The sequence below is a fragment of the Pristiophorus japonicus genome, chromosome 15 (assembly GCF_044704955.1).
Source record: "Pristiophorus japonicus isolate sPriJap1 chromosome 15, sPriJap1.hap1, whole genome shotgun sequence".
Lineage (NCBI taxonomy): Eukaryota > Metazoa > Chordata > Chondrichthyes > Pristiophoridae > Pristiophorus > Pristiophorus japonicus.
In genome coordinates this window covers 46,909,493-46,981,581 of record NC_091991.1, presented here as the reverse complement: position 1 = coordinate 46,981,581, position 72,089 = coordinate 46,909,493, and the positions used below count along the sequence as shown (strand labels likewise).

Sequence of the window (72,089 nt, the reverse complement as noted above, 5' to 3'; positions counted from 1 at the left end):
ACGCCATACCTCCGCTGTAAAGCTCCTGCTGAATATAGTGGTAGCCGATCTTCTCATTGCACCCGGTCGGTAAGTACTTAGCGTCCCGTTATCGCGCCCCCCCACCCCTGGACGCGATAATGGGAGGCACTAAGGGGGACAATTTCTGGCCCATCTCAATACTGGAGCCTGTGCCAATTTCCAAGGGAAACTTTAACAAGTAACTCCATTGGTTTGCAGGTTTTATATAATTTATAAATTAAATGAATAAAGGGTTTTACAGACTAATCCACAAATACTTGACATTCTCTGTGGGTGAAGCATGGAAAATGCTCCACTGAATAAAATTAAATCCATCATCTCGCCGGAAACAAAATTGAGAAACATTCAAAGAAAATGGGGAGTACGTGTGCCAATCAAACATTATTTGAAATGTCACATAGTAATTATGTTTGTCCAGAGCTGCTCAGGGTAAAGCTCTAAATAATTATTCCTCACGTTAACTCTTTGAGCATTTCTGCATGAAATAAAAAATGCTGAGAACAAAATAAGTGACGGCAGCATGCCACAAGGCTAGAACGTGGCGGGCAAAAGCTACCTTTTGTAATTTACCAATTAGGGGTACGATGGCATAGTGGTTATGTTACTAGTAATCTAGAGGCCTGGACTAATGATCCAGAGACGTGAGTTCAAATGGCAGCTGAGAAAAATTAAATTCAGTTAATTAAATAAATTTGGAATTAAAAAGCTAGTATCGGTAATGGTGATCATGAAACTACCAGATTGTCGGAAAACCCCAACTGGTTCACTAATGTCCTTTAGGGAAGGAAATCTGCCATCCTTACCCATATATGTCTGGCCTATATGTGACTGCAGACTGATAGCAATGTGGTTGAATCTTAATTCCCTCTGAAATGGCCTAGCAAGCCACTCAGTTGTATCAAACTGCAATGACAAAGTCAGCACTGTGGGAGTACTTTCACCACAAGGACTGCAGCAGTTCAAGAAGGTGGCTCACCACCACTTTCTCAAGGACAATTAGGGATAGGCTGTTGTGGTAAAAATGACCACTCTCGAGTCTGCTAAGTTCAGCAAGTAAAGAGTTTATTCGAACAAATGCAAGGGAGTGATCCTCAGTTGCCTGAGATACCACACTCAACAATACAGCATTTGCAGCATACCATTGTAATACGCAAGTTACTGTAATTTGGATTGTTCTTCGACAGTCATAAATCAGTACACACGGTGTCAACACTTTTCACATGAGCTTCACAACCCAGTTAATCAATGGAGTTTATTCAAGTCCAGCAGGTGTCTCCTGTTATCTTAACTCCTACTAGTCCTGGGCCTTTCATTCCCATGGCAACCCTGTCTGGCCTTCATTTTCCTTATCTTCTTGTTCTGAATATAACAAGGAGTAATTTTTTCCAAGCTTCTAAATAACACTGTATTTTCTCAAGCTTCTAAATCAGCTAGCTGTCTCTAAAGATACCTGTGGTCAAGTATCCTAGCATCCCTAGCTGAAGAACCATTACCATCTACAGTGTTTATTTCAAAGATTCACTTTACTAACAGTTCAAGCATTGCTATTATAATGTTAGCCTAGCTCCACTTGTCCCACTTCATGGGCAATAAATGCCGGCCTTGCAAGCGATGTCCACATCCAGTAAACAAATAAATAAAATAAAAACTGGCCCACTGTGCAGGGAGTTAAAACACAGACTATTTTTTGTCAAGAAAGTTTTCAAGACGACCTCTCATTCTAAACCTCAACATCAGTATTTGGTCCCAAAATGTCTTCAACTAGTCTAGTTCTGTAATCTTTGAAGTCTCTGAATTAAATTGCCATATTACATTCCTTAAGCAAATGTTCTACTGTAAACCATGGAAATTAATGCATTTCTCCTTTTAAACTAGCTATCTCCCCACAGCTTACACTTCTGGCTCCACAGTACTGTGATATTCAATATTTAGCTGCAGCAATGCTTTTTTCAAAGACAGACTTCCATTAGTGACTGATACCAACTGTAATACCTATACACGAAGTGTCAGTTAAAGGTGTGCTCCCCTCCAGATTGCTCAATGGTTTTCTACTTGAAGATCAAATTTTAGACTCAGACAATCTACTCAATTCTTAAATGCACAGATATTAATCTAACCGCATAGATTTGAATTACATTGCTAATTCATTTGAGCAATCTTAAGCAAAGGAGTAACATCTGAAGATTGAGCTCCATATAGCAGAACTCTTCAACACGGAAGAAGAGAGTCAAAATGGTTGTAAGTGCAATTTTAAGCTCTTTCGTTACAGAAACACATAGGCCCAGAATCTGTGGTCAGTGGTGAAACGTGCCCTGAAGAAAGCTGCCCACAAAGATCTCGCAATCTCTGTGGCGAGATGTTTGCCTTTTTTGACGTATAAGTGATTTCAGTGCAATATAATGGGGAATCCCTAAAGTAATGTGCTGTGATGTCAACAAGCTGTCTACTCAGCCAATCACATTGCAGAATTGGAGCAGTGAATAGCTGATCACAACTTCGGGATTTCTGTGTTAGGATGCGCATGCGCTACATCCTGAAGTTGCGGTCTGTTTCAAAAGGGTAATATTGTCAAACGCTGTTAGTTTGCCATTATTACCCACCGCAAATTCTCGGCCATAGTTATTGCCTTTAATTCCCATCTATAACCACATTCGTTCTTTGTTAATAAATTCTCCTCCAATGCATAATTAATATGCCTATAGGATTGCCTTTTTCTCTGGTTCCTAATGATCCAATTAGCTCCCTAGTCTCCAGAGATTACAGGCAATTTGGGATTCTCACCCTTTTCTTCTAGCAATCTCAATGGAGGCATGTTAAAGTAACCCTTCAAGTGCAAATCTACCCCTGCAGAGGTGCATTATTACAATTTAACACATGTAACAAAGGGTACATTTAATGGAACATGTCTAAATTAATACAATTTTTTTGATATTGGGTCTGTTGGTTTCAAATTATATTTTGCATTCAATCAGTGTTGGCACACAAAAGGTTCAAATATTAGAGACGTATAGATTAAAATGACAAAGCTATGAATAAGAAGGGAAGTCAAATAGAATGTTTTCCACACAAACACAATAGAAATAGTTCATTTACATAGGTTCAAGAGACAACTAAATACCTTTCTGGAGAGAGAAGGGATTTGGGGACAGGATGGGGAGGTCGGAATGAGATATATCGAACAGATCTTTTCCTGGCCTAAGCTTTCTTGTGTTCTTATGGCAATCATTTTGGGTAACTTTACTCTTAAAACTGTATCCCCATTATAGATTATTGGGAGGAGAATTTCTGCAGGCTTCTCCTGATCTGCTCCTGATCTCCTGCTCTTTATGCCGTTTCTCCAGGGTTTCTTCTGAAGTTGTGGCGGGAAACCTGGAGAACCCTCAACAGAAATTTCAGGCATTGAGTTCTAAGACAAATGGCACAAATCACATTGAAGATTTTGCATTGCACTAAAATTGAGTTTTACAGGCACCTGCCAAAATGCATTAAAAACCGGTAAGGCTGGAGGCAGCATGAACAGACACATAAGTACTTATGGAAACTAATTTTGAAAAGTAAAACAGTTTGGGGTGGAAATCACACAGTATGATATTAATAAATGAGTTAGTAACCATAGTTCTATTGTGTTCATAGCTATTATTTTAAGCAAACAAGTTAACATTTTTGTAACAGGCAAAAATTGGCATATAAAAATGCATTCATATGCTAACCTCCACACGATGTAAGGTCAACGTCTTTGTCTTTATTAAGATTAGTTAGTGCCATAGGTGGAGTGCTGTGAGCAAAGTTTGCAGCTTGTACTTATGGGGCTGAAATTATTCAAACACATGATCTGCCCATTTTTCGGCAGTCTCCGGGCGGTGCATCATTTTTTACCACCCAGTACTGCTGGAGCTGAATGGACCGGGAATTTCATCCCATTTTTCTCGGCGGTAAGCCAAGTGGAGTGCAGCGGTTGGGAGCGGAGTGCAGCGGTCGCTGTGCGGCGGAGGAGACTTTTCGACTCTGGAATTTTCAGCTCCCGAGTTATGCGCACACGCATGCTGCTCTGAAGCTCCGCCCCCCCCGACAGGCACCAACGTGAGGCCTGAGACTGCTGGCTTGAGAGTGCTGTGGGGGCGGAGGCGGAGAGATCGCTGGGGGGTGGAGATCGCTGTGGGGGGGGAAAGAGACTGGGGGGGGGGGTGGTGAGAGAGAGAGAGAGAGACTAAGGTGTGGGAGAAACTGGGGTATGAGAGACTAGGGTGTGGGAGAGACTGGGGGGTGAGAGAGACTAATAACATTTTTATTATACTTCATTAATAAAGGACTAAATAAGGTTTTATTAGACCATTTATATTATTGACCCGTTGGAAAATACTACAATCCATTTAAAAATACATCAAACTGTGGAGGACTATAAAGATCAAACAAACAGGTCAGCTCTGTGAACATACTTAAGATCCACTTAAAAGCACCTTCTCCAGGAAGGTATGCATTTCTTGTGGTATGTCGGTGGAATGTCATTGATGAATTTTTCGCCAGGCAGTATGTCGGTGTTTTTTCACCAAAATTGCATTTTTGGGCAGTAAGCAGGTGGAAAGCGGGCAGTAGTGGGTGGTATATCGACCAATTTCGGGCCCTATATGTTTTAGGCTTGTTAGGAGAATAAAGGTGGCATTGACTGAGTCCTTGCTCCCTGCTTTATATTACAGGATTTACACCTGATTTCACAATTGTAGATTTGATCATTTCTGGTCCGTGTAAGTAAATCAGAGATTCATCAACATCATCTACATGTAAATTATTGTGAGGGACATATTTCAACATTTAAAGGACATTGGGCCACAAGCTCTGATAATGTTTTCTTGGTGTAACAGTGATATAGCTTTGGCAAAGGAGACTGGAATTTGAGCCGTAAGTAGACACACCAGAGTTACACTTGTTCTAAAATACACACTAATTCTATTAGAATTGTCAGCTGACAGAAAATGCATCCATCCTCAAAGTGGTGCATGTTTCCAAATCATCATCATAGGCAGTGCCTTGGAATCGAGGAAGCCTTGCTTCCACTCTTAACATGAGTTCTTAAGTGGCTGAACAGTCCAATACGAGAACCACAGACTGTCCCAGGTGGGGCAGATATGTTTCCAAATAACAGGATAAGGATGGCCAAGACTGCTGTCCCAGGAAATCCGGCATTTACACCAGAATTACACCCGGATTCAATTAAACTTGTTGAACAGTGGTTGAGTTTCAAGGCTTTAAAATTCCACAAACCTTGTCTGAAACATCGGCCGGAATTTTCACCTCAGAGTCGGGGCAGGTGCGTGCAGGCCACATATCGGGTTGCCATCCCAAAGTTTGCAACAGCGCGTTCTGCACTGTGCATTTAACTGAATCGGATTAATTGAAACAGTCATGTGGCTTTCCCGGCCAATTAAATGGAGCTGGTCTGATGATGTCAACTCTGACTTGTGTTCAGCTCAGATATTTAAAGGAATCTTGCACACATCACAGTTGAAGGTTGTTGGAAGGGGTATACAAGTGTTGGGAGAGGTGGCTATTGTTATATATTGAAGAGATTTGTGTGGGTGCAAGCAAGGATGAAGTCACAGCAACAGAAGGCTGCACCAAGGTTCTCGGATGCCTCCCTGGGAGTCCTGGTCCAGGGAGTTAGAGCACGGAGTGAGGTCCTATTCCTTGGTAGCAGCAGGAAGAGACCACCCACGGAATCCAAGAGGGCATGGCTGGAGATCACCCAAGAAGTGAGCAGCAGGGGTGTTGTCAGCCGTTCCTGGATACAGTGCTGCAAGAGATTTAATGATCTCATGAGGTCAGGAAAGGTGAGTACAATGTCACACTCAACTACACCCCTGATGTGCAGGTCATCCCAACCCCATTACTCTGCCTTCCCAAGCCTACTCCTGTATGTCACTCCTCATTCCGATCTACCTTGCAGGTGTACCCATCCCTCACTGTCTGTGCACCTACTCCCATCCCCATCTGATTATCCACCACTGACACTCATCCTCAGCCTAATGCAATCATAGCAAGTAATGGCACAGAAGGAGGCCATTTGGCAATGTAATGGCACTCCCTCATAGTTATCATCATCATTCCCTCACTCTCACTCAAAGTTATCTTCTTTCCCTCCTTGCAGGAGAGAAGAGCATAGAACAGGAAAGAAAGAGAGAGAACCGGGGATGGCACTCCAATATATAATAATTTGACACCAGACGAGGAGGAGGCTCGAAATAAGTGGAGTGACAGAGTTGCTGCCGGTGGGAGATGGAGAGATGGGAACCTCCCAGTAACCTGGTGACAGAATTCAATATCCCACATGGCATACAACACTCACTCATGGTGACTGATGTCAGCAGCCAGTGAAATATCATCATTTACATAACGGTAACATTACACATTTTTATCATAAGAAATCGAATTCAAGTCTTTACTCTCCCACAGGTCCATCAAGTGTACCCCCCCCCCCACCCCCACCCCCACCTCCACCCCACCCGTCCAGCCGGAGGAGGAAGATGACTCCTTAGAGGAAACTGTAATGGGCTGGAGGTAAATTGTAATAGGGAATAAGGAAATAACAGAGAAATTAAACAAATACTTTGTGTCTGTGTTCATGGAAGAAGACATGTTAAACCTCCCGGAAATAATGGAGTACCAAGGAATGAGGAACTGAAAGAAATTAGTATTAGTAGAAAAATAGTACTGGAGAAATTAATGGGACTGAAAGCCAATAAATCCCCTGGACCTGATGGCCTACATCCTAGGGTTTTGAAAGAGGTGGCTATAGAGATAGTGGATGCATTGGCTGTCATCTTCCAAAATTCCAGAGATTCTAGAACAGTTCCTGCAGATTGGAAGGTAGCTAATGTAATCTTACTATTTGAGAAAGGAGGAAGAGAGAAAATGGGGATCTACAAACCAGTTAGCCTGACATCAGTAGCAGGGAAAATGCTAGAATCTATTACTAAGGACGTGGTAACAGGGCACTTAGGATTGGGCAGAGTCAACATGGATTTATGAAAGGGAAATCATGTTTAACCAATCTGTTAGAGTTTTTTGAGGTTGTAATTAGCAGACTAGATAAGGGGGGGTCCAGTGGATGTGGTGTATTTTGGATTTTCAGAAGGCATTCGATAAGGTGCTACACAGGAGGTAATTGAACAAAATTAGGGCCCATGGGATTGGAGGTAATGTACTAGCATGGATTGTGGATTGGTTAACGGATGGAAAACAGAGAGTAGGAATAAACGGGTAATTTTCGGGTTGGCAGCCTGGAACTCGTGGGCTGCCGCAAGGATTGGTGCTTGGGCCCCAGCTATTCACAATCTATATAATTGATTTGGATGATGGGACCAAATGTAATGTATTCAAGTTTGCTGACAATACAAAGCTAGGTGGGAATATAAGTTGTGAGGAGGATGCAAAGCGACTTCAAGGGGATATAGACAGGGTAAGTGAGTGGGTAAGGACATGGCAAATGGAAGATAATGTGGAGAAATGTGAAATTATCTACTTTGGTAGAAAACATAGTAAAGCAGAGTATTTTTTAAATGGTGAGAGATATGGAGGTAGAATGAGAGCCAGATCAATAATGAGTTAATGACCAGACAATCTGATTAGTGATATTGGTTGAGTGATAAATATTGGCCAGGGAACCGAGAGTAGGCCCATGCTCTTTTTTGAATAGTGCAATGGGACCTTTTCTATCTGTGATTTAATATCTCAACCAAAATGATTCCCTAGAACAGGTGTCCTGACCAATAATTATCTCTCAACCATCATCACTAAAAACAGATTGGGCTAGAAATTGGTTTAAGTCAGTTTTCGGACTCAGAATGGGTGCTATGCTCATAGCACTCGCTCAACTATGTGGGTGCAATTATGGTCACAAATTGGTCCCCCTGATTAACTTTAGTAAAATGGGCGAGCTGCCATTGCTACTCACATTGTCTGTTGGTACCACATCTAATGGGGCTGATCAATATCAGATGTTAGTGACGCTATTTAAAGCACACCGCTTAAAGGAGCTGCAGGCAATGATAACTGAAGATTGTGGACAATGGCAAGCACAGGAGAAGCTGGAAAAGCCACATTGTTTATCTGACACTACATTGGAGGTATTGGTGGGGAGGCTGGCAGGAGGAGGGACATCTTCTATCCACCAGCTCTCTGGAAGATATCAAGGCAAGCTGCCAGTCTTGAGTGGGCAATGGTGGCAGAGTGGGAGAGCACCAGAAGTATCACCCCCAGAATTGGCTGCAATGCTGAACAAAGTTTAATTACCTCATAAGGCCAGTTAAGACACATGATAACAGAGAGCAGGTAGCCACAAGAAGAGCTCCACGCTTCAACCATGTGCTGTCTCCACTTCATAAACACGTTATGGACATTGTGGGCAGGGATGCATCTGGCGAAGCTGGAGGACAAGTCCCGTAGGGTTTTACACCATCTGTCTCTCACTCCCTTTTCACTTAAATCCCACCCTTACACACCATGCATGACAAATTGCTGCTGCTTTTCAGAAGCCACTCATCTGTCTCTGCTTACCACGCCACTAAATGCTAACCCTTGTCCTTTTCTTCCATTTCAAGTCCAGAGGCCCTAAGGGAGCAGACGAAGAAGACGATGAGGGCAGCACTACAGAACAGGAAGTGTCAGTCAAACTTACACTTGCATATTGCAGCTCATAGACTGGCAAGCCATGCAGTTCAGAGAGCAGGCTAGAGGGGTTTGCACATGGAGACATACCAGTACTAGTGCACAGGAGCAAGGACCACGGATTAGGATGGCCCAGGAATCACACTCGCCAAAGGAAGAATTAGCATCCTAGGCCTGCTACAGAGGGGACAGATGAAGAGATGGAGGGCCCACCCGGCATAAGAAGACTGAAGGCAATTCACACAGAACTGTTAAGTGAAAGCTTGTGCACAATGTTGAAGAGCGTGGAGGAGTCCAGCTCCACCCTTTGTGCTGTCTTCACTCACAGCACTGGGATCGTACATTCCATGATCATGAGACCATGGAGCGAGTGGTCAGCTATATCAGCATTGTATGGGGCCCCTCGTGAAAGCTCCTACAGTTTCTAGAGGAGCTTAGACTACTGCTATCTTGGCACTGGGCTCCTTTGGCCTACAATGCCTGAAGGTGAGTGTTCTCATGCAGAGTGGTGGAGTCCTGAGGCTCTCCCTGTCAGTGACCTGGCTGAAGCCAAGTCCCAGCAGTCTGCAGCTGGGTCCTTAATAACCATAGCATATCAATGTCCCCCACCACGGTCATCTCAAGTGCCTTCAGCATCCTTCCACCTCCCAACCTATAGTGACTGGGGAATTATCATGTTGGAGCACTAGAATAGGTAAATGAGCATACAACACAGGCACTAGGGGGCTGCACAAAGAAGATTTATAGATAAGACATCGGAACAGGAGTAGGCCATTCAGCCCCTTGAGCCTGTCCTGCTATTCAATATCATGGTTAATCTGTATCCATTCACCCGCTTTGGCTCCATAATCCCTCGCAACGGAGTGGAATGGCCTCCAATTTTTTTGTGGAATGGCCGGCATTTTGAAAATTGCCCTTCTGTGGGATCGTGGCGGTGACCCGCTCCGCCCACCACCGCTCCGCTACTGCCAATCCATCCTAAATGTGTCATCAGAGCGCCCACCTCCAATGTGCCCCCTGAATGTGGAATTCCGTGCTGAAAATCTTGCTCCCGAAGCTTGGTGCCACCGACAGCTTTTTTTGCTGGCGCACTGTGCTTGCAGTGCTTGTAAAATGGCCGTGCAGCTGCCATTAAAGGGGAGGACCTATTGCCGCAGCTGCCATCATTTTTTTTTGTCGGCCGACTGCCAGAATTAAAAATCAATGATACTATTGTATTCCTAACAAAGATGAGGCTGCACACAGGGAGGTTAAAGTAATAGTGACCTCAGTCTTTAATAAGACACTCCAGAGTGAGGAACAGGCCTCAGGGGCCGGCTTATATACAGTGCTCCCAAAGGATGCTGGGATCCCTTGGGAATTCAGGGGATGAGCTACCTGTTGGCGGAACATGGGAGTGCATGCTTTACAGACACACAACATCACTCCCCCGCCCCCAAAGTCAAAGTGAAAACTATTTACAAGGTGAGGCGGTCGGGAGCCTTTCTTTCCCTGGTGGACCGCCTCGGTACAAATGTCTGTGCCCTCGCTGGGCTGGCGTGTTGTTGGCCCTGCAGGGCTGCTAGGTGAGCCTGGCCTTGCTGGGCTGTTGGGCGTGATAGTTTTGATTTCCTGGTTCGGCGTGGTGTCGTTGATCCTTTGGGTGTGTGTTGTGGGATCGAAAAAGGTGGTGTCTCCTGTGGGTTGTTCAGGGCAGTCTGTGAACCGCAGCCTCGTTTGGTCCAGGTGCTTTCTGCAAATTCGTCCATTGTCTAGTTTGACTACAAACACCCTGTTCCTTCTTTAGCTATCACTGTGCCCGCGATCCACTTGGAACCATGACCATAGTTTAGCACATACACGGGGTCATTCCCGTGACATAGTGGCACGACCATTGTTTACATTTTGTTGCTGCTCTCTACCTGATCATGCAGGTTGGAGTGAACCAGCGAGAGTCTGGTTTTAAGTGTCCTTTTCATGAGTAGCTCAGCCAGGGGCACCCCTGTGAGCGAGTAGGGTCTCGTGCAGTAGCTGAGCAGTACTCGAGACAGGCGGGTTTGGAGTGAGCCTTCTGTGACTTGTTTAAGGCTCTGTTTGATGGTTTGTACTGCCCGCTCTGCCTGCCCATTGCAGGCTGGTTTAAACGGGGCCGAGGTGACATGTTTGATCCCATTGCAGGTCATGAATTCTTTAAATTTGGCACTGGTGAAACATGGCCCGTTGTCACTGACCAGTGTGTCAGGCAGGCCGTGGATGGCAAACATGGCCCTCAGGCTTTCAATGGTTGCAATGGCGGTGCTTCCCGACATTATTTCACATTCAATCCATTTTGAAAAACCATCCACCACCACCAGGAACATTTTATCGAGAAACGGGCCCGCATAGTCGACATGGATCCTCGACCATGGTCTGGAGGGCCAGGACCACAAACTTAGTGGTGCCTTTCTGGGTGAGTTGCTCAACTGAGTACACACGCGGCATTTCCGTACACCGTTTTTTACTCGGGACAGCAGAGGATCTTGGCTGGTCCAAGTCCTAATCTGGCGGGCCGTGACAGGTGATTTATAATTTTCAAACGCTTCCATGACCATCAACAAGTCTGCGGGCTGCGCCACCATCAACAAGTTTGCAGGCTGCGCTATTTCCACCCCCATGGTGGGCAATGGTAGCCAACTGAGAGCATCCGCACAGTTCTCGGTGCCTGGCCTGTGGTGGATGGTGTAGTTATACACTGATAGCGCGAGTGCCCACCTTTGTATGCGGGTTGAGGCATTAGTATTTATCCCCTTGTTTGCAGCAAACAGGGATGTGAGGGGCTTGTGATCGGTTTCCAGCCCAACTTTGAGGCCAAACAGATACTGATGCATTTTCTTTACCCCAAACACATACACGCTAATGCCTTTCTCAATCATGCTGTAGGCCCTCTCGGCCTTAGACAAGTTGCTGGAAACATAGGCGACAGGTTGCAACTTCCCCGCAATGTTAGCTTGTTGCAATACACACCCGACTCCGTACGATGACGCATCACATGCTAGCACAAGTCATTTACACGGGTTATACAATACAAGCAGCTTGCTGGAGCATAAAATGTTTCTGGCTTTCTCAAAAGCAATTACTTGGTTTTTAACCCCATACCCAGTTCTCACCTTTGCGCAATAACGCATGTAGGGGCTCTAAGAGGGTGCTTAACCCCGGGAGGAAGTTACCAAAATAGTTGAGGAGTCCCAGGAACCACCGCAACTCACTGGCGTTCTGTGGCCTGGGCGCGTTCCTGATAGCCTCTGTCTTGGCGTCTGTGGCCGAATGCCGTCCGCCGCGATCTTTCTCCCCAAAAACTCCACTTCTGTTGCCATGAAGACGCATTTCGACCTCTTCAGCCGCAGCCCTATGCGATCCAATCGCTGGAGGACCTCCTCCAGGTTTTGTAGGTGCTCGGCAGTGACCCAACCCGTGACCAATATGTCGTCCTGAAAGACCACCATGTGTGGTACCGACTTGAATAGGTTCTCCATGTTTCTCTGGCAGGTCGCTGCAGCCGACCGAATTCCAAACGGGCATCTGTTGTAGATAAACAGTCCCTTGTGCGTGTTGATGCAGGTGAGGCCCTTCGAAGACTCCTCCAGCTCCTGCGGCATGTAGACCGAAGTCAGGTCGAGCTTGGTGAACGTCTTGCCTCCTGCCAGCGTCGCAAATAGGTCGTCAACCTTAGGTAGCAGGTAATGGTCCTGTAGCGAGAAACGATTAATAGTTATTTTATAATCGCTGCAAATCCTGACTGTGCCTCACTTTTGAGTACTGGGACAATCGGGCTGGCCCACTCACTGAATTCCACTGGGGAAATGATGCTCTCATGTTGCAGCCTGTCCAGCTCGATTTCCACTCTCTCCCTCATCATGTGAGGTACCGCTCGCGCCTTGTGGTGAAAGGGTCGTGCCTCTGGGACCAAGTAGATCTAATGCCTGGCTCAAAAAGGGAAGGAAATTTGTTAAGAATCTGGGTACATGAGGCCTCATCGACATGTGATAGCGCTCGGATGTCATCCCAGTTCCAGCGATTTTGCCCAGCCCGCTCCTTCCAAGCAGTGTGGGGCCATTGCCCAGGACAATCCAGAGTGGCAGTTCATGCACCGTGCCCTCGTAGGTGACCTTGACCATGGCGCTGCCCAGGACAGTGATAAGCTCTTTGGTGTACGTTCTCAGTTTCGTGTGGATGGGGCTCAGGACTGGTCTGAATGCCCTGTTGTACCACAGTCTCTCAAACATCTTTTTACTCAAGATGGATTGGCTAGCGCCAGTGTCCAGTTCCATGGCTACGGGTAAGCCATTCAATTTTACCTTTAGCATTATAGGTGGACATTTCGTCGATGTACTTCAGCATCTGCCTCCTCTCTCTGAGGCTCGAAATTGCTTTGATCCACTATGGACCAATCTTCCTCTGCCACATGGTGGTTAGCATGTTTTGCAGAGCTTGCAGCTCATTTACAAGCTCATTGGAGGTGCCCCATTGTTCCACAGCTCTTGCAAACATACCCTTTGAAGTGGCATGAATAGGCTGAATGAAAGCCTCCACAATGCCAACAAGGTGTGAATTGCCTTGCATTCATCCTTTGTTGGGGACTCTGAGTCATCTGGGTCACCTGAGGCCTGCTGGTAGTTGCAGACTCGTGGGTTCTGCCCTTTACATTTCTGTTCGCAAACACAGTTCCAGTTAATTTATGAACATTGCTAGCACTTGTGTGCTGAGAGATTTGTTTGGTGTTATCACTGGTGGACATAAACGCCTGTGCTATCGCAATAGGCCTTACTGAGGGTCGGTGTCTCTACAGTCAAAAGTTTTCGTAGGATGGTCTCGTGGCCAATGCCCAGTACAAAAAAGTCTCTGAGCATTTGCTCCAGATAGCCATCAAAATCACTTTGTCCTGCAAGTCCCTTTAGCTCGGCGACACAGCTCGCCACTTCCTGACCTTCAGATCGCTGGCACGTGTAGAACCGATACCTCGCCATCAGCACGCTCTCCCTCGGGTTAAGATGCTCCCGAACCAGTGTACAGAGCTCCTATGACTTATCTGTGGGTTTCACCGGAGCCAGAAGATTCTTCATGAGGCTGTAGGTCAGTGCTCCGAGACTTTGAGGAGGACCGCTCTCCTTTTTGCAGCGTTTCCTTCTCCGTCCAGCTCGTTGGCTATAAAGTACTGGTCTAGCCGTTCGACATAGGCTTCCCAGTCCTCACCCTCCGAGAACTTCTCCAGGATGCCCAGTTTGCTGCATCTTTGTGTTGGATTCGTATTCTCGTCGCCAGTTATTGTGTTCCTAACACAGATGAGACTGCACACGGAGGTTAAAGTAACAGTGACCTCAGTCTTTATTAAGACACTCCAGAGTGAGGAACAGGACTTAGGGGCCGGCTTATATACAGTGCTCCCAAAGGATGCTGGGATCCCTTGGGACTTCAGGGGATGAGCTCCCTGGTGGCGGAACATGGGAGTGCATGCTTTACAGATACACAACAGATACCACCTTCTTTATAATAGCAGCAGTTAGACTAGGTATGTAGCGTTTTGCTGTTCCACATAATTTATCATATTTTAACATAAATCAACACATCATAGAAATGCAGTTATAAAACCTTTTGCTAACCACTAGCCATTTCATTTTAAGAGACATCGATAGTCTAGTTCCATTGGTATAAAAAAGGCAGAAAAATGATATCCGCTTTTCACTATGATCACTAGAGACTGATACAATAGTCACACACTAGTTATCACAATTTAAAAATGACCATTTTAACCCCAAAAATATAAAAAGAAACAAACACAAGAAAAGAAAATATCTGCCAGATTGCAAATTGGAAGCCCTTCAATACAGAACCTATGTAGAAAGAAGCAATATTAAACTGCTGCAGGCATGCCAAATGCTGTGGGATGTTCTAGGATGTTTAAAGACATGAATAATGCTGTAAGATGCCTCATGTTCTCAGAGCAATTCAGATAACAGAACAACACAGGTTCGGGCTGCTGTCATACGGCTGAACGCTGTGCCAGTAGATAATCATACAACTTGCATTTATAAATGCTCTGTTCACTTCTAAATGTCTCTGAGTGCTTCACACAATGAATTACTTTGGAAGTGCAGTGACTGGTACCATGTCAGTTCCAGTTTTTTTGTAAAAGGACTGAGTCACAATCAAGTTTTTTTTGTGGTCAAAGAAGTTGTTTACACTGATGCCCTTTTGTTTCTGAGTGTGATTGCAGCAGTTTACAGTGTTCATTCTGGAATGAGATTATGTGTTACTTCCTATTTGTGTTGCCCTATATTTCTTATATTTGCTACCTGTTATTAATTTTCTTTAATGTAATGCTGAAGAGATCCTATTTTGAGTACAAAGCTATAAATTTGAAGGCCCCGGTTCAAGGTTGTGCAAGGTAATAGAATATTTTAGTCTTGGCCATCACAATTGAGCCGTACGAGTATTAGGATCTACTGGTGCAGCCCAACCGTGTAATTAGTTAACTAATGATTTTGCTAAATATCATGGTAAGTGTTGTACTTCTTTCAAAATAGTCACGTGTAAACATAAATATTAAACAGCATTAATTACGAAAGCAATTCAAGGCACCAAAAGTAATTTACTTTGTATAAGTATATGATTAACGCTTTTTTATGCAAACATTGTACTCCTTATCCTAAGAAAATATAATGCTGCATGAGTGCTATATATTGCACCCAGCAACTTGATCAAACTATCTGGTTCTATTACATTGCTACCCGACAGTCCGGCAAACTGAATAAACTCTCTTGCTTTTCTAAAAATGGTATCAGTGGTCTGATGAATACACCCTGAGTGATATTACACAGATCATCAGTGACTGATGAAATGAATATGCGGCAGAAAAGTTGAATGCCGTGGTTACTGTTACTCCCACGGGCAGAGCTGTCCAGGCAGAATTGTGGTCATTTTAACCCCTTCAAATCAGGTCGGTTTGGTTCGGGTGGAAGGTTAAAAAGCTAAAAATCTGAAACAGGAACCCAACCCGGCTCGATCACGAACACTTCCGGTTTTAATGGAGGCAGGATGAGGAGTGGGTGACCAATTCGCTCTTAGGAGGTGGATTGGTCATTTAAATATCTTATGGAGGCTGTGTGCTTTCATTTTAACAGTGATTCTATTTTTAATTACAGTCAGTGGGTTTCTCTGGCCTCAGGAATACCAGCAGGTAAAAGGAGGCTCAAAAGCCTGAATCAATCAGGTATGTGCCTTTATTGCACTGCTTGTGGGCCAGGAAAAGTAGGAGTGCTTCCTACAAACTTACCTCCATACCCATCACCCATGATCTGTCTGCTCCCCTGCAACCCGGTGATTGAACACCCCTCGACCACCACCTCCACTCCCCCCCACGATCGGCCCCTCCCGGCCACAATCTGCCCCCTCCCCGTGATTGGAACCCCAGACCACAATCTCCCCCACCCTGTGATCGGACCCCTCACCATAATCTCCCCCACCCTGTGATTGGAACCCCAGACCACAATCTCCCCCACCCTGTGATCGGACCCCTCACCATAATCTCCCCCACCCTGTGATTGGAACCCCAGACCACAATCTCCCCCACCCTGTGATTGGAACCCCAGACCACAATCTCCCCCACCCTGTGATCGGACCCCTCACCACAATCTCCCCCACCCTGTGATTGGAACCCCAGACCACAATCTCCCCCACCCTGTGATTGGAACCCCAGACCACAATCTCCCCCACCCTGTGATTGGAACCCCAGACTACACTCTCCCCCATCCTGTGATCGGACCCCTCACCACAATCTCCCCCACCCTGTGATCAGACCCCTCACAATCTCCCCCACCCTGTGATTGGAATCCCAGACCACAATCTCCCCCACCCTGTGATCAGACCCCTCACCACAATCTCCCCCACCCTGTGATTGGAACCCCAGACTACACTCTCCCCATCCTGTGATTGAAATCCCAGACCACAATCTCCCCCACCCTGTGATCAGACCCCTCACCACAATCTCCCCCACCCTGTGATTGGAACCCCAGACTACAATCTCCCCCACCCTGTGATCGGACCCCCTTACCACCATCTACACTTGCCCCAGCGATCATACCTCATGACCACCATTTTCCTTCGACCGCGATATGAACTCCCCGACAACCATTTCCCCCTCCCCCCGTGATCAGACAGACCACAATCTCCTTCCACAATCGGACCGCCCCGCCCACCATCTTCCCCTATGATCAGACCGCCTCCCCCGACCACTACCCTCCACCCGCAATCCCTCCCACCCCCCCACCCACTACACCTACCTGCTCTCAGCTAGGCTGCGGCCTTGTGTTGCAGTCTTTCCCGCCTGACTGGCAACCAGCCTGTCAATCAATAAATGCTGGCCTTGCCAACAACAGCCCCCATCCTGTGAATTAATAAATAAAGAATATTTAAAAATAAAAGGGATGGAAGTTTTGCTACAGCCATACAAAATACTGGCTAGACCACACCTGAAGTACTGTGTACAATTCTGGGCACGCGCCTTAGGAAGGATATATTGGCTCTGGAAGGAGTGCAGAGCATAATGTTACGAGGGATCCAAGGTTAGATTATGAGGAGGGAGATTAAATAAAATAGGTTTGCTTTCCCTGGAATATAGGAGATTAAGAAGGGGTGATTTGATTGGGGATTTTAGGATTTTGAAAGGAATTAATAGGATAGAGAGAAACCTTTTCTGCTGGTGGAAGAGTCCAGGACAAGGGGACATAACCTTAAAATCAGAGCCAGGCCACTCAGGAGAGGAGGTAGTAAACACTTCTTCACGCAGAGGGTGGAACTCTCTCCCATATAAAGCAGTAGGTGCTAGATTAATTAATAATTTTAAATTTGTGATCGATGGATTTTTGCAAGCTAAGGGTATTAAATTGACTCTATTCTGACAGTGTGTCTTAACCCCAATGTAAGAAGCATCCTTTACCTCACCGGTGTGGATTTTGCCTTTTCCCATAGCAGACATCCTGAGTGAGGCTTTGCTCCGAACTATGGGATGTAAAACTGACGGCCCACTGTGCTTCAGCATGAATACAGGTGCAATATATTTGCTATTATTTTCTAATCCATGGCAATCTACATGAAAATGGATGTCCATTTACCTAGTGTTGCATTCACATTAGTAAGTAAGCACTGTAAGATAAAACATCTTGCTGTTTTGTGTTTAAATTGTAGTAAACCCTAATAGAAAGTGTTATAAAAATTCAGTTTTTCAAATGTTTAATTTTAGCATGAATCTGAAAGTGTGGATTTAATAAAATTTAGAAAAGGCAAAAGACTTTTTAATATTCTTCAAGTTTTAACCCTGGCAACTAAGATTCTTCAAATAAACAGCACGCCATGCAGCTGCTTACAGATTGTCATCTAGCCGAAGGGAAAGATTGCTGCATCAAAACAGATGCCAGAGGGCATTCACTTTTCAAAGTCATTCAGGACAGTGGTGTCCCAAATAGAGGCCTGTCTTTCCTCGTTTGTTCTGCTCCTGAATAAATTAACATGTTAATCAATGTAGGATGGTAATTTGCTGATGACACTTTACTGATAAAACAAACACTATTTAATTTTTTAGTGCATTGGGACAACATGGAGTTCAGCAAAATAATTAAAACCAAATATCCCATAAACAAATTCATTGATTTGCATTCCTAGTTCCCATGAAGCACATCTGGCACTCAATTATAAACAATGTTATAAGGAAGGGAGGGAAGTTTCAATTATGTCAATATTTATTTTGTTATAATATTGGGCATGCGCCACATGCATTTCAATGAATATTGACAATCTCATTTCATTCTAAGTCCATAGATAAGAGATATTTATAAATGGACATGATCCAATGGGGAGAAATATTCTTCTGTTGATGAACCTGAGTAAACAGTGGAGAAATGTCAGAGGAAAGCACCAACAGCCAAATTGTCTATTTTTAATGTTGCCCTGAGTATTTCTAGCCCTCAAAAACAGCACTAAAAACACAAAAAACAGAGTAAAGGAAGGCCAATGAACTGAGGGATAGAATTTCCCTGGGACGTTCCCTGGGATGTTTCCTGACCTCCTACTATAACTTAGGCAGAAGTTTAGCAGAAACAGTGGAAATGGTCATCTTCTCAGAGATTTCCTCCAACCTTCTGCCAAAGTTATGACAGGAGATCGGGGAGAATCTCTGCAGAAGTTAATGTAAAAATCATGAAGGAGAAAATCATATAGCTGTGGAGGCAGATTAAAAGACCACTTCATTCAGGGAAACAAAATTGACAAGTTGTGATTAGTAGGAGAACAGCGAACACTAGAGGATTTTCCTGATCAAGTGCATGGGTGTAGCAGCCTTACGAAGTATTTCATGATTGCGGAGAGGAAGGGGAGAGAACAGGAATGCACAGGACGTTGAGACTCATGATTTTCACCACTGTAACTATTTGTACTGCACTTTCTTTGACAGACACCCCCGACCCTCAAGCACAAATCATTCCCTCCACATGGTGCCGAGAAGCAGGACCTAAGGCCCCGACTCTCTTTGCCCACTCAGGCCCTGGCCCTCCACGCTCCCCCCCCACCAACACTCTTCGCCCACTCAGGCCCCGGCCTTCTCCCCTCTGACACTCTTCGCCTGCTCGGGCCCCACTGACCCTGGCGGGTGGGCGGCTGAGTGGCAGCCGGGGGGCCAAGAGCAGCGGCCAGGGGGCCAGTCAATTTGTGGCTTTGTTTGTGAGTGCGCTGGAGGGGGGGTGGAAGAAAGAGAGGGAGACTGAGGGGGGGAAAGAGGGAGAGAGAGACTGGGGAGAGAGAAAGAGAGACTAGGGGAGAGAGAGAGAGAGACTGGGAGAGGAAGAGAGAAACTGGGGGAGGGAGAGGGAAAGACTGAGGGAGTGAGAGGAAGCGAGAGAGACACTGGGAGAGAGGTGGAGAGAGAGAGAGAGACTGGGGGAGAGGAAGAGAGAGGCTGGGGGAGAGAGCGAGACTGAGGGGGAGGGAGAGAGAAACTGGTGGAGAGAGAGAGGGAGAGAGAGAGGCTGAAGAGAAAGAGAGAGGCTGGGGGGAGAGTGAGAGAGAGATTGGGAGAGAAAGGCTGGGAGAGAGAGAGAGAGACTGGGAGAGAGAGACACAGGTGGGGGGGGGGTGGCGGGGTAGGGAGACACGGATGGGGGGGATTGGAGATTGGAGGGGAGATGTTTTAATAATTTCATTTTAACATGTTTTAGTGTGTTTTAAAACACTTGCGCCTGTAAAAGTAGAGCTATGCGCCTGCTTTTATCAAGAATTTTGACGACATTTGCTGGGCAAGATTGACAGATCAAAAAAGCTGCTTTTCAGTGTATGCGCATTGCGTGCTGAAAACCGGCTTTTCCAATGCCTTCCTGGGTCCGTAGAAACTTTGTACGGACCCGGGACGTCGGAATTTCTGGGCCATTGTAATTTGCTTAACACGATTTTCTGTTCTTTTACATGACTTGCGAAATTCCCCTTAACATTTTTCAATGCTAGAAATCCTTTTTTTTTTTAAATTACCTACTTGTTGCAACCAAGACTTGCCCTCATGCACACGAATGCCGCGTTCTTATTTTATGTAAATATTGATGCCCAGTCCTTGTGTTCTGTGAGTTATGCACATAGAAACATAGAAAATAGGAGCTGTAGTAGGCCATTCAGCCCTTCGAGTCTGCACCGCCATTCAATATTATCATGGCTGATCCTCCATCTCAAGACCATATTCCCGCTTTTCCCCCATTCCCCTTTTGTGTCTAGAAATCTATCTATCACCCTCTTAAATATGTTCAGTGACTTGGCCTCCACAGCCTTCTGTGGTAGAGAATTCCACAGGTTCACCACCCTCTGAGTGAAAAAATTTCTCCTCGTCTCAATCCTAAATTTCCTACCCCGTATCCTGAGACTGTAACCCTTTGTTCTAGACTTCCCAACCAGGGGAAACATCCTCCCCACATCCAGTCTGTCCAACCCCGTCAGAATTTTATACTTTTCAATGAGATCCCCTCTCATTCATAGAAACATAGAAAATAGGTGCAGGAGTAGGCCATTTGGCCCTTCAAGCCTGCACCACCATTCAATATGATCATGGCTGATCATGCAACTTCAGTACCCCATTCCTGCGTTCTCCCCACACCCCTTGATCCCTTTAGCCATAAGAGCCACATCTAACTCACTTTTGAATATATATAACGAATCACAGGTTCACAATTCACTGAGTGAAGAAGTTTCTCCTCATCTCGATCCTAAATGGCTTACCCCTTATCCTTAGACTGTGCCCCTAGTTCTGGACTACCCCAATATCGGATACATTCTTCCTGCATCTAACATGTCCAATCCCGTCAGAATTTTACATGTTTCTATGAGATCCCCTCTCATTCTTCAAAATTCCAATGAAAATAAGCCTAGTCGATCCAGTCTTTCTTCATATGTCAGTCTTGCCATCCCGGGAATCGGTCTGGTGAACCTTCGCTGTACTCCCTCAATAGCAAGAATGTCCTTCCTCAGATTAGGAGACCAGAACTGTAGACAATATTCAAGGTGTGGCCTCACCAAGGCCCTGTATAACTGCAGTAAGACCTCCTTGATCCTATACTCAAATCCTCTCGCTATGAAGGCCAACATGCCATTTACCTTCTTCAATGTCTGCTGTACCTGCATGCCAACTTTCAATGTCTGATGTACCATGACACCCAGGTCTCGTTGCACCTCCCTTTTTTCTAATCTGTCACCATTCAAATAATATTCTGCCTTCCTGTTTTTGCCACCAAAGTAGATAACCTCACATTTATCGACATTATACTGCATTTGCCCACTCACCTAACCTGTCCAAGTCACCCCGCAGCCTCTTAGCATCCCCCTCACAGCTCACACTGCCACCCAGCTTAGTGTCATCTGCAAACATGGAGATATTACACTCAATTCCTTCGTCCAAATCATTAATGTATATTGTAAATAGCTGGGGTCCCAGCACAGAACCTTGCGGTACCCCACTAGTCACTGCCTGCCATTCTGAAAAGGACCCGTTTATCCCTACTCTTTGCATCCTGACTGCTAACCAGTACTTTATTCATGTCAATACATTACCCCAAATACCATGTGCTTTAATTTTGCATACTAATCTCTTGTGTGGGACCTTGTCAAAAGCCTTTTGAAAGTCCAAATACACCACATCCACTGGTTCTCCCTTGTCCACTCTACTAGTTACATCCACAAAATATTCTAGAAGATTTGTCAAGCATGATTTCCCTTTCATAAATCCATGCTGACTTGGACCGATCCCGTCACTGATTTCCAAATGCGCTGCTATTACATTTTTAATAATTGATTCCAACATTTTACCCACTACCGATGTTAGGCTAACCAGTCTATAAATCCCTGTTTTCTCTCTCCCTCCTTTTTAAAAAAGTGGTGTTACATTAGCTACCCTCCAATCCATAGGAACTGATCCAGAGTCTACAGAATGTTGGAAAATGACCACCAATGCATCCACTATTTCTAAGGCCACTTCCTTAAGTACTCTGGGATGCAAACTATCAAGCCCTGGGGATTTATCGGCCTTCAATCCCATCAATTTCCCTAACACAATTTCCTGACTAATAAGGATTTTCTTCAGTTCCTCCTTCTCACTAGATCCTTGATCCCCTCGTATTTCCGGAAGGTTATTTGTGTCTTCCCTCGTGAAGACAGAACCAAAGTATTTGTTCAATTGGTCTGCCATTTCTTTGTTCCCCATTATAAATTCATCTGATTCTGACTGCAAGGGACCTACATTTGTCTTCACTAATCTTTTCTCTTCTCATATCTATAGAAGCTTTTGCAGTCAGTTTTTATGTTCCTGCATCTTACTCTCATTATTTCCCCCCTCCTAATTAAACCCTTTGTCCTCTACTGCTGAATTCTTTCTCCCAGTCCTCAGGTTTGCTGCTTTATCTGGCCAATTTATATGCCTCTTCCTTGGATTTAACATTATCCCTAATTTCCCTTGTTAGCCACGGTTGAGCCACCTTCCCCGTTTTATTTTTACGCCAGACAGTGATGTACAATTGTTGAAGTTCATCCATGTGATCTTTAAATGTCTGCCATTGCTTATCCACTGTCAACCTTTTAAGTATTATTTGCCAGTCTATCCTAGCCAATTCATGTCTCATACCATCGAAGTTACCTTTCTTTCAGTTCAGGACCCTAGTCTCTGAACTAACTGTGTCACTCTCCATCTTAATGGAAGAATTCTACCATATTATGGTCACTCTTCCCCAAGGGGCCTCGCACAACAAGATTGCTAATTAATCCTCTCTCATTACACAAGACCCAGTCTAGGATGGCCTGCTCTCAAGTTGGTTCCTCGACATATTGGTCTAGAAAACCATCCCTTATACACTCCAGGAAATCCTCCTCCACTGTATTGCTACCAGTTTGGTTAGTCCAATCTATATGTAGATTAAAATCATCCATGATAACTGCTGTACCTTTATTGCATGCATCCCTAATTTCCTGTTTGATGCCAACCCCAACCTCACTACCACTGTTTGTTGATCTGTACACAACTCCCACTAGCGTTTTCTGCCCTTTGATGTTCCGCAGCTCTACCCATACAGATTCCACATCATCCAAGCTAATGTCTGTCCTTACATCCTTACTTCTAACTCTAGTGAATACAGACCTAGTTGACCCAATCTCTCCTCATACGACAGTCCTGCCATCCCAGGAATCAGTCTGGTGAACCTTCGCTGCGCTCTCTCTATGGCAAGTATATCCTTTTTTAGGTAAGGAGACCAAAACTGCACACAATACTCCAGGTGCAGTCTCACCAAGGCCCTGTGCAACTGTAATAAGACATTCTTGCTCCTGTATTCAAATCCTCTTGCAATGAAGGTCAACATAGCAGTTGCCTTCCCAACTGCTTGCTGCACCTGCATGTTTGCTTTCAATGACTAGTGTTGTACACCGACATTTTCCAAGCTATCACCATTTAAATAATACTTTATCTTTATGTTTTTCCTACCAAAGTGGATAACTTCACATTTATCCACATTATACGACATCTGCCATGTTTTTGCCCACTCACTCAACCTATCTAAATCACCTTGCAGCATCTTTGCATCCTCCTCACAACTCACAATCCCACCTAGTTTTGTGTCATCAGCAAACTTGGAAATATTACACTTGGTTCCCTCATCCAAATCATTTATATATATTGTGAATAGCTGGGGCCCAAGCACTGATCCCTGTGGTACCCCACTAGTCACTGCCCGCCACCCCGAAAAAGACCCGTTTGTTCCTACTCTCTGTTTCCTGTCAGTTAACCAATTTTCAAGCCATGTCAGTACATTACCCCCAATCCTATATGCTTTAATTTTGCACACTAACCTCTTATGTGGGACTTTATCAAAGGCCTTCTGAAAATCCAAATACACTACATCCACTGGTTCTCCCTTATCTATTCTATCAGTTACAACCTCAAAAAACTCCATTAGGTTTGTCAAACATGATTTTCCTTTCATAAATCCATATTGACTTTGTTTAATCCCGTTGATATTATCTAAGTGTGCTGTTATCCCATCCTTTCTAATAGACTCGAGCATTTTCCCTACTATTGATATTAGGCTAACCAGTCTGTAGTTCCCTGTTTTCTCTCTCCCCTCCTTTCTTAAATAGTGGGGTTACATTTGCCACCCTCCAATCTGCAGGAACTGTTCCATAATCTATAGAATTTTGGAAGATGACAACCAATGCATCCACTATTTCCATGGCTATCTCATTTAGTACTCTGGGATGCAGATCATCAGGCCCTGGGGATTTATCGGCCTTCAGTCCCATTAGTTTCTCCAGCACTATTTTCTTACTAATAATCATTTTCTTTAATTCCTCTTGCTCACTAGACCCTTGGTTCCCTTGCATTTCTGGGACGTTATTTGTGTCCTCTTCCGTGAAGACAGAACCGAAGTATTTATTTAATTGTTCTGCTATTTAATTGTTCCCCATTACAAATTCTCCCATTTGTGTCTGTAAAGGACCTACATTTGACTTCACTAATCTTTTTCTTTTTACGTACTTGTAGAAATTTTTGCAGTCGGTTTTTATGTTCCTTGCACGTTTACACTCATATTCTATTTTCCCGTCTTAATCAATCTCTTGGTCCTTTTTTGCTGAATTCTAAATTGCTCCCAATCCTCAGGCTTACTACTTTTTCTGGCAACTTTGTGTGACTCCTCTTTGGATCAAATACTATCCTTAATTTCTTTTGTTAGCCATGGTTGGGCCACTTTTCTATTTGTGTTTTTACGCCAGAAAGGAATGTATAACTGTTGCAATTCATGCATTCGTTCCTTAAATATTAGCCATTGCCTATCCACCATCATGCCTTTTAATCAATCTTCCCAATCTATCATAGCCAATTCATTCCTCATACCTTCATAGTTTCCTTTGTTTAGATTTAGGGCCCTAGTTTCGGATTGGACTACTTCACTTTCCATCTGAATAAAGAATTCAATCATGTTATGGTCACTCTTCCCTAAAGGACCCCGCACAACAAGACTGTTAATTAACCCATTCTCATTACATAATACCTAATCTAGGATAGCCTGTTCCCTAGTAGACTCCTCAACATACTAGTCTAAATACCATCTCATACACACTCCCGGAATTCATCTGCCACAGTATTATTACTAATTTGGTTTGGCCAGTCTATATGTAGATTAAAGTCACCTACGATTACTGTAGTGTCCTTGTTACATGCATCTCTAATTTCCTTTTGATGCCATCCCCTACATTACCATTACTGTTTGAAGGCCTATAGGCAACTCCCACCAATGTTTCCTGCCCCTTGGTGCTCCTTAGCTGCACCCAGACTGATTCTGCATCTTGATTTTCTGAGCCAATATCCTTTCTCACTATTGCTCTGATTTCATCCTTTACTAACAATGCCAAACCACCCCTTTTCCTTTTTTGCCTGTCCTTCCTAAATATCGAATATCCTTGGATATTCAGTTCCCAATCCTGGTCACCCTGCAACCATGTCGCCATGATTGCAACTATATTGTATCCTTTTACATCTATTTGCGCTGTTAATTTATCTGCCTTATTACAGATGCTTCGTACATTCAGATACAATGTTTTTAGATTTGGCTTTTTAACATTATTAGACATCTTAACATTATTTTGTACTATAGCCCTATTTGTCTTATCGCTTTTTTATTTTCTGGACCCTATTTGCTAGTGCACTCTTTTGTTTGTTTGCTCTGTCCATTGACATAAGCTGGTTATCCTTACCACAATCACTTTCCTGCATTGCTTCCTTTTCTTTACTCTTTAGCATTCTAGATTTCTCTACACTGCGACCGTCCTCCCCAACACCCCCCTTCTCTCGCCGCCTTATTTAGTTTAAAGCCCTACCTACCTCCCTCGTTATGTCATTCGCTAGAACTCTGGTCCCAGCATAGTTCAGGCACATCCCTCCAGAACCCCTGCCAAAAGGCCTGACTCATGGAGACAGCTTTGACACAGCCTGTGATGGACTGCTGTGCTGCGAGCCTCCTTTACATGTTGAGGGGTCATTTTCATCCTTCATCCTCTGCATTTCCACTGGTGCTCCCCAGCACTAGCTCAGCCTCATTGTAGAAGCAGCCCTTTTTTGCTTCTGCCATTGAGATGTTTTCACACTCCACAGCTGGACGCTGAGACTATTTGAAATTTATAGAGGTCACTTAGCTCATTTGCAGCTTCAGAAGTGTGGAAAGATCATTATTGCAGCTGAGTTGTGATTGGCTGGTAATACTAATGGAAATGCATTTCTTACAATTATAATTTAGAAATGCCACCTGCTTCTGCAAGGGTGTTGGTTTTTCATTAAAATGGTTGAAAAGCATATTTTTCTCTCATTCTTTTCAAACAGAGGAAGATCAGCCCCAAGGGTGTTAAAATATGATACCATTCTCTTTCTTTTGTTTCTCCTTTACTAAGATGCCATTATAAATCTCAGGAAGTGATAATGGAGCAGAAACAAAATGTTATAATTGGGAGGGCGCCACTCTTGTTCGTGGAATTGCAGTTGTATCAATTAAATATAACTGGAGATGGTACAGATGGGACTCAGTAATGTCCGCGATTTGATTTTGCTAGAAAACTGCGATAATTGCTTGGCTCAGACACTTATGTATATTTATTATTACTTTGTATGCATGTTTGCTCATCAAAGTGACAGATGACCACACCAGCAAATTTGGAATACTTTCCTCTGTGCATTCTTTGACAACATCAAGCCCTCTGAGGTCAGACGCTGCATGCGCCAGATGTGCTGGGAAGCTCTCGCCACACGGTTATGGCTATAGACTATCAAAACAAAGCTTCTCTGTAGCAGTGGGAAGCAGCGAGCAAAGGTAATTAAAGCCTGAGTGGATGCTTTAGGAGAGCACGCACTAGTCTCACATAGCTGCCTCCCTCATTTAGTCCTAGTGGCCTCTCTAAGCAACATTGTCAAAGTTCTGTCAGTTAGTTGTGAATCTAGGTATTTTTTATTGGAAGGATCAACTGTTGCACCAGTGTAACAAAAGCAAATCAATACCTGTAAAACCAAGAAAATATTTGTACCAAAAAGTACACACTATAGCTGCAGTTCATCCTGCCAGCACTGAGCGAGCTGGTCAAAACTCAGTGATGGATATCGCAGAGATGAGCTAACAGTGGACAAAACCCAGATATACAACCCAGTCTACAATAAATAGCTTCACAATATGTAGCATTTGACAGAATTTCCAGTGTAATATAACAATGCCTCAAGGTGTTGTCATTTAAAATTGATTTGTTTTCCTGGTAGCCTAGATTCTGTCACCAAAAAAGCATCTGTATAAGTATAAATACTTACTATGAATTACTTTGATCAGTCCACAGTAGTATTTTTTAAAACATTTTAGAACAAACTTGACTTAGGCTATATACAACCTTCTGGTGTATTAGGTGCAAATTTTGCTCCAGTGAAAAACTGCATGCATAATCTAAATAGATATGCAAATTGCCAATAACAATTCAACTAAAAATGCCTGGATATTGACATTAAAAATATCAGGCACAGCTCTTGCTGTTTAAATACTTTTTCAGAAATACAGCACAAATCCATCCAACAGCACAGCTTTGAAACCTTCTGGACACTGCCAGGGCACCCTGCTGTGCATATTTATATCATTCAAAAGAAAAATCAGATTTAGTCATAGCAGATGCATGGACCAGTTTCCATAGCACACATTAAATGTGATGGTGTCATCATCCTTCTGCTATTTCAAATCCATTTTGGCCATTCTTTGAAGCCAAGCACCTTATTTCAGGCCCCATTAATCCACACATGTCCTGTACGATGCTGAAGGGTTTTAATCAATTCATTTACAGGGAACTGTGATTGAACCGATTTGCCACCGCTCCCGCTACTGCTGTATCTTTTACCTCCCATGGTGGGAAAGCTTTTCAGGTTCATCTGCATTCTGCTCATTCGTTGCATTTATGTTCCCCAGCAATGGGCACTGAGAGGGAAGTGAAGTGAGGCAGCTATTGCAATCGTAGGGAACACTACTTAGATTTTATCCTGCTTTGACGTCATTATGAAAAACAGCACCAACTTCCCCAGCAATTGTTTGGAAACAACAAATCTTACAGCATGCTTTTATTTGGCTGATACTGTAATAGATGTAAAGCTTCATGCATAGACAAATACATTTTCTCCAACAACTGGACGACAGGAGGTGCACCTCTTCAGGCCAGGCTTTACACTGCCAGCTCATCCTTCACCCCCCCCCGAGATGGAACTCTCAATGCCATCTGGAAAGAATTCGCAAAATGTATCCAGCAAATGTAGCCTAGTTTGAATGTTAGTGAAGGTTGGCAAGGATTTGAATTCAGGGCCTCCGGTTGAAAGCCCAGCATTCTGCCACTATAGCCATGTAGCTGAATAGATTGAATATAAATTGCTGTTTTAAAATTAAATTGTATTTGATATTTAGGCCATATGTGACAATATAATGGGAATGATATCACAGGAATGACATCTCATCACATTCAAACTACTGGAGCTATTTTCCTTAAGAACTCTTTTGTGGAAAATTGCACAATAAGGTAAACAATATACACACTGACTACAGTTACACTTTGCAATGAAGATTCATAGAATGTAATATACCACATGTGGGACTGGTCATAACTCACTTTTAACTGCCACTCATGATGCATCATATCATCCTATGTATATGATATAAGTTAAATCCCACAAATTCATAATTCATTCATAGCCAGGTTGGGCCAGCTATTTTCTTACAACTATGCCGATGGTGCCACGTCTTCATCAGAAGGATAACTGCTTACATTCCCGCGTACATCAATTAAAGGTCTGCTGCTCATCACGTCCACACTGATCGGCGTTTTTGAATCCCTGTTTTACCAGGTTGTCTGCTTATCTCAATCCTGTCATCCTTGTGTGATTCAGGGCACATCATTACATCGCAGATACACAGCTATATGTATATCTGATAATAAGTACCTGAATGAAAAGAGGGCAGCAAGGGTCTTGTGTGTGTCTAACAAACAAGTGTCTAGGGTTTGCATGAACTTTGTAATCAGTCCTCGATATATCATTTCATCCACTGAAATTATGTTTGCTGCAGAGATGACAAAGGACTTTAAGAAAAAGGCTGATGGGAGCAGGGGAATGGAGCCAGGATAGGATATCATGTGAACATGCAAGGAGCTGCTCTTAAAGACAGCGGCCTAGAAATTGGATAAGGCCCACAAACGGGCAGGGGCATCGTGCAGTGCTATATGCCTGTGCTCATTCAAAGTGATGCAGGCAGCATGCAAAATTCATACTGCCTGCTTATTATAATGATTGCAGCGTTGAACGCACTGCTGATTGGCTTAGTGCTCAGCCGGGGAGACAATATCGAGTGCAGTCTACTGGCCAATAAAGTTTGACCTAGGTTCTTGGCACTACTTAAAAGTGTAAGAGAAATTTGGCATTAGGGGTACCAGCGGGACAAGGGTTAAAGTGCTGGTTCCTGCATAAGGAGGTAAAGGCTTTTCTTCTCACGCCTTGTATCTCTTCTCACACCTTGTACATTCCAGCTCCAAGGCTCCAGAAGGTACTGTTATGGGTTGGGATACCAGATAGTATTCCAACATGAAATGTCAATAGGAGAGAACCTATACAGACCGCTGATAAGGCGGTGTGAAGAGACCAGAGAGACTTCATGCCACCAAAGGAAATGTATAACAAATCCCAACGTAATGCTACCATTCTGGGAACAATCTAAGATGGTCACGAGATCATGGCCTGTCAGTCAGAGCTCATGACCTGTCAATCCGGAGTAGTACTGATAAGGTAGTCCAATTAGGGAAGTAGCGCTGATAAGGTAGTCCAATTAGAGATCGAGGGAGGTCTTGTCCGGGAACAGAGGGGTTTTTGAAATGTATAAAAGTTGTATGATTGTGCTGTTCGGGGAGCATCCCCACTCACAGGCGGCTGTGATGCGGGTTGTTCCCGGACTTTCGTAATAAAGATCGTTATACTTTGCCATCCGTCTCTGTCTGCTAACTTCGAGAATTGCTACGTGGGCTGGGGCGAGCGTCGACCCTCTATATCAGTGGGCCCGCTCGTGGGGAAAGAAGCCTTCCCTCTCTCCCCCAACATTTGGCGCTGCGAGCAGGGTACGGACTTCCCGAATGGAACAATGACCCAGCTGTTGGGGTGAGTATGTTTTAATTTACCACCTTCAAGTTAGAGCTGTGGCATTGTAAACCGCAAGGGAAGGACATCTGTACAAAAGAACCATCTGTAGTGAGTCCCGGAGGGACGGAGACGGAGGACAAGGACGATCTAGGAGTGAAAGGGGGGTCAAAAGGTGCATCCTAAAACGCGTGGAGGTAGCACGGCAGTGTGAGGGTACGACGCAAGGGAAGATATAGAGGGAGAGAGAGGTCTATTGACCCGAAGTGGTACGAGTGCACGGTGCTGGGACGAGAGAACGGCAGTGCGATCAGGGTACGACACAAGGGAAGATATAGAGGGAGAGAGAGGTCTATTGACCCGAAGCGGTACGGGCGTACGGTGCTGGGACGAGAGAACGGCAGTGCGATCAGGGTACGACGCAAGGGAAGATATAGAGGGAGAGAGAGGTCTATTGACCCGAAGCAGTACGAGTGCACGGTGCTGGGACGAGAGAGAGAGGAATAGAAACAACATCCCTGAGCAGTGACGGGATATATTGACCCAAAGCGTGCAGTGGTACGAGTGTATGGCGCAAGGGAAGACATATAAATAGCGTCCTGCATACCTGACACGAATTTAAGGGAGTACCCACGACCCTCATAGCCCGAAGAAGATGGGTAACTCGGCAAGTAAAGGAACAAATGGAACTGGTGAGGGAATGGGGACCCAGGCCACTAAACAAGGGAAAAGGGGAGAGGGTAACCAGGGACCCGGAGGGTCTCTATTAGAATTACTAAGTAACAAATATGCAACCTTAATGGAAGGAATGAAGCAGAGAGGGTGGCAGCCCACGGATGCCCCCGATAGGCAGAAAAAATGGTGGGATAGTCAGACCAAAAACAAGGTTAGAATGGCCCAGGCAATTATCCTCACCTGCTACCGGGAACTAGTAAAGGAAATAGATACCCATGTTGAGCTGATTCAGAAATTAAACACGAAAATAGCAACCTTAGAAAGGGGAGTAAAGGAGAACGGTAAACCCGTACAGTGTGCACCAGCAATATCCAACCCAAAGGCAGCCCCGATAGCCGCTCCACTATACCTCTCCCTGGAGGAAATATCAGTAGGAAAGCCTCCAGATGGTGGAACACAGAGAGAGCCCCCGGCATATAATGAATACATACAGGCAGCTCCCGTACACACGACTACCCCCCTGCATACGGACAGCAACCCGCTCACGTCACTATACAAGAAGTTCCCCTTACCCCGCATGAGAGACAGACACTATTAAAGGATCTATCCACACCCAAACCCAATAGCAGAAATACAGACTTCTGGCAAAAGGTTGAGGAAATGTTCGATGCGCATAACTTAACCTTAGGTAACAGATACAGTTTGGTAAAGGCCAAAACCGGTAGTGTAAATTGGCAGAGGGCTACCCTAAACATGCAAAATGGTGGCTGGATGACGATAGGGAACCGGACCAAGCCACAGCGGTTACTAGACCTAAAACACGGGATGGATGGATGTTGGGAACCTATAAGAACTAACTGGAGCAGAATATTAAAGATAACCCAGAAGCCAAACGAAACTGCAGGCGAGTATGGGGAGCGGAAATGGCTCGAGTATAAGGACCACTCCGGTGTAAATGACCCCGAGAAGGATGACGAGGCATTTCTAGAAATGTTTAAGGATGGGATGGGGGAGGCGCATCAAAAGGTAATTAAACTAGGATTTAAGATAGGGGATGACTATGATGAGATCTTAGAGTGGGCACAGAATGTAGAGGAGCTAAAGGCTGAGCAGAAGGAGAAAGTGTCAAAGATGGTGGCAACAGCATTAGCAACAGAAGGAAAGGAAGGGGATGGGGACCTCCGCGCCGCCCCCTTGACATGTTACACGTGCCATCAGGGCGGACACACTAGCAAAGAATGCCCACGAAAGGATGCCAGAAAGGGGACGTTTAGGTGCTATAATTGCAATAAACCGGGACACATGGCAAGAAACTGCCGAACACAGAAAGGGGGCGAGGCGGGGAAGGGCCCCCAGCAAACCGGGAAACAAACTGGGACGCCCATTACCCGTGAGGAACTGGTGGAGATCCTCCAGCAAAAGGTATTGCCCCCGCCGGAGCCACCCTCTAATGAAGAGCTCCTTAACCTGCTCAAACTGGCTAGTAGTGGCCGCTCGGGGTTACCGGCCCCCGAGGGACGGTTGGAACGGCCAACGCTAGATTCCCGTACGTTCATTAGTGCGGTGTTAGGGGGCCGGCAGTGCAACATGCTAGTAGACACGGGAGCGTCGGTATCCATAACCAACCTAGACCACCCCCTTACCCAGACCACGGTCAATATTCAGGGAATAGCGGGGGGATTTAAAAAAGCAACATTGAGTGAAGTAGTACCTCTGGAGATACAGGGCATAATGATACCCACCCAATTCTGGTGCTGCCCTAACCCAGAAGGTACCATACTAGGGATATACACTTTGATGGAAGTAGGGGCACTTATAGACCCCCAGCGGAATCGGATTATATGGGGAGGGAAACATCAAACCGAACAGAAGTTCGATTGCCCGGGACATCCGCAACAGCGAGTGGCAAGGATAGTCCCAATACAGCCCGAATGGGAAACGAAGAGAGTGTGGGGCAGTGTCTGCCGACTATACCCGACACTGTGGGCGCGGCACAAACAGGATTGTGGGCTGGCCCGGATGAACCCGGTCAATGTTCCCGGGCCGGAGCATAAGGCCCATAAACAATACCCCTTAAAACCCGAGGCTGATGCAGCAGTCCAACAAATAGTCCAAGAGTTAGAAGCGCAAGGGGTGGTGAAGCCAGTAACAGCCATCACTAATTCACCGGTGTGGCCTGTGAAGAAACCAGATGGGACTTATAGGTTCACCGTTGATTATACTGCCCTGAACAAAGTCACCCCAAGGGAATACCCGATTGTGGCAAGCCCTTCGACTGTGTTCAACGGCCTGAACCCAGAACATAAAATCTTCACGGTACTTGACATAGCAAACTGGTTCTGGGCCATACCTCTGGAGGAGGAGTCACAGAAGAAGTTTGTCTTCACTATAAAGGGGAGACAATATACGTGGACAAGGGTGCCCCAGGGGTTTCACAATAGCCTGGGAATATTTCACCGGGCATTGTCAGGGATCTTGGAACCCTTGGATGTAGGGGAAGGAAGCACTGTACTACAGTACGTGGACGATATTCTTATCGCCTCAGGTACTGAGGCACAACACGTGATGGCCCTAACTACAGTACTAGGGGCCTTACAGCGCTCGGGGTTGAAGGCTAACCCTAGGAAAGCCCAGGTCAGAAGAAGGGAGGTTACATACTTGGGATACGTAGTATCCCAAGGGAACAGGCAGATGCCCGCTGATAGCCTCCTTCCTATTAGAACTATGCCTAGACCAGGGACAGTGAGAGGGGTTCGACAGATATTGGGGCTATTTAATTATTGCCGGAACTTTATTGCAGAATATGCAGAAATGGCCCAGCCAATACAAGATCTAGTGAAAGGAGGTAAACCCTCCCAGGAGCCTGTAGACTGGGGCCGCCCCCAGGAGGCGGCATTCACACAGCTTAAACACACCCTTATGAGCGCACCCGCCTTGGGGTTGCCGGATCAGAATAGGCCCTTCCACCTGTACATGTACAATAGTGAGACCCACTACAATGCAGTGGTAACCCAGAAACACGGGGATAGACAAAGACCCGTCGCATACTACTCCACGAAACAAGGAGCAGTGGCCGCGGGCCTATCTCGATGTGTCGTAGCCCTTGATTGTGCGGCATGGGCCGTGAGGGTTAGCGAGTCTATCATAATGACCGGGCAGATTATCCTGCATACACCACATACCCTTGTGGAACTGCTTAACACTGGGAGACCAAGGACGATATCAGATGCACGACGCGCCAATTGGGAAGCAATGCTTTTGCCCCCAAATGGCGCCTTGACTATCATAAAGGATAGCGGGAATAATCCCGCAGGCTGGATAATCACCGAAGGCAAGGAGCATCAGTGTGACCCCACGGGGAGCGAGGAAGAAGGGAGCCAGATTAGGGAAGCCCCGCTCGAAAGGGCAGATATGGATCTTTATGTAGATGGATCCCGTCGATACGTAAACGGAACTCCCCGGACAGGGTGGGCAGTCGTGGACAACAATGGGCAAGACAGGGGAAAGGGTGCCCTAGAGGGAAATCTATCGGCTCAGGTAGCAGAATTGGTAGCCCTTACCAAGGCATTGAAACTAGCAGCAGGAAAAAGGGTCAACATATACACTGATAGCCGGTACGCCTTCGGAGTGGTGCACGACTACATGACTGCTTGGAGGAGGCGGGGATACGTGACTTCGGGAGGGGGACCCATTAGGCATGAAGAGATAGTCAAGGGATTGGTAGAAGCTTCCCTCCTCCCTCAGGAATGTGCAGTAATAAAAATTAAAGCGCACTCAAAAATCACAGACAGGCACCAGCAGGGAAATGCCTGGGCAGCCGAAGCTGCCAGACAGGCAGCTGAAGCAGACAGGACCCCGATTGGCTCATGTGTCACCCAAACAGAAGAAATAAACATACTCAAGGTACAGGGAGAATCCACCCCGCAAGAAATAAAAGGATGGGAACAGAACGGAGCAAGAAAGGGGGCGGATGGAGTGTGGAGGAGAGATGACAACGTGGTGGCCCCGGAATGTCTCCGACAGAATCTATTGGGTCTCTACCATGGGTACACCCACACTGGTAGGACTGGCATGATAAACTCCATGTCACGATGTTGGTGGTGGGAAGGAATGGGGAGAGACGTAGAAAACTATTGTAGGAGGTGTATAACATGCGCAAAACACAACCCGGGAAAAAGGATAAAGGTCCGACTGGGACACCAACCTCGCCCAAAGGGACCCTGGGAAGCCCTACAAATAGATTTTACCGGGCCACTGCCCAGCCAGAGGGGAAAAATGTATTGCCTGGTAGTAATAGATCAATTTACAAAGTGGGTAGAAGCCTTTGCTACCAGGAATTGCACCGCCGATACAGTGGTTAAAATCTTGGCTGAGGAAATAATACCCAGGTGGGGGATGCCATTGCAGTTGGACTCAGATCAAGGTACACATTTTATGGGGAAAGTCATGAAACAAGCCTGTGCCCTGCTAGGGATTAAACAAAAATTCCACATCCCGTACCATCCAGAATCGTCCGGATTAGTAGAGCGGATGAATAGGATCCTAAAAACTGCATTGGCCAAGGCAATCGAGGAGACCGGGAAGGGGTGGGTGGAGTTACTTCCACAAATCCTAATGAAATTAAGAGCCACCCCGAACCGAACCACCGGACTGACCCCCTTTGAGCTAATGACAGGCAGAGCTATGAGATTGCCAGAAGTATTAGTATCTGGGAGTGAGGACATGGGACCCTACAAGGACAAGATACGGAGGTTCGTCATGGAGCTATGTAAACAGCTGCATGGATTACGAGCGCAAGCTAGGGACCAACAAGCCATTCGAGATTTAGAAAGGGATACGAAGGAACAAAGGGTTCAGGTACCCACCATAGGAAGCCAGGTCATGGTGAGGTTGAATCCCGAGAGACCTGGACTCTCACCAAAATGGACCGGTCTCCACCAAGTGATCATGATCAGCGACACATGCGCTTGCATAGATATGGGGGGTATTGGTAGATGGAAGCACTGGACCCAGTTGAAACGATTTGGATCTTAACCGACCGGTGAACACCGGAAACGTTGTGTTTTACAGGATCCTATTCCTCCTTGGAGCTGGGACATCATCCGACGAAGGAAGCTACAGACCCCAAGGCCTATACTATAGAACATCTGAAACTATTAACTGTGATTTGAGAGCCTTAGTGGTGGTAGCTGGTACAACAGTAGATTTAAATTGTAGCATTGGACTAACGGGCATAACTCAATTCAACCCGGATGACAATCGACATTGGGGTTGGACCAATAACCAGGGCATAACAGTAATAGTAAACGAGACCACAGTGTGCTTCGTGCTAGAGAAGAAACGGGGAAGTTGTACTCACAGGGAGGTGGCACAAATAAGGTGCCCGCCTGTCTTTGCCCAATTCTCAGAGAGACCTCAACCAGGGGATACCAGTTGGAGAATATGCCCGGCCTCCCCGTGAGTGGGTACAGATCAGTGGTGTTGGGACATTTGAGTCCGGAATAGATCCACCACCGTTGCTCCAACAACCACTCTGGGAACTACAACTCTTTATAGTACCACCACACATCCCCCTCCCACATGCCCGTCCATAAAGATGGGAGTCACAGGGGGATTAGTAATAAGGAAATCTAAGAAGAAGATACATTTTGGGATGCAGCAACGGCTACTTACAGTGGTCCTAAACCTCCTTCCTAGCTTCTGTGGGAATGAGACTATAAGTCTGTACCAGAATCTAACTCAGAGAATCCTTGAAGGCCCGGAATCCACAACCATGAGATTCAATACCAGAAAAGGGATAGAACGAGGTCGAACGAAGAGGGATATACTGGAAATGCTGGGCACGGGTTACGCTGCGGGACTTGCAACAGTGAATACCATAGACCTGTACGCAACAGACGATCGGGCCAATACCTTGACGCAAATCTTGAGGGATGTGCTGGGGAGGGACATGGATAACCAAGTCCTACAAGCGCGGTTGGGAGATGGCGCGGAAGGGGAACTGTTACAGGTGGCCCATACCTTGCAGAAACATGCCAAGACAATAAATTTGATCCATGCAATGGGAAACGCTATAAGTAAACGATTACAAGCTGAGATAGTTTTCTCCGGGTATGGGGCCTGGATATTAAGTGAGGTACAACATAACTTGGAGCAACTCCAAAATGGGGACATACCAGATTGGATCCCAAACAGTATACTTAACAATTGGACTCTAGATAAAAACGTGAATAACACATTATATGGAGGTGCTTTATTGAGTAGACTAGGCCTATATTCTTTTGCGTTTAGAAGAACGAGAGGCAAATTCATTGAAACATACACAATTCTTGCAGGGCTTGACAGGTTTGATGCAGGGAGGATGTTTCCCCTGGCTGGGGAGTCTAGAACCAGGGTTCACAGTCTCAGAATAAGGGGTCAGCCATCTTGGACTAAGATGAGGAGGGTTGTGACTGTGTCTGGGCCCTGTGTCTGGGTCCTGGGCCCTGAGGCTGGCTCCTGTGTCTGGGCCCTGGGTCCCTGTGTCTGGGCCCTGTGTCTGGGTCCTCGGCCCTGTGACTGGGTCCTGGGCCCAGTGTCAGGGTCCTGGATCTGGTCCCTGCGTCTGGGTCCTTCTGTCAAGGCCCTGTATCTGGGTACAGGGCCCCATGTCTGGGCTCTGTGTCTGGGCCCTGGGTCCCTGTGTCTGGGCCCTGTGTCTGGGTCCTCGACCCTGTATCTGGGTCCTGGGTCCCTGTGTCAGGGTCCTGGGTCTGGGTCCTTGTGTCGGAATTCTCTACTGTAGAGGGCTGTGGAGGCTCAGTCATTGAGTATATTCAAGACAGAGATGAATAGATTTTTCGATATTAAGGGACTGAAGGGATATTGGGATAGTGCAGGAAAGTGGAGTTGAGGTAGACGATCAGCCATGATCCTATTGAATGGCGGAACAGGTTCAAGGGGCTGAATGGCCTGCTCTAGCTCCTATTTCTTATGTTTTTAATGAACCTCATTGTTATTCTGAACATAGTCGTGGCCCAACAGCCAAGGGAAAGGGCAAGAAGCTTTTCCGATGTGACACTAGAGGCCTTGGCCCTGGGGGTACAAAGACTCCGTGAGGATCTCTACTTGCACTGGGGCAGGAGGCTGTCATGTATGTACTTTTGGGATCACTAGCCACTAGATGACGTCACTGTTGGAGGCCATTGGGCTGCATGCACGTGTGTGCAGCCCAAGAATAAAAGGCCAGCCATTTTGTATATTAGTCACTTTGGGCCTTAATAAAGCAGAGCCAAGGTCATACCTCTTGGAGTTAAACAGTACTCAGTCTAACAGTTATTGCATACACAACAGAGGCCTTTAAGGCTGAACAACAGAAGGCTGTGGGAGGAGAATGTAGAAGAAATCTGATTAATTAATTATTATAGGAGGCAACAAATCAAGCAAGATATAGGACACATTGTACATGCAGGAATTCCAATAGTTCGGTCCATTTGCCCACCAATATATTTGGCTTACAACTGGGTATGTACTGACCATACAATTGAAATACATTATTATATTGCTCTACCAACAAAGCATTATAATTATATGATACGTACTGGATAGAGAGTTTCCCAGCAGTCAACTCAGAGAAGCTCTAGCTAACTTGCAATAACAAGGTTACAATCATCAACGTGTTAATACCATCATGCAGCAAGTCCATGAAGCGTGCCACACTAATAGTCACTGTTAGCATATAAACTGATCAGGTAAAACCAGAAATAAAATTAGAACCGTTTATACTAAAAATAATAACAGGTAGTAGGTTATCTGTCTTATGGGTTCTCAGTTATAAACATCTTAAGTTCTCTCTTGAAGGTTATGGTAGCATTTAAACTTGATTAAATTATTGCCCAGGAGTCACTGATATATATATATATATATATGTATTCATTATTGTTTCCACAGCAATTTATACACAGGAAGTGGATGTTTGGTATTAGATTAAAAACAGGTTTCACTTTGGACTGAACCGGAAACCCTATCCATGTCTATGTATTTATCATGCAGTCCATTTCAATAATAATAGTTTGTGTTTCATTTTCATTCTCACTATATTTTATTTTATAGGACTGAAAGTTTGAAGGTACGTGTTAGTAACCGATCACTGGTCAATTGATAGATTTAATGGATTATTATATGGGGTAAATCAATTGTTTGCATTTTGGGGACTTTTAAGAAATGATGTTGAGGATACCGCTGTTCAGTGGGCCAGTGTAGAACTATTGTAACCTTGTGATAAAGGATAAAAATAAAATCCTAATAAGTGAAAAGCTTGGATTGGAACAAGCATAGCTTCAGTATCATTAGCAAGAAGATCGATTATACAAAGGAAGAGTGTCCTTCCCTTTGGCAAAGTGGGAATAGATTGAAGTTGTAGCTGACATTTAAATGTAGAATGTCTGACCTTTAAACAATGCAATAAACGTATTACATTTGTCATGTTCTAGAGCAAAATTAAAACCTAAGTTATGGAAATCTGACTTTCATATACACATCCTTGACATTGGCCTGGATTTTTTGATAAGAACAACGATGAAGCTATCAGCGCTCACCGTTGTTGAGGAGTAAATCAGACAGCAACTTCCGGCATCCACACATGCTCAGTTAAAGGTGGAAGTCAGGAAGTTGCGGGCCGAGTTGCCTTGCTCCTCCAGAGGTTGCGCTCTAACAGTCACCCAGAATTTGCGGTCGGAGGCTTCCCGCAGGCAGATGCTTCCGACCACAAACATTTCTACGAGAGTACCTGTTGTTCCCGGAGTTTCGGAGACTTCTGGTCCTGCACCTCTGCGTGAAGGCCTGTGCAGAGGCTCCCATATCCCAGCAGCGTGTCGCTTCGTACGCATCACTGGGATCACGTGGGCCGGCCCAACCTATCAGAGTAGGGCTATTCCCATTCATTGGTGATTCCAATCACCATAAATATGAATGGAAATACCTCCAAAAACACTTAAGATAATTTTTCTAAAAACATCACATATTTAAAATTAATTAAAATGGAATTGAATTAATTATTTAAAACAAAAATGTAATTTTTTGAAAAATAAATGTACATATTTTAAAGGGTCTAAAATAACATTACCTTATTTAATAGGATTTTAAATGTTTAAATTATTGAACAAACATATTATTCTGTGCTTTAAAAGACTTATGCTGACCAAAGCATGCCTTATGACTGCTTTTATCAGTCGTAAGCATTTCAAAGGCATTTGCTGGGCAGCAGTTGGGCAAATAGCCCAAATCTCTGCCGCGAAGACCCTTTACTTCCGGATATGGTGGATCTGTCAAGAGGATTGATCACAAGATCCTGGTTTAGGCGCATGCGCTTCGCATGCCTAATATTTTGCACACCTCGTATGGTCTCGTAGGGGTCGCAAATTCAGGGCCAGTATCTCACCCAGAGACTTGGAAAGGCATGAATTTGCAGTGCTTACACACTAGGGGCTCAAGTTTCGGCCTGAGTTGCTCCTATTTTTTTTGGAGCAACTAGTTTAGAATGGAACATCTTAGAAATTGCAATTCTCGGCATTAGATACCCACTAAACATGCCAGAAAAGGTTAGGGCCTGTCCATTCAAATGTAAGTGAATTTTTAACTGCGTGGTAAGTCTTAATCTCTCTGGCACTGACAATTAATTTTTACAAGTGTGAAGTCACATTCCTTCAGATTTTGGTTATTGGAGATTTAAAAAAATTAAAATATTTAAATAAATGTTTCTATCTCTTTTATCTCTCTCTTTTAATCCTATCTTTCTTTCCCTCTCTTTATTTGACTTTCTATAGATAACTTTACATTGAATTAAATATTCTAACTTACACTTCTGGTTTAGACTCTGCCGGGGATAATTTCAATAGCCCCTGAAAATGAGCACGGGAATTGTGATGCACGATTAGCCTGTGCCCGTTGAGTCGGATGCAGGCAGCACGCAAACCTTGTGCTGCCTGCTACCTTAAATGATTTTAACGTGCAGCCCAGCACTAAATGCACTGTTTAGTGGTTGCTTGCCTGAGGGTTGGGGGCCAATTTTGTGACAGGCTAGCACCAGTTAAAGCTACACTACTTAAAGTCAGCCTGCACCTCTTAAAGGGGAGGTGCATTCTTGATGGAGCAGGTGCTGGAATTATTTGGGGAAGACAGTCTACAAGTAGAGTGACTAATGGTGCAAAAGAGGAAGGAGGGAGTGTGCTCCAAGGTTCTCAGATACTGCATTGGAGGCCTTGGAAGGGGAGGTAGACAGGAGAAGAGAGATCCTCAATGCACTGGGGGCCAGGAGGCCCTCCAGAAAAACTTTGCAGGTGTCAAGCCCCAAGGACCTGGATGCAATGCTGCAAGAAGTTCAATGACTTCTCATGAGTGGTCAAGATCTGTGAATTCATTTTCAAATTCCATATCCTACCAACTGCACCACTAGCCTCATATGCTGCTCAATGCACCACACCCCCATCACTCACCTACCATCAATCTCTATTAAACAGTATTCATACCTCACATTCATAGCTTCACCTCAACCTCACACAGTTAGCACCGCTGCAACCCTCACACCCACAAATCACAGCTTGCACACAGTGCGGTTCACTGTGTTTGGGTGATGTGTCAATCAACCATGACTGACACATCACCCAAACACAGTGAACCGCACTCACTGAAACACTTGCCTCGAACAGGACAAGTTGGCACATAACCAGGGGCAGCATGAGCTAACCAGGGAGGAAGTGGGGGAGAAGCTCGCCTGCAAGATCTTACCCCAATGGAGGAGACAGTGGTCGTCATCATTGCAGTGGCCATCACTGAGCCTGTTGCCTGTGACGGGGCTGAAACCATCAAAGATGACGGTATCCTCATATCTAATCCTCCTTCTCACTTCCCACTTCCCCCTCACCCCACAATGTCTTTTAATTTAAAAGCTGAAGATCGTGTAAGCAGGCACCTCTTACTTTCCCTTAGCCCCAGACCGTGACTCTAAACTTGTGCCTTTCTCCTTTCAGATACCCAAGGACTGCAACCTGGTCAGGCAGTGGTACAACAGCAGTAGGTGGAATGATGAAGACACAGCACCATCACTCGATTTCACTCTCGCAGCTACCAGCTCAGATACTGACACTCTGCGTAGTTTAGCGGATAGCTTAGATGCTGGATCTGCACGAGTGGCCATCAGCCAGGGCAAGGGGCAAGGATAGCGCAGGTGCCAGCTCCCTGGAGGACGAGGTTGCACACGAGTTCTACTGCAGAGGATGAACACTTCGAAGGGGTGAGCTTCAGTAAGGCTGGTGGGTATGCACAATGAAATGCTTGGTGCAGTGGGAAACCTGCCAGAAAGCCTGCGGTCACTGTGAAGGAGTCCAGTACCAATTTGGCACAGAGCTTTGCACAGAACATGGATTGAATCTTTTCCAGCATGGCAGTGGTGGCCAACTCCATTTCCACACTTGTGGACCCAACCACGATGCAGCGTTTGATGGCCAATGCCTCAGCTTCCGTGGCAGGACAAGCAGAAGCCACTTAACGTCTGAGTGCTGCAATGCTAGCTCAGACTTCTGCCATCATGGCTGCGGATACCAGTGTTCAAAGGGGCTTCCAAGGCATCACAGCAGTCCAGCAATCTGTCATCCAACAGATTATTAGGATTGCTGAGGTGCCGCCCCGGGGGAGTGACAGTGGCTCTGTGGAGCACGAACCTGCTGTCCTCTCTCAGAAGGACAGCATTCATCCTCCCACCACTGCCCTTGCTGTTGTCTGTCAGCCAGCCAGCCCAGACTGCTGCCGCCCATGCTGATATCCTTCGAGGCCCAGAGCTGCTTGAAGTCATCCTCCAAGGCCACCTGGAGTTTCTCCCACTGGGGTAGCACTGCATAGCAACACGAGGACAGGCAAAGGCATACGGGAGACGGGCACTGTGAATGTGCAAGGGTGATTAGTTTACGTTTCTATGCAATATGGCATGATTTTATTAGTACATTTGGTGTGGAATGTTTATTTTGTGGTGGCTTTTATTTTTGCATCGTGGCCAAGTGGGCGATGTGATGGTCCGTGACAGAGGAAAGGTCAGGTGTGGGTCTGTTGGTGAACGTGGAATTGGGTTTGCGATTCCAGGTATCACAGCCGGGTGAGTCGGTCATGGACAGCCCAGCCAGAAAGAGGTTATCTGAGTTGCCTACTCCCTTCCTCTTCTTCATCCACCTCTTCCTCCAGCTCCTTCTGCTCCTCAGCTCCTCCCGCTCCTCAGCTGCTCACTGTATAGCTGGTGACAAGGGCTGTGCCCTGGTGATGGCGAGGTTGTGCAGCATGCAGCAGACCACCACGAGTTTATACACCCTCATTACTTCAGCACGCCAGTGATATTTCATGTGGCAGCATAGCTTCCGTTATATGCATGCTGCCCACGTGTGTGTGGGTTGCGCACCAGAATCATGAGCCATGTTGTTAACGGATAGCTCTTGTTGCCCAGAAGCCACCCTCTGGGTTGTCGTGGTTGCTCAGGTGCCAATGGCAGAGCAGACTGTTGCAGCATGAAGGCATCATGACTGCTGCCAGGATACTGGGCATTCACCTGCATAACCTACTGAAAATGGTCACACGCCAGCTGGACATTGAGGGAGTAGAATCCCTTTTGGTTGTGGTACATCTCAGAGTTTGCATGTGGCGCCCACAAAGTGATGTGTGTGCAGTTGATCGCACCCTGCACCATGGAGAAGCCCGCAATCCTTACAAAGCAGTGTGCTCACTCCGCCTGCTGCTCTCTGGCCAGCGCGAATGAAATGTATTCAACTCTTGGAATACAGAACTCCAGAGACCTTGCTGATGCAACAGTACATGGCAAACTGGGGGATGTTGCAAATCTCTTACTCCAGCCTGGAAGGAGCCCGATGCATCAACGTTCATGGCCACCATCACCTTCACAGCCACTAGCAATACGGTCCTCGCCCTGCTCTGAGGTTGCAGTTGTGGCAGATTTCATTGAGGACCTCCTTGGTGAAGCATAGACACATCGCTTCTCGGCCTTTTGGCTAAGATCATGCGTAACTGACCTGACAGGGGAGTAACCATGACCCCAACGTGGTTCTCCCTGGATCAGGAAGGTGATTCTCCTATGCTTTTTGGAAATAGGAGGTGGGTGGGGTGGCTTGACCCATCCACCTCCACGGAGGTGTGTGGGGGGCCTGACCCATCCACCTCCATGGCACGAACCTGGTATTGCAGTACTTCCAGGAACGGTGCAGTGGCTCTAGGCCTTTTGGCTAAGAGCATTGGCGCAGAGTGATCCTTGATGTGTGCAAGGTGACCTCTGGCGTTTGTGATTTGACAAAGAATTGGAAAGATTGGCAACGAATTAAAAAAAAAATAGACATCTAACATACTGTTCCTTACTGAGGTTGAGGTAGAAGTATTGCTTCCTGAACACCCTGGCCAGATATGACCTCCTTCTTAGAGCCCTTCTGTCCCTCCTGTCCCTCCCTCTTCCAGCAGTTTGTCCTGCTCTGTGCCATCTCTGCTCATTCTCCATTATGTTGTAGGTCAAGTGGAATGCCAACCACGCCTGGGAGCCAATGGTTTGTGCAGAATCCTTGAAGTCAGGACAAAGCCCTTCAGCACGTGCCACACTACTCCCTGTAGACTTTAACAACTTTAAAAATCTCTAGAAAACATAAACACTTCTGCCATCGCAGCAACAGCCAGTAGAAATCACTCAGCTACTAACCTGTAAGTAGTTGATGATCCCTTTAAATAACACTGGTGGGGAGTGCTTCCTGCTGCTGAACGTGTGTTCAGTTATGCGTGATTAAGAGAGGGCATCAGCTGGAGTATCAACCTTCAAAATGGCAGCGCTTGCATTAAATCAGCGTTGCACGCAGATTGAAGTCACGATCTGTCTTCTCTACATACCACCCACCCAAGATGGCGTCTGCCTTGGCCTGCACCAGAAGTGTGTATGTGTGCCGCGGACGCCATTTTGGAACATAGGCGGCACTCGTAGTTCCCAAGCAACTGGCACCACTGAGCCAAATTTTGCGTCCTCTTTGTCACAGTAAGGATTCTTCAATTTGATTGGTTGAGGAAGCACACCATTGCTTTCCCTGTTCTGGCTCTCTAATTACTACAAGTTGCAGTGCAAAAGCCCACACAAAGTCTGTGGGCAAGTGTAAGTGTAGTGGACAGCAAGTGTCGTTTGTTCGGCACTGACCTCAAAATCTGGACCATTATTTTATTTTGTTAAAGCACATGCATGTTATGCATATCTTTATATTAATGTGTGTGCTTTATTTTTATGTATTAATGTATGTTCAAATGTGCAAACAGTATAAATTACATATATTTTTCCCCTAGTTGCAAGTGATTCAACTGCTGGATCAATTTTCACAAAATGTAAGCAAACGTTTTTAAGATTACATGCAATAGGAAGCCCTCTCAGAGCCTGGAGCAGAAGTTAATCATTCCTGGCAGGTTGGCAGTCCTGGCCATGTAGAATTCTTTCTGGGACATTTTGATCCATTTCTGACAGCACTTCAATGAAATGTTTAGATTAGATTAGAGTTCGGTTTAGATTTAAAAGCTCCACTCTGGCATTCTTGAGTGCTGAGGTGTTCATTTCTGATGCCTACCTCTGACATCTGGGCCCCCCAAACTCCATGGGCTGCCACGCCAGCTGGAACTGCGGCCACCCTGCAGCGCTGATCCCGCCAAGGCCAGAGAGAGGGCATGCAATTTGCACGGGGTCGCCGGGTGCTCACGGGTTTGTGAGCACATCGCCAGTGCCTGAATACGCCCTGCAGTTAGAAAATACAATGCCAACCCATCATTGAAGGGGGGGGGGGTGGTGAGGTCCTCCCCACCCAGACCCCATTGCTTGTCCCCTCAGACAATTGGCAAGTGGATCCATTCTGTGTTTAAAAAAATTCATTCTTCAAGGGTCAAGGCTGCCTCCCGAGCTTGGGCACCCTGCTGGGGCCAGCTGCCACCATCGGCCTGCAGTCCTGCATGAGCCAGTGAAGTGGGAATTCCTGGCAGTGTCCCCACCCTCAGCTCTGTCCACAGGACCATCTCCCGGGTTAGGATCTGGTATCAGATTGGTTTCCCATTCTCTTGATTAAGGAATAGTGCACAGGAGATCTTAACAATCATTAAAACTGTAATATCTTTATTATAAATTCAGTTCAAAATGTTCCCCGAAGGCAGTAATTAGTTGCGCCATGTATATTTGATTCACAATCTACGTGGACTTGGGTGGTGGGAGGAATACTACAAATGCCTTTAGTGTCTTGGGTTAGGGAGGGAATGTTTGGTCAGGATTTCTGCTTCTTGATGCTCTTTGGCAACGCTGGCTGGAGGTGTATGTGTGGAAGTCAAATGAAGGCAGGATTGAACTCTGCTGTGCTTTCATCCACTCCCCCACGCCCAGTAACCAGCGACACACGCAGACCAGGCTCACATATGAAGAATGGTCATTTGGGTAAGGCACTGGAAGGTAACTGCCATTCCAGGAGCCATACTACCCCAGCAAGGAATCAAAGCCTTCAGGAGAAAGAAAGAAAGACTTGGATTTATACAGCGCCCTTCACAACCACTGGACATCTCAAAGTGCTTTACAGCCAATGAAGTACTTTTGGAGTGTAGTCACTGTTGCAATGTAGGAAATGTGGCAGCCAATTTGCGCATAATCAGGGGAAGTCATAACGGGGAACAAAGAAATGGCGGACCAATTGAACAAGTACTTTGGTTCGGTATTCACTGAGGAGGACACAAACAACCTTCCGGATATAAAAGGGGTCGGAGGGTCTAGTAAGGAGGAGGAACTGAGGGAAATCCTTATTAGTCGGGAAATTGTGTTGGGGAAATTGATGGGATTGAAGGCCGATAAATCCCCAGGGCCTGATGGACTGCATCCCAGAGTACTTAAGGAGCTGGCCTTGGAAATAGTGGATGCATTGACAGTCATTTTCCAACATTCCATTGACTCTGGATCAGTTCCTATGGAGTGGAGGGTAGCCAATGTAACCCCACTTTTTAAAAAAGGAGGGAGAGAGAAAACAGGGAATTACAGACCGGTCAGCCTGACATCGGTAGTGGGTAAAATGATGGAATCAATTATTAAGGATGTCATAGCAGTGCATTTGGAAAGAGGTAATATGATAGGTCCAAGTCAGCATGGATTTGTGAAAGGGAAATCATGCTTGACAAATCTTCTGGAATTTTTTGAGGATGTTTCCAGTAGAGTGGACAAGGGAGAACCAGTTGATGTGGTATATTTGGACTTTCAGAAGGCTTTCGACAAGGTCCCACACAAGAGATTAACGTGCAAAGTTAAAGCACATGGGATTGGGGGTAGTGTGCTGACATGGATTGAGAACTGGTTGTCAGACAGGAAGCAAAGAGTAGGAGTCAATGGGGACTTTTCAGAATGGCAGGCAGTGACTAGTGGGGTACCGCAGGGTTCTGTGCTGGGGCCCCAGCTGTTTACACTGTACATTAATGATTTAGACGAGGGGATTAAATGTAGTATCTCCAAATTTGCGGATGACACTAAGTTGGGTGGCAGTGTGAGCTGCGAGGAGGATGCTATGAGGCTGCAGAGCGACTTGGATAGGTTAGGTGAGTGGGCAAATGCATGGCAGATGAAGTATAATGTGGATAAATGTGAGGTTATCCACTTTGGTGGTAAAAACAGAGAGACAGACTATTATCTGAATGGTGACAGATTAGGAAAAGGGGAGGTGCAAAGAGACCTGGGTGTCATGGTACATCAGTCATTGAAGGTTGGCATGCAGGTACAGCAGGCGGTTAAGAAAGCAAATGGCATGTTGGCCTTCATAGCGAGGGGATTTGAGTACAAGGGCAGGGAGGTGTTGCTACAATTGTACAGGGCCTTGGTGAGGCCACACCTGGAGTATTGTGTACAGTTTTGGTCTCCTAACCTGAGGAAGGACATTCTTGCTATTGAGGGAGTGCAGCGAAGGTTCACCAGACTGATTCCCGGGATGGCGGGACTGACCTATCAAGAAAGACTGGATCAACTGGGCTTGTATTCACTGGAGTTCAGAAGAATGAGAGGGGACCTCATAGAAACGTTTAAAATTCTGACGGGTTTAGACAGGTTAGATGCAGGAAGAATGTTCCCAATGTTGGGGAAGTCCAGAACCAGGGGACACAGTCTAAGGATAAGGGGGAAGCCATTTAGGACCGAGATGAGGAGGAATTTCTTCACCCAGAGAGTGGTGAACCTGTGGAATTCTCTACCACAGAAAGTTGTTGAGGCCAATTCACTAAATATATTCAAAAAGGAGTTAGATGAAGTCCTTACTACTAGGGGAATCAAGGGGTATGGTGAGAAAGCAGGAATGGGGTACTGAAGTTGCATGTTCAGCCATGAACTCATTGAATGGCGGTGCAGGCTAGAAGGGCCGAATGGCCTACTCCTGCACCTATTTTCTATGTTTCTATGTTTCTATAAGCAAGCTCCCACAAACAGTAATGTGATAATGATAAACTGTTTTTGTTATGTTGATTGAGGGATAAATATTGGCCAGGACACCGGGGATAACTCCCCTGCTCGTCTTCGAAATAGTGCCGTGGGATCCTTCACATCCACCTGAGAGAGCAGATGGGGACTCGATTTAACATCTCATCCGAAAGATGGCACCTCGGACGCAGGCGAGGAGAAAGGGAAGGAAGAAAATTGGCATGGAAATAAATTAAATAATTTCTGTGGAAGAAAATTAATTAAAAAAAATAACAACCTTGTTTACAATTAATCTAATACTGAAGAGCAGAGAAATCTGTGGGATTAAGGAATGGGTTGTGAAGGGCGTGTCATCAATATTCAAGACCAGTTTGATTTCACAGAAGATGTTTGCATGTGAACATCATTAACGCACAACAGAAAAACAAAAGGATTTACTATGGATCCTTGGGGATTGGAGATAACAGGTGCTTTCTTGGATGAAATACCACTAACTAGCAGTCAAGAGTTAACGTGTGCAGAAAACCAATTTGAGCTTTACCACAGCAGGAGACTACAATTTACTATTTCCATTGGTAACTTCAAAGGCATTGGAAGAATTAAATGAGAGTGAGAGGTGCTTACATTTTCTAATGTAATCAATAATTGAATGAGCAAGGCCATGTCAAAGGCCTTAGATTAATGGAAAAAGACTAAGGCAGTAATGATTCTGCTGTTTAGAGTCAAGCCAGGGGTGATGTATTGACAACAGACCATCTTAGTGATGGTATGTAAGAAACTACTTTTAAGAGAAAATTGAATTCCTTTGAAAATGGAAGATAAAATAACTATTTTTGAAAATATAACCAGATCAATCACTCTCTACCCAAATAATATTGCAGTAGATCTCTGGTCACACAAGCTTTCCATGGAGTGGAAACAAGCAAAGAATCTTTTCAAGAACGGAGCCAAAGAAGATAAAAGCCAGAACACTGATGTGCAATGTGCCCTCTAATCTTCTTTTAGGGTGTGCGGCCCCTTTAAGGAGCTGCGCGGCTCATTCACAGTTTCACGCATGCGCGAAATTTGATATGGGAAAAGCTGGTCCCGGGCTGCGCAGGACCAGCAGAGAGGCAACGTTGCTGTTGTGGTCAAATTAGAATTTTGGGCCATAATTTGCAGTAGCAGGGCACCTAACGGTGTCTGCTGTTAGTTAGACTTGCCCTTGCATGTTCAGGTTTTTGATCATTTTTTGTTGCTGAATGTGCGAGCTGATAATGTCGCAGCGAGGGGAACTGGGCATTTGGGACCTGAGTGAACAGGGCCATCACTTGTGTATCTCAACCAATCGGATTGAAGAATTCTGAAATTAACAATGCAAAGGCTGAGAAGTATAAATTAGAGTGGGTGAATTCAATGTAAAATCAGGTTCAGAAAGAGAAATAAAGAGAGGAGAAAGAAAGCTTGGATTAAGAGAGTGAAAAAAGAAACAAAGGAAAAGTAAAAAAAAAATTATTTTAAATTTCACATTTTTAAAATCTCCAATTAATATCTGAAGGAATAAGAGGCCGCGCTTGTAATGGTTAATTTTCAGTGCCAGAGAGGTTGATTAGCAGTAATTAACAGTTATCAAATCGTGTGTATCTATCGCGCAAGGATAGCAACTTCACGGCGTTCAATGCATTTCAATAGTGAGCCAGCCAGTGGAACGGCGCATCCCCAACAGCAGTTTTCTGGCTTTACCGCATTTGACCGCACTTCTGCCTTCGCCTGAAGTTGCTGTAGCATTTGCGCATAAATTAGAGTGGGCGAATTCAATGTAAAATCAGGTACAGAAAGAGAAATAAATAGAAGGAAAGAAAGCTTGGATCACAAAAGTGATTACACTCCAAACGTACTTCATTGGCTGTAAAGCACTTCGAGATGTCCGGTTGTCATGAAAGGTGCTATATAAATGCAAGTCTTTCTTTTAAATAATGGCGAGAGCCATTAGCGTCACTTTTATTTTGACAGCAAATCATGGCCCCTTATCATCTGTCAACCAGCAAGCAAATTATGCAAACAAAATATCATATTTTGCAGTCAGAAGTATGATAAAATCCTTAAAATGTCTGATCAAATCAACTGTATATCCAATAGTGCTTGGGACAACTCATAATTTGCACTGCAAAAGCTAACAAGAAAATTGTTGATTAGTTCTTAATTATGGCCAAACAGTTCAGGAAAAACCTATAAATGCTGACCTTGGTAAATTCATCTAATCACCAAGATCAGTAGGAATCAGAAAGATTAATCAATTAAGATTTATGAAATCTGAAGGCTCCTTAGATTTTTTTATAGACATGTGTTTGATATCAGAATGGAAAGTAACACTGGATTACAGAGATTGGGGCAAGATTATTATTAAAAGGGAAAGCGAAGGCCAATAAATTACTCTTAAGAAGCTGAGTCAAGTGAATATTATAGGATGTGATAGATTTGCTGCCATGTTCCATGGCTTTAGGAAAATGGTATTCGATTCTGGAAAAGAGACAATCAACACTATCAAGGTATATACAGTATTTCATTTTGGCCTTCATTTTAATTAAATAAAAGTGCATACTTCGGCTTTTTGGAACACTAACTAATGGGTTGCATCTCAGCCATGCTGCTCACATATCTATACAACTCTTGACATTGTGCAGTAGAACATTTCACGTGGATAGAGGAAAGAAGCATAATTTACCAATTCAATTTTTAAAGTGCAGATTCAGGATTTTTAGCTTTCTGGCATTTGTTATGAAAGAGTCGCATCTGTTGTCAGGTCATAGTTTTATTCTCGGTTTTATGAGAGCCACACGCCATTAAGTTCATCTGTTTCACTTATATAATGATTACTAACGTATGAAAACCCATTGCCCTTTATTGCCCATTTGGATCTTTGTGTGTGCTGGCTGGATCTTTCTACAATTTTGAGCATTAAAACCTGCAAAACATGGCTGAGAGGGAATTGGAAGAGGAATTCGAGGGAGGAGAAGGAAGGGCCGTTCGATTCCTCCCACACGATGTGGTATCCCTGGTAGATATCATTGAGAGGAAATGGGATCTGCTGGCAACTCAGGGGGAAAAGTGATAAAATGTAAAACCTGCTATAATGGCTCAGCATTGGGCTGATGTTGCTGTACAGTACAATGCAGTAGCCATCATCCAGAGAATCGGCGGGCAGCTGCAAAAGAAGTGGCAGGACCTAGGGCAATTAGTTAAAGTAAGTATGCACTGCAATTAAATTTGTATATGTGTGTATGGCCACCTCACAAGAGGACCCTCTCTTAAAAAGCTCTATTTTCATCTTTGCAGTTGAAGAATGCAAAGATCAGGAACCACAGGAATCGTACTGGTGGAGGACCACCAAGTAAGCTGCAATTGAACCAGCTAGATCTCTGATCTGATTAAAGCTCACCGGAGAAGATCCACCACCAATGTGGACGCTGGGCCCACGTCAAGGAGGCGGGGTAAGCCCTGCAATTTTCATTGTGGGTTGGCTAAATACTGTGTGGGCTAGCTAGGCTTTAATGGATGTTTTCGATATGTTTTACAGCAGCTGTGCGTGAGGAAGAGGCAGAAGGTCAAGCAGAAGTATCAGCAGAAGTAGCATCCGAAAGACATCCAGAAGAGAGTCCAGATTGTTTCCTGGGCAGGACAATCAGGATGAAGGCCAGCATGAAGATCCCCCCACTGATCACTGGTCATATTGGATCTGCAGCCGGTGGAGCCCATGTCCCAGTGGGGTCCAGCAACGCACACCTGTGAGAGGGATGCCCAATAGGGTCGAGGAGCAAGGCACAGGTGGGAGACGGCGAAGAAGGGTGGAAAGGATAGCTGAACCACAAACGCAGGTAGATCTGGTACAGCTCATGGGGATGAATGGGGAGAGTATGCAGCTAACCAGGAAGCTCCTGGACACCGTGGGTGAGGTGAGGGTAGAAATTGCGGGACTGTCAGGAGAAGTAGCAACACTGTCTGGAGGAATAGGACCACCACTGGCGGGGCAGATTAGAGAGGGAATGGTGGATGCACTTGATGCACTTTCGGGACAGCTGATGGGGAAATTGTCTAATACATGTGACGGAAATTTGCAGGTCGCTGCTGCAATAAGGGAATACACCCAGGTGTTCATTCAACAATACCAATTGGCGGCATCAATTGCTGCCACTCAAATCATCCCCAGACCAACCTCAGGGATTGTGCCAAAGGGTGATCCACAGCTTGAAAAAGAAGATGAAGATGAACCTGGCCTTCCACAAAGGTGTCTACTAGGTCTGCCCCTGTACAACCCCACCGATGAAAAATGAAAAAATATAACCTTGGGCTCACCGGGGGGTCGAGGAAGTCTGCTGCGCTGACAGGGCTAAGGGGAGAGGCACCAGGGCGGGCAAGAGGGGCACTACACACTGGTGGTCATTGAATAAGGGGGAGGAGAACATTTGTATCTTGTTGTTACTTGTTTTGTTAATAGAAAAGTTTTATACAATAAAGTTTTGTTAATTGAAAATATTACAGTTTGCGAGAAGTTTAAAGTTTGATACATGTTAATTGAAAAGTTTGATATTTCTTCATTGAAAAGTTAAAAGTTTGTTACAAAATGTTTTATTAAAGCTATGTACAAATGTTTAATAAACCTATTCTTTTAATTTAACCAGAATCTGTGCATTATTTTGTGAACTTAACCAATAGTATATATTAGATCAACATAAACCAACACATTATTAAAAGTGCAAACAGGTGTAAACAGTCCAAGTGGTGCGACATTATAATCAACCGTGCTGCCGTTTAGCCTTCAGGCAGAAAAATGCTCATGGATTAGCCACTGACACAAGTCTCCAGCAATGGCTAGAGGTTCCCTTGGTCGTCCCACCCTCCTCGCCGTCATCCTGCGGCTTGAGGTGGTTCCTCCTCCTGCTGCTGGTCTTCCTCCTCCTCCTCGTCATCAGCCTCCTCCGAATCCAAATCACTCCTTCTCCCCTCAGGAGGATCTTCAATGTCCAGTACCTGTCCCCTCATGATGGCCAAATTGTACAGCATGCAGCACATGACAGTGAACTGAGAGACGTGGTGAGGGGTGTATTGCAGGTAGCCTCTAGAGTGGTCCAGGCATCGGAAACGCTGCTTTAAAACACCAATTGTCCTGTCTATGATGCTCCGTGTCGTTATGTGGGATATATTGTACTGACACTGCCTCGGTGCGGGGTTTGCGTAGGGAGGTCATAAGCCAGGTGGCGAGCCCGTAACCTTTGTTCCCGAGCAACCAGCTCTGCCCTTCTCGCAGTTCCTGAAACATTGCAGATATAACGCCCTCACGTAGGATGAAAGCATCATGGATGCTCGCGGGATATTTGGCATCCACTGCCATGATCCGCTGCAGATCGTCGCACACCAGCTGCACATTTAGGGAGTGGAACCCTTTCTTGTTGTGGTAAACTTCGGAATCTTGCAATGCGGGAGATGTGAGTAGTCAATGGCACCCTGCATCTTGGGGAAGACTGCAATTCTGGAGAACCCCACAGCCCTGTCTCTCATTGCCTGCGTGGTCATAGGAAAAGAGATGAACTGGTCCCTTTTGGCATACAGTGTAGCAGTCACCTGGTGAATGCAGCAATGGGTGGCGTGCTGCGAGATCGAGCATACGTCCCTAGTTGAAGCTTGAAATGATCCCGTAACATAGAATGCAAATGCCTTTGTTACCTTGACTTCTACAGGTAGGGCAGACCTCATTCCACTTCTTGGCCGTATGTCTTCCCTGATTAGTTGGCAGATCTCAGTGATAACCTCATTTCTGAATCACAGTCTGCCTCACTCAGTTGCAGGTATGAGCGCCTCTTCCTATAGACTCTCTGAGGGTAAGGCCTCCTCCCCATCAATCTGTCTCCCCGATATCGACATCGAATTATTCATTGTCTCTGCATGCCATGTATGGCCACGCCCTTACCACATCAGGCATGCTGAAAATTGCACCCATTATTATTGTTATTATGCAGATAAATACTTAAATCACTGAAACCTTTCCCCGCCATTTTGTTCCACAAGGCTGGGTGACGCCCTAGATTGGACCACACCCTGGTCTGCGCATGGGTTTGTTTGTTTGTTTGTACAGTGATTCTCTTGGGTCACCTGTGGCAAATGGTGATTTCTAGCTTGCTGCTGTGCCTGTGCACAAAACGTCCTGTTTCAGATGCTGACCGAGCTCGAGCACGGGTCGAAGGAGTGCCGGTCAGGCAGGATCGCACAAGCACAACTCGACGCTCGGCTTCAAAAGCAGCCCTGGCTCTGGTGCTTGTGTCTGGTGCTCGAGCCCTTGACCCTGCCCAGCTGGCACTCCCCCGACCCGTGCCTGGAGCACAGCCAGCACCAATTGTGTTGGGGTGGACAGTCACGATTTGGGTGAAAAAGAACCCGACAAAATTATTTCATTTCCCTCCGAAAACCTTATCGCTACGATTTTCCGAGTTACTTTCTGAGTTATTTTCAGAGTACCCTGGCAAAAAAAATCCATGTATTTGTACTTTATTTTGCCTTCTTTTGCCTGGCCCCAATGTCCTTTTGTGCACCACGCCGATTTCTTTAAGTTCACAGAAGGTTTTTGTCTTGGGGCTTTTTGGCAATGTGCGCCGCGCTGAAAAAAATTGTGGACAGCCAAAATCGCCTAACTGCACAAAAACGGCACCTGAGCCTGTATTCACTGGTGTCTGCACCAAAAAATTTTAAACTGCTGCACATGGTCCACACCGGCAAACGTTGGTGAAAGTTGGAAACTGAGGATTTGATGCCAAAAAACGTTTGGATGCCAACAAACGGCGCACAATCATGGTGAAAATAAGGGCCTATACCCACAATTTTGTGTCATCGGCAAACTTGGATATATGACTCTCGATTGGGTTATCTAAGTCATTCATAAATATAGCTTTAATTTTAGCCCATCATCATCATCATCATAGGCAGTCCCTTGAAATCGAGGAAGACTTGTTTCCACTCTAAAAGTGAGTTCTCAGGTGACTGTACAGTCCAATACGGGAATTACAGTCTCTGTCACAGGTGGGGCAGACAGTTGTTGAAGGAAAGGGTAGGTGGGGAGTCTGGTTTGCCGCACGCTCCTTCCTCCGCCTGCTCCATGACGACATGCAAGTCGTGATCCTGACCAACGAATCCAACACAGACCCAATCCACGTCCGGACCGGGGTCAAGCAGGGCTGCTAATTTTAGCTAATAGTCTCTTATGTGGAATCTTATCGAATGCTTTCTGGAAGTCCATTTAAATTACATTAGTTACTTCCTCAAAAGATTCAATTAGGTTTATTAAACATGATCCACCCTTTACAAATCCATGTCGGCTCTCTCTAATCAGCTCAAATTTCTCTAAGTGCTCAGTCACTCAGTCCTTAATCATAGATTCCAATAACTTCCCTACAACAGATGTTGGACTAACAGATCTAGAATGTCTTAGTTTCTGTCTCACAGCTTTCTTAAATAAAGGAGTTACATTTGCAATTTTCCAATCTAAATGGACAATTCCTGAATCGAGAGAGCTTTGGACTTGGGGCTGGAACATTGCCGATTTTGAGGCGTTAATCCCGACTGGTCAGTAACTGTAGCGCCTTGTGAAATTTAACGGCGTCTACAGCGAAATTAGGTTTCTGCGCCCCAAGAGGGGAATGGATCGGTAAATCAGTCATTGCACAATTCTCTTAGGGCATTGAAGGGGAAAATCGGAGCTATAACTTCCCAGAGTGGATGAGGTGAGACCTGTTAGACATTCTAGAGCCAGCTGCTTCTTAAAGGGGATGTAAGATGACTCTGCGCAAGCGCAGTTTCTCCATCTCAATCTGCTCAGAGCAGCAACTTGGCTGAGACAGCAGGTCGCCAGTGTGCCCACTGGTTTTCGAACACTGCCCTGGAGGCTTTGATGGAGGCTGTTGAGAGGCGGTCAGATGTCCTGCAGTGTGAGAGAGGCAGCAGGCAACCGGCAAGAGGTTTTCGATGTTTGTGGAGGGAGGAGGCACAGCACGTGTCTGCAAGGAGCACAGAGCCCAGAACTGCGACACAATGTCGCAAGAAGTTCAACAACCTCACTCGGGTCATCAGGGTGAGTATTCTTTCTATTAATCTTACGATGCCATAAGTTGAACCTCATTGTCTCACACAATATTCAGTCTGTGCAGTACCTGCTCCTTCACTATGTGTGCCAGCCCATGCTCTTCGTCGGGGAAGCTGAGCTCCCTGGGGACATCTGCACTTTTCCATACAGCAACAACTATTCAACTTAGCAAGGCACGTGTGGCAGATGATTAGCTGCACACTTACTCACACCTTCTGTTTGTTATTGCAGGCGAAACTCGTTCACAACAGGCAAGAACAAATGTGGACTGGAGGAGGGGAACCTGACCGCCACACCCTCATGGAGGTGGAAGAGCGAGTATCTGCCCTCATGAGCCCACAAGTGGGTGCGATAGCGGTCGGGGAAGCTGAGCTCCCTGGGGACAGTGACGGTATGTTCATCCCCTTTCCCTCTTAAATGAGACCATTTACCCCCGAAATCACATGGCTTGGCCACTTTACATATAAATGTCCCACGTCACCTCCTTCTGCCCTTCCTGCCCCCTCCCCTGCTGTGAACCACACTTCTGTGTCTTTGTGCTTACAGATAATGAGCCAGAAGCACAACAGCCTGTCCATGAGGTGTCCACCTCCAACAATGGGGAGACGAGGAGGAAGGGGATGACAGTTCTGCGTCAGTCCGGCAGGATTGATCTGCTGCAGATAATGGGGACCCCACCTCGGGGTACGAGCCGATCTTCCTTTGGATTGGCGAACCTGAGGCTCCTGGACCTAGTGGGCTGCAGCAACTCACAGCGCGAGGGGAAGCTTGGGGGCCAGCTCCCCGGAAGGTGAGTTGGCCTCTGAGTCCTGCTGAGCCTAACTCAGATGTGGACCTGGATTTGGAGGGTATGGCGGGAGAATCTCAAGGGATGCACAGCGACCTTAGGTGCATTGGCAAGGGTCCCGCAGAGCAAGGAAGCACTTGCTGTGAGGTTGGGAGATGCTGCCTCAAGCATTGCCCTTGCCTCTGAGCAGCACATCGAGCCCATCCTTGGCAAGTACCAAAGGATGTTGGAGACCCAGAGATGATGGCGTGTGCCATGGCTGATGTGACTGACACAAGGCCTTCGTGATGTGATGCAGTCACTGGTTGGCGGCATCAACTCTCAGTCTGCTCTCATGCAGACTCAGTCTGCTCTGATGTTGTTGTGTATGCAATAACTGCTAGACTGAGTACTGTTTAACTCCAAGAGGTATGACCTTGGCGCTGCTTTATTAAGGCCCAAAGTGCCTAATATACAAAATGGCTGGCCTTTTATACTTGGGCTGCACACACATGCATGCAGCCCAATGGCCTCCAACAGTGACGCCATCTAGTGGCTAGTGTTCCCAAAAGTACATACATGACAATACCCACCTCTGAGATATTAACACAGTCTTTTACAAATTGAGAAATGGAAACATAAGCATAGAAAAATAGAAAATGGTGCAGCAGTAGGCCATTCGGCCCTTCGAGCCTGCACCTCCATTCAATGAGTTCATGGCTGAACATGCAACTTCAGTACCCCATTCCTGCTTTCTCACCATACCCCTTTATTCCCCTAGTAGCAAGGACTACATCTAACTCCTTTTTGAATATATTTAGTGAATTGGCCTCAACAACTTTCTGTGGTAGAGTGTTTTACACTCCTGGGTTGACCGTCTCAGTTCAACTCCAGCCTTGGGGAGTGTTCAGAGTCTGTTGTGACTGGTGGCTGAGTGGCTGACTTGGTGGGAGTGGCAATGGCCATATCAGGGATTGAAAGTCCATTTTCATTGAACATGTCAGTGATTGAAAGTCCCGATTCGCTAATGATTACTGAGTCCTCTGGGGGTAGGTTGGTTGATTGTCGATTGTCTCTTCCTCCGACTTTTCTGGTTTGTCTGTGTGCCGCAGTTTATCTGATCCATATGTTTCCTCCATGTTTGCCCATTTTTGAGCTTGACAATAAATACTCTGTTACCCTCCTTGGCCATGACAGTACCAGTGATCCACTTGGGACCCTGACCATAATTCAGAACATATACCGGATCATTCATAGAAATATCGCGTGACACAGCTGTGCGATCGTGATATCCTTGCTGACTTTGTCTTCTATATTCAACATGATTATTCAAGTCAGGGTGTAAAAGAGATAGCTAGGTCTTAAGACCTCTCTTCATCATTAGTTCAGCAGGCGAGACCCCGGTAAGTGGGTGTGGTCTTGTCCTGTAACTAAGCAGTATGCATGACAGGCGGGTCTGCAGTGACCCTTGGGTTACTCGCTTCATACTCTGCTTTATGATTTGGAAAGCACGTTCTGCTTGCCCATTGGATGAAGGTTTGAATGGTGCTGACCTTACATGTTTGATACCATTGAGTTTCATGAACTCTTGAAACTTCTGATTGGTAAAGCATGATCCGTTGTCGCTAACAACGATGTCAGGTAGACCATGTGTCGCGAACATGACACTGAGATTCTCAATGGTAGCTGTGGATGTGCTGGATGACATGATTATACACTCTATCCACTTCAAATATGCATCCACCACAACTAAAAACATCTTCCCCAGGAAGGGACCTGCAAAGTCTATGTGGATCCTGGACCATGGTTTGGACGGTCATGACCACAGACTCAGCGACGATTCCGCTGGTGCTTTGCTGAGCTGCATGCAAGTGTTGCACTGATGCACACATGATTCCAGCTCAGAGTCAATTCCCGGCCACCATACATGAGACCTGGCGATGGCTTTCATCATTACAATGCCAGGATGTGTGCTATGTAGCTCATATACAAATTTCTCTCTCCCTTTCTTGGGCATAACAACACAATTGACCCACAGTATACAATCCGACTGAATAGACAATTCGTCTTGGCGACGAATGTAAGGTTTGGTCTCATAAGAACATAAGAATTAGGAACAGGAGTAGGTCATCTAGCCCCTCGAGCTGCTCCGCGATTCAACAAGATCACGGCTGATCTGGCCGTGGACTCAGCTCCACTTATCCGCCCGCTCCCCGTAACCCTTAATTCCTTTATTGGTTAAAAATCTATCTATCTGTGATTTGAATACATTCAATGAGCTAGCCTCAACTGCTTCCTTGGGCAGAGAATTCCACAGATTCACAACCCTCTGGGAGAAGAAATTCCTTCTCAACTCGGTTTTAAATTGGCTCCCCCGTATTTTGAGGCTGTGCCCCCTAGTTCTAGTCTCCCCGACCAGTGGAAACAACCTCTCTGCCTCTATCTTGTCTATCCCTTTCATTATTTTAAATGTTTCTTTCAGATCACCCCTCATCCTTCTGAACTCCAACGAGTAAAGACCCAGTCTACTCAATCTATCATCATAAGGTAACCCCCTCATCTCCGGAATCAGCCTCGTGAATCGTCTCTGTACCCCCTCCAAAGCTAGTATATCCTTCCTTAAGTAAGGTGACCAAAACTGCACGCAGTACTCCAGGTGCGGCCTCACCAATACCCTGTACAGTTGCAGCAGGACCTCCCTGCTTTTGTACTCCATCCCTCTCGCAATGAAGGCCAACATTCCATTCGCCTTCCTGATTACCTGCTGCACCTGCAAACTAACTTTTTGGGATTCATGCACAAGGATCAGTGCCGTGCAACAAATTTTTAAGCCGGTTCACGGACTCCCAGGCCGCCTGCAATTTCTGCGGTCTGGAAGAGTCCGTGTTCCATGTTTTTATGGAATGCACGAGGTTGCAGCCCCTGTTTTATTATTTGAAGGGGCTGCTCCTGAAATTCTGGCTGCACTTCAGTCCCACTCTCCTGATCTTTGGGCACCCTGTGCGGAGGGGAGCGGGTAGGTCTGAAGGCATCCTCGTAGGACTGCTCCTGGGCACGGCCAAGGGTGCCATCAGCCGATCCAGGCAGCGGACGGTCGAGGGGGTCGTTCAACCTGACTGCCTGCCTCTCTTCCGCTCTTACATCCGGTCCAGGGTGTCCTTGGAGATGGAGCACGCGGTGTCCACCGGTACGCTCGCGGCCTTCCGCGAGAGGTGGGCACCGGAGGGACTGGAGTGCATCATCACGCCCGGCAACCAAATTTTAATTTGATTTTACGTTTTAAAGTTTAATTTGTTTTAATTGCCGGTGCTTTTAGTGTCCCCCTCCCCTTTTATAGGGGGCACTTGGAAAAATGTGATTTTAGCGCCCAAAAAAAAACCCCCCAAAAAAAGAAAAAAAAAAACACAAAAAAGGAAAAAAAAAGGGGCATTGAAAATGTCTGCTGTGTCATCCAGGGCGGGTGGCACGGTTTAATGTTTATGTTTTTTTCAGGTAAACTCAAAAAGAGTTTCATGCACAAGGACCCCCAGGTCCCTCTGCACCGCAGCATGTTGTAATTTCTCCCCATTCAAATAATATTCCCGTTTACTGTTTTTTTTTCCTCACACTTTCCCACATTGTATTCCATCTGCCAAACCTTAGCCCATTCACTTAACCTATCTAAATCTCTTTGCAGCCTCTTTGTGTCCTCTACACAACCCGCTTTCCCACTAATCTTTGTGTCATCTGCAAATTTTGTTACACTACACTCTGTCCCCTCTTCCAGGTAATCTATGTATATTGTAAACAGTTGTGGTCCCAGCACCGATCCCTGTGGCACACCACTAACCACCGATTTCCAACCCGAAAAGGACCCATTTATCCTGACTCGCTGCTTTCTGTTCGCCAGCCAATTCTCTATCCATGCTAATACATTTCCTCTAACTCCGCGTACCTTTATCTTCTGCAGTAACCTTTTGTGTGGCACCTTATCGAATGCCTTTTGGAAATCTAAATACACCACACCCATTGGTACAGCTCTATCCACCATGCTCGTTATATCCTCAAAGAATTCCAGTAAATTAGTTAAACATGATTTCCCCTTCATGAATCCATGCTGCGTCTGCTTGATTGCACTATTCCTATCTAGATGTCCCGCTATTTTTCCCTTAATGATAGCTTCAAGCATTTTCCTCACTACCGATGTTAAACTAACCAGCCTATAGTTACCTGCCTTTTGTCTTCCCCCTTTTTTAAACAGAGGCGATGGTACCTCCCCAGAGTCCAGAAAATTTTGATAGATTATAACGAATGCATCTGCTATAACTTCCGCCATCTCTTGTAATATCCTGGGATGCATTTCATCAGGACATGGGGACTTGTCTACTTTGAGTCCCATTAGCCTGTCCAGCACTGCCCCACTAGTGATAGTGATTGTCTCAAGGTCCTCCCTTCCCACATTCCCATGACCAGCAATTTTTGGCACGGTTTTTGTGTCTTCCACTGTGAAGACCGAAGCAAAATAATTGTTTAAGGTCTCAGCCATTTCCACGTTTCCCATTATTAAATCCCCCTTCTCATCTTCTAAGGAACCAACATTTACTTTAGTCACTCTTTTCCATTTTATATATCTGTAAAAGCTTTTACTATCTGTTTTTATGTTTTACGCAAGTTTACTTTCGTAATCTATCTTTCCTTTCTTTCCTCACGCATCTCTCCTCACGCATTTGCTTGGGTATGGCAGACCAATCACCTTTGAGGATGCAACTCTTCACCACCGATAAAATCGGGTCCTGGCTGGTCCAGGTCTTAACTTGTTGAGCTGTGACAAGGGTTCCTTCACTCTTAAAAGCATCCATAACTAACAATAGGTCCGCCTGTTGTAGTATTTCCACCTCCGGTGTGGGCAACAGCAGATGGCTCAAAGCATTGGCACAATTCTCAGTGCCAGGTCTATCGCGAATGATATAATCATAAGCGGATAATGTCAGCGTCCACCTCTGGATGCAGGATGAAGCATTGGTCTGATACCTTTCTTTTCAGAGAACAGTGAAATGAGTGGCTTGTGATCTCTCTCCAGTTCAAACCGAAGACCAAACAGGTACTGATGCATCTTTTTAACCCCATGCACACAGGCTAGTGCTTCTCTTTCTACCATGCTGCAGGTTCTTTCCATTTTAGACAAACTTTTTGAAGCATACGCGACTGGTTGAAGTTTACCTGACTCATTAGCTTGTTGGAGTACGCAACCAATTCCATAAGACGAAGCATCGCAGGCCAATACTAAACGTTTACATGGGTCATAATGTACCAGTTGCTTGTAAGAGCAAAGCAGATTAGTGGCTTTCTCTTTATTGAGACACACCCCACACCCAATTGTTGCCTTTTCTTAGCAGCATGTGCAGTGGTTCTAATAAGGTGCTCAATTTAGGTAGGAAATTACCGAAGTAGTTGAGTAGACCCAGGAACGAATGCAGCTCTGTCTCATTCTGCAGCTTGGGTGCATTCTTAATGGCCTTGGTTTTTGTGTCTGTGGGCCTGATGCCGTCAGAAGCAATTTTCCTCCCCAGGAATTCGACCTCTGGTGCCATGAAGACGCACTTCGAGCGTTTCAGTCTGAGTCCCACTTTGTCCAGATGATATAGAACCTATTCCAGGAGAGAGGCGGGAGTCGATAGAGGCAGCGGCCTATAAAAGGCTCAGCAGTCCGGGGAGCGTCGAGAGAGGCGGGAGTCGAGAGAGGCAGCGGCCTATAAAAGGCTCAGCAGTCCGGGGAGCGTCGAGAGAGGCGGGAGTCGAGAGAGGCAGCGGCCTATAAAAGGCTCAGCAGTCCGGGGAGCGTCGAAAGAGGTGGGAGTCGAGAGAGGCAGCGGCCTATAAAAGGCTCAGCAGTCCGGGGAGCGTCGAGAGAGGCAGCGGCCTATAAAAGGCTCAGCAGTCCGGGGAGCGTCGAGAGAGGCGGGAGTCGAGAGAGGCAGCGGCCTATAAAAGGCTCAGCAATCCGGGGAGCGTCGAGAGAGGCGGGAGTCGAGAGAGGCAGCGGCCTATAAAAGACTCAGCAGTCCGGGGAGCGTCGAGAGAGGCGGGAGTCGAGAGAGGCAGCGGCCTATAAAAGACTCAGCAGTCCGAGGAGCGTCGAGAGAGGCGGGAGTCGAGAGAGGCAGCGGCCTATAAAAGGCTCAGCAGTCCGGGGAGCGTCGAGAGAGGCGGGAGTCGAGAGAGGCAGCGGCCTATAAAAGGCTCAGCAGTCCGGGGAGCGTCGAGAGAGGCGGGAGTCGAGAGAGGCAGCGGCCTATAAAAGGCTCAGCAGTCCGGGGAGCGTCGAGAGAGGCAGCGGCCTATAAAAGGCTCAGCCGTCCGGGGAGCGTCGAGAGAGGCGGGAGTCGAGAGAGGCAGCGGCCTATAAAAGGCTCAGCAGTCCGGGGAGCGTAGAGAGAGGCGGGAGTCGAAAGAGGCAGCGGCCTATAAAAGGCTTAGCAGTCCGGGGAGCGTCGAGAGAGGCGGGAGTCGAGAGAGGCAGCGGCCTATAAAAGGCTCAGCAGTCCGGGGAGCGTCGAGAGAGGCGGGAGTCGAAAGAGGCAGCGGCCTATAAAAGGCTCAGCAGTCCGGGGAGCGTCGAGAGAGGCGGGAGTCGAGAGAGGCAGCGGCCTATAAAAGGCTCAGCAGTCCGGGGAGCGTCGAGAGAGGCGGGAGTCGAGAGAGGCAGCGGCCTATAAAAGGCTCAGCAGTCCGGGGAGCGTCGAGAGAGGCGGGAGTCGAGAGAGGCAGCGACCTATAAAAGGCTCAGCAGTCCGGGGAGCGTCGAGAAAGGCGGGAGTCGAGAGAGGCTTACTTGTGCAGCTCCAGCTGAGAGAAGTCAAAAAAGAAGTAGAAAGAAATCAAAAGGTGACGTCACAGCCAATGTGGTAAGTGATTGGCTGTTGATTGGTGAGTAGTTTTTCTTTTTCTTTATTAGTCAGTAACTTTTAACATTGTTGTCGGCAATTTAAGTGTATCTAAGGGTTAAGTCATGGCAGGACAGCTCGGTCATGTGATATGCTCCTCCTGTACCATGTGGGAACACGGGGACAATACCAGTGTCCCTGACGACTACATGTGCGGGAAGTGTGTCCACCTCCGGCTCCTGACGGTCCGCGTTGCGGAGTTGGAGCTGAAGGTGGATTCACTCTGGAGCATCCACGATGCTGAGAATGACGTGAGTATCACGTGTAGCGAGTTGGTCTTACCGCAGGAGAAGGGTCCACAGCCAGCGAGGGAATGGAAGACCAGCAGGAAGAGTAGTGCAAGGAAGGTAGTGCAGGGGTCCCCTGTGGTCATCCCACTGCAAAACAGATACACTGCTTTGAGTGCTGTTGAGGGGGATGACTCATCAGGAGCGGGCAGCAGCAGCCAAGTTCATGGCACCGTGGCTGGCTCTGTTGCACAGGAGGGCAGGAAAAAGAGTGGGCGAGCGATAGTGATAGGGGATTCAATTGTAAGGGGAATAGATAGGCGTTTCTGCGGCCGCAACCGAGACTCCAGGATGGTATGTTGCCTCCCTGGTGCAAGGGTCAAGGATGTCTCGGAGCGGGTGCAGGACATTCTAAAAAGGGAGGGAGAACAGCCAGTTGTCGTGGTGCACGTTCGTACCAATGACATAGGTAAAAAAAGGGATGAGTTCCTACGAAATGAATTTAAGGAGCTAGGAGCTAAATTAAAAAGTAGGACCTCAAAAGTAGTAATCTCGGGATTGCTACCAGTGCCACGTGCTAGTCAGAGTAGGAATCGCAGGATAGCTCAGATGAATACGTGGCTTGAGCAATGGTGCAGCAGGGAGGGATTCAAATTCCTGGGGCATTGGAACCGGTTCTGGGGGAGGTGGGACCAGTACAATCCGGACGGTCTGCACCTGGGCAGAATCGGAACCAATGTCCTCGGGGGAGTGTTTGCTAGTGCTGTTGGGGAGGAGTTAAACTAATATGGCAGGGGGATGGGAACCAATGCAGGGAGATAGAGGGAAACAAAAAGGAGGCAAAAACAAAAGACAGAAAGGAGATGAGGAAAAGTGGAGGACAGAGAAACCCAAGGCAAAGAACAAAAAGGGCCATTGTACAGCAAAATTCTAAAAGGACAGAGGGTGTTAAAAAAACAAGCCTAAAGGCTTTGTGTCTTAATGCAAGGAGTATCCGCAATAAGGTGGATGAATTAACTGTGCAAATAGATGTTAACAAATATGATGTGATTGGGATTACGGAGACGTGGCTCCAGGATGATCAGGGCTGGGAACTCAACATCCAGGGGTATTCAACATTCAGGAAGGATAGAATAAAAGGAAAAGGAGGTGGGGTAGCATTGCTGGTTAAGGAGGAGATTAAGGCAATAGTTAGGAAGGACATTAGCTTGGATGATGTGGAATCTATATGGGTAGAGCTGCAGAACACCAAAGGGCAAAAAACGTTAGTGGGAGTTGTGTACAGACCTCCAAACAGTAGTAGTGATGTTGGGGAGGGCATCAAACAGGAAATTAGGGGTGCGTGCAATAAAGGTGCAGCAGTTATAATGGGTGACTTTAATATGCACATAGATTGGGCTAACCAAACTGGAAGCAATACGGTGGAGGAGGATTTTCTGGAGTGCATAAGGGATGGTTTTTTAGACCAATATGTCGAGGAACCAACTAGGGGGGAGGCCATCTTAGACTGGGTGTTATGTAATGAGAGAGGATTAATTAACAATCTCGTTGTGCGAGGCCCCTTGGGGAAGAGTGACCATAATATGGTGGAATTCTGCATTGGGATGGAGAATGAAACAGTTAATTCAGAGACCATGGTCCAGAACTTAAAGAAGGCTAACTTTGAAGGTATGAGGCGTGAATTGGCTGGGATGGATTGGCAAATGATACTTAAGGGGTTGACTGTGGATGGGCAATGGCAGACATTTAGAGACCGCATGGATGAACTACAACAATTGTACATTCCTGTCTGGCATAAAAATAAAAAAGGGAAGGTGGCTCAACCGTGGCTATCAAGGGAAATCAGGGATAGTATTAAAGCCAAGGAAGTGGCATACAAATTGGCCAGAAATAGCAGTGAACCTGGGGACTGGGAGAAATTTAGAACTCAGCAGAGGAGGACAAAGGGTTTGATTAGGGCAGGGAAAATGGAGTATGAGAAGAAGCTTGCAGGGAACATTAAGACGGATTGCAAAAGTTTCTGTAGATATGTAAAGAGAAAAAGGTTAGTAAAGACAAACGTAGGTCCCCTGCAGTCAGAATCAGGGGAAGTCATAACGGGGAACAAAGAAATGGCGGACCAATTGAACAAGTACTTTGGTTCGGTATTCACGAAGGAGGACACGAACAACCTTCCGGTTATAAAAGGGGTCGGGGGGTCTAGTAAGGAGGAGGAACTGAGGGAAATCCTTATTAGCCGGGAAATTGTGTTGGGGAAATTGATGGGATTGAAGGCCGATAAATCCCCAGGGCCTGATGGACTGCATCCCAGAGTACTTAAGGAGGTGGCCTTGGAAATAGTGGATGCGTTGACAGTCATTTTCCAACATTCCATTGACTCTGGATCAGTTCCTATGGAGTGGAGGGTAGCCAATGTAACCCCACTTTTTAAAAAAGGAGGGAGAGAGAAAACAGGGAATTATAGACCGGTCAGCCTGACATCGGTAGTGGGTAAAATGATGGAATCAATTATTAAGGATGTCATAGCAGTGCATTTGGAAAGAGGTGACATGATAGGTCCAAGTCAGCATGGATTTGTGAAAGGGAAATCATGCTTGACAAATCTTCTGGAATTTTTTGAGGATGTTTCCAGTAGAGTGGATAAGGGAGAACCAGTTGATGTGGTATATTTGGACTTTCAGAAGGCGTTCGACAAGGTCCCACACAAGAGATTGATGTGCAAAGTTAGAGCACATGGGATTGGGGGTAGTGTACTGACATGGATTGAGAACTGGTTGTCAGACAGGAAGCAAAGAGTAGGAGTAAATGGGTACTTTTCAGAATGGCAGGCAGTGACTAGTGGGGTACCGCAAGGTTCTGTGCTGGGGCCCCAGCTGTTTACACTGTACATTAATGATTTAGATGAGGGGATTAAATGTAGTATCTCCAAATTTGCGGATGACACTAAGTTGGGTGGCAGTGTGAGCTGCGAGGAGGATGCTGTGAGGCTGCAGAGCGACTTGGATAGGTTAGGTGAGTGGGCAAATGCATGGCAGATGAAGTATAATGTGGATAAATGTGAGGTTGTCCACTTTGGTGGTAAAAACAGAGAGACAGACTATTATCTGAATGGTGACAGATTAGGAAAAGGGGAGGTGCAAAGAGACCTGGGTGTCATGGTACATCAGTCATTGAAGGTTGGCATGCAGGTGCAGCAGGCGGTTAAGAAAGCAAATGGCATGTTGGCCTTCATAGCGAGGGGATTTGAGTACAGGGGCAGGGAGGTGTTGCTACAGTTGTACAGGGCATTGGTGAGGCCACACCTGGAGTATTGTGTACAGTTTTGGTCTCCTAACCTGAGGAAGGACATTCTTGCTATTGAGGGAGTGCAGCGAAGGTTCACCAGACTGATTCCCGGGATGGCGGGACTGACCTATCAAGAAAGACTGGATCAACTGGGCTTGTATTCACTGGAGTTCAGAAGAATGAGAGGGGACCTCATAGAAACGTTTAAAATTCTGACGGGGTTAGACAGGTTAGATGCAGGAAGAATGTTCCCAATGTTGGGGAAGTCCAGAACCAGAGGTCACAGTCTAAGGATAAGGGGTAAGCCATTTAGGACCGAGATGCGGAGGAACTTCTTCACCCAGAGAGTGGTGAACCTGTGGAATTCTCTACCACAGAAAGTTGTTGAGGCCAATTCACTAAATATATTCAAAAAGGAGTTAGATGAGGTCCTTACTACTAGGGGGATCAAGGGGTATGGCGAGAAAGCAGGAATGGGGTACTGAAGTTGAATGTTCAGCCATGAACTCATTGAATGGCGGTGCAGGCTAGAAGGGCCGAATGGCCTACTCCTGCACCTATTTTCTATGTTTCTATGTTTCTATGTTCAGATGTTCCTCGGAGTCACGACCTGTGATCAGGATGTCATCTTGGAACACGATGGTTCTGGGAACTGACTTCAGTAGACTCTCCATGTTCCTCTGAAATATTGCTGCAACCGAGCGAATTCCAAAAGCACACCTGTGATAAATAAACAGTCTTTTATGCGTGTTAATGCTTGTAAGTCTCTTCGACGTCTCGACCAGCTCCTGTGTCATTTAAGCCGACGTCAAGTCCAGTTTGGTGAACGACTTCCCGTGGGCTAGCATTGCAAACAAGTCATCAGCCTTCGGTTACGGGTACTGATCCTGTTTCAAAACCCTGTTGATCGTAGCCTTGTAGTCTCCACAGATTCTGACTGTGTCATCACTTTTCAGCACAGGAACAATGTGGCTGGCCCATTCATTAAATTCAACCGGTGATATGATACCTTCACACTGGAGTCTGTCCAGTTCGATTTCGACTTTCTTTCTCATCATATACGGAACTGCCCGAGCTTTATGGTGGACGGGTCTTGCATCCAAGTCCATGTGGATTTGCACCTTGGCTCCCGTGAAGTTGCCGTTACCTGGTTCGAACACCAAGGGGACCTTGCTCAGTACTTAGGCACATGTATCTTTCTCCGACGACAACGCCTTGATGTCGTTCCAATCGCATCTGATTTTTTTCAAGCCAGTTCCTGCCAAACAGCGTTGGGTCATTGCCTGGGACAATCCATAGCGATAACTTGTGAACCGCACTCTCATATGACACTTTAATTGTGGCACTGCCAATCACCGTTATGAGTTCTTTGGTGTAGGTGCGCAACTTGGCATTGACTGGACTCAGCCTGGGCCTTACAGCCTTAGTATCCCACAGCTTGTCGAATGCCCTCTGGCTCATTATCGATTGACTCGCCCCCATGTCCAGTTCCATCGATACCGGCACCCCATTAAATTTTACGTTGAATATTATCGATTTGCTCTTAGTTAGGAATGAGTACAGTCCATACACTTCCTCCTCTGGTATCTCAGATTGCGTATTCGGATCCGCGCTAGTCTGACCATCATCCTCCATGTAGTGTTTCGCAGCACGCTTGCTCATCTGTGGACACTTACACTGGAGATGCCCCACTCTCAGACAGCCTTTGCAACTATATTGCTTAAATTGGTACTGCTGGTGCCGGTGATTTTCCCCGCAATGCCAACATGGAGAAATCGGATGCATTCCTGCTGGCGGACTTTGGGCAGCCACAGGTTTCGCGTAGGCAGTTAGGTAGGCCCTGCCATGTGCTGCTCTGCCAAACGCCGAATCAATCATATTTACTGTACTTGCCGAGTTTCGATTTTTCACTGATATCTGCTTTAGACTTCTATCCGTCATCATGCATGACTGAGCGACCGTGATGACCCTGTTCAAGTCCAACATCTTCACCGCCAGTAGTTTATGCAGGATCACCTTGTGGTTGATGCTGATTACAAAGAACTCCCGCAGTGTGTCTGCCAACATAGCCCCGAACTTACACGATCCCGCTAGACGTCTCAGGTCAGCAATGAATTCCGCCGCATTCTGGCCCTCTGAGCGAACCTGCGTGTAAAATCTGTATCTCAAGATGATGATGCCTTTGGTCTGGCTTAAGTTGGTCCTGTACCAGTGTACACAATTCTTCATACGTCTTCTCTGTTGGACTCACAGGCAGGAGTAGATTCTTTACCAGATCATAAATTTTTGGGCCGCAAACCGTGAGGAACACCGCCCGGCGCCGATCTGCATCACCGACCACCTCCATTTTATTGGCCACGAAGAACTGGCTCAAACGGCTCACAAAGTCTGCCCAATCTTCTCCTTCCACAAATCGCTCCAACAATCCAATTGTGCTCATTTCTTGTTGCCTCATCGCCAAATGTTGTGTATGCAATAACTGTTAGACTGAGTACTGTTTAACACCAAGAGGTATGGCCTTGGCTCTGCTTTATTAAGGCTCAAAGTGGCAAATATACAAAATGGCTGGCCTTTTATACTTGGGCTGCACACACGTGTGTACAGCCCAATGGCCTCCAACAGTGACGCCATCTAGTGGCTAGTGATCCCAAAAGTACATACATGACAGATGTAGAGTCAGATTGATGCCACGCAAGCACTGGCTGCTGCCATCCTCTCCGGAGCCTCCACAGTCCAACAGGGAACTCACGGTGCCGAAGCAGGCCAGTAATCTGTGTTCCAGCCAATTGATCCGGATGCTGAGGCCCTGCCCCAGGGGGAGTGGCAGTGTGTCGATGGAATGGAAGGTGCTTTCCTCTCTCACAATGACACCATTCCGGCTCCCACCACTATCACTCTGCCTTTGCACCTGCCGCGGTCTGGACTCCACTCATCCCAGACTGCTGCCGCTCATTCTGAGGTGGTGCAGTCCGCAGTCGGGCCCTCCAGGCCCAGAGCAGGTCCAGGTCATCCTGGGGGGCCACCTGCAGTCTCTGTCTCACAGACACTGCGGCCTTCAAACATTAAGGAGGAGCACTTGGCTTGGGAGGGGAGGAAAGAAGGGGTGGGAAATATGAGAATAAGTTACAATAATGACTTTGCCCACCATGGCCAGCTGTCCACATCTTGTAAATATAATTGCACGTGTTTTGTTGCTGATGTTTGATGCCTGTTAATTGTGGCAGAGTCTTGGCATCATTTGGTTCCTGGGATCTGGTGTTGCATTTCAGATGGGAGGGGCGTTTGTATATATAATCATGAGGTTGCTTGTGTGTTATGCTGTTTAAAGGGGCATTTGTTACATTCTTTATTAGTTTCTAGTGCTGCTTGAGGGCACACTCTTGTTAGAGATAATAAAATGTTGAGTTGGCCATTTGCATTGCCGTCATGTGTATTAATTGAGAGTTTGCGACATCAGCCCAGTGACTATGAGGCCCAGTGGTCAGGTGGTCGTTGATTCATCGGAATCGATGCAGGATGAGGTGCTGACGTGTGGCCCTTGCAGCGGCAGCAGTGGCAAGGTGCCTCCTCCATGGCTGCTGATCCTCCTGCTCGTTTGACTCACCATGCTGTGCATCGTTATGCTCCTCTTCCTCTTCCTCCGCCTGAGGTGGAGCTGCAATCTCCAGTGGCAATGCCTGGGCCCTCATGATGGTCAGGTTGTGCAGCATGCAGCCAACCACAATGAAGCGCGACACATGATCAGGGGAGTCCTGAAGGCTGCCTTTAGAGCGGCCAAGGCATCGGAACCGCAGCTTTCTAACGCTCTGCTCCTCAGACATGTACAATTATGATAATTGCTCCTGATAAACCCATGGGGGGGGTAAGGCCTCCTACCCCGACATTTATGGAGTCTCCTCATTCGTGGTCCCAAATTCCCAATTCCCAATTCCAAATTCCCAATCTCCCTTTTCTGTAGACACCATCTATCAATTGCTCGGAGGAGGCGAGGGTGGCGTGTTATCACTGCACTCACGTAAATGCACACCTCAACTCGCGACCTAACTGTAACTTTGAAGACTGCCTTAGCAATTCCAGAGACACATGCACTGTGCTATGTAGAAACATAGCACTCATTGTGAACTCTGAGTAACCCGGTTTTTCATCCCTTTAATTACCCTCCTGGTATCGTCCAAAGAAGCTGTGACCATTTGGCTTTTCTGGCATGGTCAGCAACTGTCGGGAAGTGTGGCACACAAACTATGT

The 72,089-nt window shown here is 46.1% G+C and overlaps 1 pseudogene; it reads left to right on the top strand.

The window, feature by feature from the left end:
• Nucleotides 1-44,068: 44,068 nt before the first annotated feature.
• On the top strand, nucleotides 44,069-44,306 carry LOC139226003 (U2 spliceosomal RNA; annotated as a pseudogene).
• The last annotated feature ends 27,783 nt before the right edge of the window (nucleotides 44,307-72,089 follow it).